The 72,089-nt window shown below is 45.6% G+C and overlaps 3 protein-coding genes across 3 annotated transcripts in view; 2 read left to right on the top strand and 1 right to left on the bottom strand.

The window, feature by feature from the left end:
* NDUFB6 (NADH:ubiquinone oxidoreductase subunit B6) overlaps positions 1-9,249 on the top strand; it is a 15,169-nt gene extending 5,920 nt beyond the window's left edge. Inside the window, exons 2-4 of the mRNA XM_069766421.1 lie at positions 2,147-2,239; positions 4,730-4,774; positions 9,087-9,249. Of these exons, the coding sequence (XP_069622522.1) occupies positions 2,147-2,239; positions 4,730-4,774; positions 9,087-9,158 (210 nt within the window). The 3' untranslated portion in view covers positions 9,159-9,249. The remainder of the gene's footprint in view (positions 1-2,146; positions 2,240-4,729; positions 4,775-9,086) is intronic.
* Positions 9,250-20,498: 11,249 nt separating this feature from the next.
* Positions 20,499-20,931, bottom strand: SMIM27 (small integral membrane protein 27). The gene is made up of 2 exons (XM_069763190.1): positions 20,896-20,931; positions 20,499-20,759 (listed from the first exon to the last, which is right to left on the bottom strand). Exons 1-2 carry the CDS (start codon positions 20,929-20,931, stop codon positions 20,652-20,654), a joined length of 144 nt encoding a protein of 47 aa, XP_069619291.1. The 3' UTR covers positions 20,499-20,651.
* Positions 20,932-44,043: 23,112 nt separating this feature from the next.
* Positions 44,044-57,827, top strand: TOPORS (TOP1 binding arginine/serine rich protein, E3 ubiquitin ligase). Its single transcript, XM_069766410.1, has 2 exons — positions 44,044-44,216; positions 54,868-57,827. The coding sequence occupies exons 1-2, from the start codon at positions 44,148-44,150 to the stop codon at positions 57,784-57,786; spliced, it is 2,988 nt and encodes a 995-aa protein (XP_069622511.1). The 5' UTR covers positions 44,044-44,147; the 3' UTR covers positions 57,787-57,827.
* Positions 57,828-72,089: the final 14,262 nt, after the last annotated feature.

The following is a 72,089-nucleotide window of genomic DNA, read 5'->3' as shown; positions in this document are numbered from 1 at the left end:
GTATAGTGGGCACAGGGGATGTATGATGAGATATATTGTATAGTGGGCACAGGGTATGTATGATGAGATATATTGTATAGTGGGCACAGGGGATGTATGATGAGATATATTGTATAGTGGGCACAGGGCATGTATGATGAGATATATTGTATAGTGGGCACAGGGTATGTATGGTGAGATGTATTGTATAGTGGGCACAGGGTATGTATGGTGAGATATATTGTATAGTGGGCACAGGATGTATGATGAGATATATTATATAGTGGGCACGGGATGTATGATGAGATATATTATATAGTGGGCACAGAGTATGTATGATGAGCTATATTGTATAGTGGGCACGGGATGTATGATGATATATATTGTATAGTGGGCACAGGAATGTATGATGAGATATATTGTATAGTGGGCACAGGGGATGTATGATGAGATATATTGTATAGTGGGCACAGGGGATGTATGATGAGATATATTGTATAGTGGGCACAGGGTATGTATGATGAGATATATTGTATAGTGGGCACAGGGGATGTATGATGAGATATATTGTATAGTGGGCACAGGGGATGTATGGTGAGATATATTGTATAGTGGGCACAGGGTATGTATGGTGAGATATATTGTATAGTGGGCACAGGATGTATGATGAGATATATTGTATAGTGGGCACGGGATGTATGATGAGATATACAGTGGGCACGGGATGTATGATGAGATATATAGTGGGCACAGGGGATGTATGGTGAGACATATATAATGGGCACAGGAATGTATGATGAGCTATATTGTATAGTGGGCACAGGGGATGTATGGTGAGACATATATAATGGGCACAGGAATGTATGATGAGCTATATTGTATAGTGGGCACGGGATGTATGATGAGATATATTGTATAGTGGGCACAGGGGATGTATGATGAGATATATTGTATAGTGGGCACAGGGGATGTATGATGAGAAATATTGTATAGTGGGCACAGGGGATGTATGATGAGATATATTGTATAGTGGGCACAGGGGATGTATGATGAGAAATATTGTATAGTGGGCACAGGGGATGTATGGTGAGATATATAGTGGGCACAGGGTATGTATGATGAGATATATAGTGGGCACAGGGGATGTATGATGAGATATTACATAGTGGGCACAGGGGCTGTATGATGAGATATTACATAGTGGGCACAGGGGATGTATGATGAGATATATTATATAGTGGGCACAAGGGATGTATGATGAGATATTACATAGTGGGCACAGGGGATGTATGATGAGATATATACTCGTAGTGGGCACAAGGGATGTATGATGAGATATTACATAGTGGGCACGGGATGTATGATGAGATATATACTCGTAGTGGGCACACGGGATATATGATGAGATATTACATAGTGGGCACAAGGGATGTATGATTAGATATTACATAGTGGGCGCAGGGGATGTATGATGAGATATTACATAGTGAGCACAAGGGATGTATGATGAGATATTACATAGTGGGCCCAGGGGATGTATGATGAGATATTACATAGTGGGCACAGGGGATGTATGATGAGATATTACATAGTGGGCACAGGGGATGTATGATGAGATATTACATAGTGGGCCCAGGGGATGTATGATGAGATATTACATAGTGGGCACAGGGGATGTATGATGAGATATTACATAGTGGGCACAGGGGATGTATGATGAGATATTACATAGTGGGCCCAGGGGATGTATGATGAGATATTACATAGTGGGCACAGGGGATGTATGATGAGATATTACATAGTGGGCACAGGGGATGTATGATGAGATATTACATAGTGGGCACAGGGGATGTATGATGAGATATTACATAGTGGGCACAGGGGATGTATGATGAGATATATAGTGGGCACAGGGGATGTATGATGAGATATATAGTGGGCACAAGGGATGTATGATGAGATATTACATAGTGGGCACAGGGGATGTATGATGAGATATTACATAGTGGGCATGGGGGATGTATGATGAGATATTACATAGTGGGCATGGGGGATGTATGATGAGATATATTATATAGTGGGCACAGGGGATGTATGATGAGATATATTATATTGTGGGCACAGGGGATGTATGATGAGATATATAATGTGTGTTGTTCATTCGCAGACCTTCAGGACGTATAACCTCGGTGTTCAGGGAGTGACGAGGATTCTGGTACCAGCTTGGATCATTCACTACTTTCTGAAGTACCACCTGGAGGTAATGTGTGCTGCAATGCATCTCATCAGTGCGTACACTTCATTCCCCAAATCTGAACCGCTGCCATTATAGTACATAGCATGTAGGAGCGGCACGCTTCGCTACACTCACCCATTGCTGTTCCAGAGAGGTTTCTTCTCCATAGGCTTTGTTGATTGGCTGCAGTGCTAATGTCATGAGTATGCCACACGCTGCAGCCAGTCATTGGGTTCAATGGTCCTCACAATGTAGACAGCGCAAGACATAGGCCAAGAGATTGGCTGCAGCGCGCACAAGGGTTGTAGTCATGATGACGTCGCCGCTTCAGACCGTTAAGTAAAACTGGCAGAGAGGCATTTTTGGAACAGGGGAGGGTGAATATGTTGGTTTTTATTTTAATCTCCCCAAGCCCACAGAATAACAAAATGAAATACCCCATTGATGCTTTTCTGCCCCAATTAGAAATGTGGAGGTGTTTACCAGGTCCTGCAGTACAGGGACACATGTATCCAGTTGGATTGGGAGAAGGTGGTCACGTTATTGGGGTGTCCATGAAAGATTTACCCTATTAGGGATCTCTCTACGACTTTATGCTTCAGAGCGGTCCTGTTCTCTTCAGCAGAACTCAAAGCAAACTGTATATATGATGAAATAGATCTGATGAAATGAATCAAGTTCGTATCATCAAAGGTGTTGTCCGGCGGTATAATGCAATAAGGCATAGACAGATGAATAAATGAAGGCATACTCCCCTCACAGTACAGGTCACTGTGGGGTCGGAAAGTTGTGAATGTTGTGTTTGAAAGTCACAGGTCCGCTGCAGCCTGTGATTGGTTGCAGTGGTCAGGTGACTAGAAGCATCCATGGGCGATGGGTCAAGTATGCTTCTGTCTTTCTTTTAAACTTCTACCTGAAAATAAAAATTGAGTTCACTGTCAGGCAGCCCCTTTAAGTCTGGTGACGGATCGCTGTTTAGTTTATGTCCATTATTATATATAATGCCTCGATTCATCATTTGCGGGTGGAGGGGGGTTATAGTCACTTTTGTTTTTTCTCTTGTGGTTTTCGTTGCTGTGCAGTTTTAGCCAGATTTTATTTTTTAAATGACAAACGTACTTTACGAATTTTGTTCAAAGAATGTTTTGCAGAATGCTGCCAAAATAACTGCGGGAGTAGATTTTTGTAAAATTTTGCAACTTTGAAAAGTCACAAGTGATGAATTAGGCAAAACCCTAAAGTCTTTGATCACCTTGACGAAATAATTAAAAAAAAAAAAATAGTCTAGCACAAATGGAAAAATAAATACGGTGTTAAAAAAACTGCAACATTCTGACAACTTCAACAAAAATAACCGGCGCAAATGCAATAATGCATCATCCCATAGTCTTTTTGGGTAAGTGGGCATCATCCTCATGAAGATTGATGCAGAAAAGAGGACCATGCTCACTTGGTTAAAGGGAACGTGTCAGCAGGATTGTGCACAGTAACCTACAGACAATACTGATTGCAATGATATATTGGGTGGTGAAATCCGTCTTGTGGTTGTTGTTTAATCTTTATTTTCACTTTTGAGTGAATATGCTCGTCCCCCGGGCCGGCGTGTGGGGGCTTCATGTGGCGCTCTGATTAGGTATTCATAATGCAGACTGCTGACCGGTCACTGATCCCTCCCTGACCTGCCCCCTAGTTTACATACTGCATATCATGTTTGAAAAAAAAAATAAAAATTTACATTCATCATACAAGCACCTGCACTGTAGCATGATACGAGCTATAACATCCAGATTTTCATTTGATTTTGTCATGAAATTTTGTTGGGAACAATTTTTTTTTTTATCTTAATCAAAATGGTGTCGGCGTTCTATAGCAGAATTCGCACTGTGATAGATAATACTGCGCACGGCGACGTCGCCATTTTGATTTTCGGTGCCGAGCGCAGTGTCATCTATCACAGTCCAAATTCTGCTATATAACAGATATTCTATATAATTCTTTATATATAATAAAAAAGCACAACTAAAACGCTTTAGAAAATGCAGGGTAGTTTTCACAAAAACTCCTGAATCCAACAATCCGGCACACCTGACACATAATTTAGGCAACAACCACCCTGAGTAGTGATGAGCGAACGTCCTCAGATAAGGAGTTATCTGAGCATGCTCGGGTGCTGAGTGTCTTCGGCGTGCCCAAATAATATGTTGGAGTCCCCGCAGCTGCATGTCTCATGGGTGTTAGACAGCCACAACACATGCAGGGATTGCCTAACAAACAGCATGGGACTCGAACATATTATTAGAGAATGCTGAAGTCACTCGGTTAGCACCCGAGCATGCTCAGATAACACCTTATCCCAGCACTAACCCTGAGTTGTTATGGCTGGGGCGGAGCAGTACTTTTCTCTCCAGGGCACCACATTATCACATTTGGCATGATAGCCAGCTGCTCTGCTATTTGGGCAGTGTACCTGTTTGCCTGATTAATAAACTAATTTGTGATGTTGATTTGTTGCAGACGACTCCGTATGCTGTAATTCATCAGAAACCTCGGCTGTACCCTGTGAGTGTGCTGTTCATTCAGTCATATCTGTCCTTTACATTTCTCTTTTTATGTTACATCGCTGTTCTAAGCATGCCGAGATGAGGAGACTTAAAGCCACAATGCTCCTCTGGGAAATATGCTAATTAGGCAAATTGTCTTTTCAGAGAGGAAGAGAGCTAGAACTCTAGTGCCACCTATTGGAAGGTAGCAATCCTACAAGTCAATGTTGACATTTTAACGAGCCTTGTCACATGACTTAGGATAATAGCCAAAGTTCTCATTCTCTTCCTCTCTGAAGAGACAATTTGCATAATTAGCATATGTTTGTAATAATGTATCCGTAAAAATCCCATGCCACTCGGCTGTTCCATGTGGGGGTCCGTTTTTTATGCATGTATACATTTGAATATTGAGTCTCAGCCAAGACTCTGAAGAAAGTAATGCATTTTGCCACTTATTTATTTTCCCCTCCTGGACAGTCAGGCCAAGAACAAAAATATCAAGGTATTGAATAACATAGGTCAGTGTGCTGTCCGATTAAAAATCAGACGCCACTCGTCTGCACGAGCCCTCCGGCTAAGTTCACATGAGAGGAAAAAAAATGTTCAGTTTGAGCCAGAAAAAAAAAAGATATATATTACATGTACTTCTCACAAAATTAGAATATCATCAAAAAGTATTTACCGTATATACTAGAGTATAAGCCGAGACCCCTAGCTTTGCCACAAAAAACTGGGAAAACTTAATGACTCGAGTATAAGCCTAGGGTGGGAAATGCAGCAGCTACCAGTAAATGTCAAAAGTAAAAATAGATACCAATAAAAGTAAAATTAATTGAGACATCAGTAGGTTGTGTTTTTGAATATCCATATTGAATCAGGAGCCCCTTATAATGCTCCATACAGTTTATAATGGCCCCATAAGATGCTCCATACAAAATAGGCCCCATATAATGCTCCATACAGTTTCTGATGGGCCCCATAAGATGCTCCATATTAAAATATGCCCCATATAATGCTGCACAAATGTTGATTATGGCCCCATAAGATGCGCCATAGAGACATTTGCCCCATATAATGCTGCACAAAGGTTATTAATGGCCCCATAAGATGTCCCATAGAGATATTTGCCCCATATAATGCTGCACAAAGGTTAATAATGGCCCCATAAGATGTCCCATAGAGATATTTGCCCCATGTAATGCTGCACAAAGGTTAATAATGGCCCCATAAGATGCTCCATACAGACATTTGCCCTGTATAATGCTGCGCAAATGTTGATTATGGCCCCATAAGATGCTGCATAGAGATATTTGCCCCATATAATGCTGCACAGATGCTGATTATGGCCCCATAAGATGCTCCATAGAGACATTTGCCCCCATATAATGCTGCACAGATGCTGATTATGGCCCCATAAGATGCTCCATAGACACATTTGCCCCATATAATGCTGCACAGATGCTGATTATGGCCTCATAAGATGCTCAATAGAGACATTTGCCCCCATAAATGCTGCACAGATGCTGATTATAGCCCCATAAGATGCTCCATAGACACATTTGCCCCATATAATGCTGTACAGATGCTGATTATGGCCCCATAAGATGCTCCATAGACACATTTGCCCCATATAATGCTGCACAAATGCTGATTATGGCCCCATAAGATGCTCCATAGACACATTTGCCCCATATAATGCTGCACAAATGCTGATTATGGCCCCATAAGATGCTCCATAGACACATTTGCCCCATATAATGCTGCACAGATGCTGATTATGGCCCCATAAGATGCTCCAGAGACATTTGCCCCATATAATGCTGCACAGATGCTGATTATGGCCTCATAAGATGCTCAATAGAGACATTTGCCCCCATATAATGCTGCACAGATGCTGATTATGGCCCCATAAGATGCTCCATAGACACATTTGCCCCATATAATGCTGCACAGATGCTGATTATGGCCTCATAAGATGCTCAATAGAGACATTTGCCCCCATATAATGCTGCACAGATGCTGATTATAGCCCCATAAGATGCTCCATAGACACATTTGCCCCATATAATGCTGCACAGATGCTGATTATGGCCCCATAAGATGCTCCATAGTCACATTTGCCCCATATAATGCTGCACAGATGCTGATTATGGCCCCATAAGATGCTCAATAGAGACATTTGCCCCTTAAAATGCTCCACAAATGCTGATTTGGCCCCATATGATGCTCCATATAGACTATTATGCCCCGTATGCTGTTGCTGCGATTAAACAAAAAAGAAAAAAAAAAGACATACTCACCTCTCCGTCGCTCAGGCCCCCTGCACTTGCTATAGTCACCTGCCCTCGTTCCACCGTCGGGCGCCGCTGTGTCTTCTGCACTGATGTTCAGGCAGAGGGCGCGCACTAACCACGTCATCGCGCCCTCTGACCTGAGCGTCACAGCAGAGGATGCAGAAGATGGAGCTGCGCCCAGTGGTGGAACGAGGACAGGTGAATATCGCGCAATGCTGCTCACCCTCCCAATTATACTCACCTGCTCCCGGTGCGGTCCCTGGTAGCTTCCCTGATGGTCTTTTCCGGGCACTGACAGCTTCTTCCAGCGTTGAGCGGTCACTGGTATCGCTCATTACAGTAATGAATATGCGGCTCCACCCCTATGGGAGTGGAGTTGCGTCAACGTTGGAAGAAGCTGTCAGCGAACGGAGACCATCAGAGATGCAGGGCCCGTGGCGGGAGCAGGTGAGTATGTGACATCCGCCGCTCCCCCTGCGATCCCCTGGGTCCATGACTCGAGTATAAGCCGAGAGGGGCACTTTCAGCCTAAAAAAATGGTCTGAAAATCTCGGCTTATACTCGAGTATATATGGTATTTCAGTTCTTCAATATAAAAAGTGAGACTCATATACTATATAGAGTCATTACACACAGACTGATCTATTCCAAGTGTTTATTTCTGTTAACGTTGATGATTATGGCTTACAGCCAATGAAAACCCAAAAGTAATTTTTATATAATTTTTTTTAAAATCTGCAATGTCCACTGTATGGCCTCAGCAGGCATTAACATTTTACAAGTTCAAATATAGTTTTCTTTCTTAATTGCAAGGTATCCCCCCTCCCACCCCCCCAGCCCCCCCAACAAAAAAAAATGAAATGCTTTATGGGATTGGAGATCTAAAGGGTAGCATTTCTCATTGTGGAGAGTGACATACTTGCTCTGGCATGCCAATATTGGGAGGCTTGTTCACCGTGCAACGCTCTTCTGGGAAATTTATTATGCAAATTGCCTCTTCAGAGAGGACGATGACTTGAACTCTGTAGCGCCACCTGTTGAAAACCGCAAACCTACAAGTCATTATAGACCCTTAAACAAATCTTGCAATCTGACTTAGGATTTGGCTCTTATCCCAAGTCTTATTGCGAGACTCATTAAAGGGTCGATAATGACTTGTAGGATCATGGCTTCCAACAGGTGGCGCTACAGAGTTCAAGTCCTCTTCCTCTCTGAAGAGGCAATTTGCTTTTTGGATGTGAGTTATTTATTAGTGCAGCCATAGACTTGAATGGGCAAGTCTCCTCCAAAATGCAGAAGAGACTGTGGGCATGCTGTTAGGGTTTTCTTTTTACAAGGACCAGTCACCTGAATAGCCCATAAGAATGTTAAAAAACAACCTCCCATTAAGGTTTTTTTTTTTTTCCCTAAATCTGTGTATGGATTAGTATCCTCACCTACTGCCACTCTGTTTAGCACCATTCTGCTCCTCTTCTCAGTGACGTGACCTGGAAGTGGCTTTTACAATGTAAGCCTATGGGGCGTAAGAGCAAGACTCCACAGACTTTGTAAAAGAGACTTCCGTCTCACACATAGTGTGCCCCGGAGTCTGAAGAGCTGTGATGTCACTCAGAAGAGGAGCAGAGCGGCGCAGGATATCAGACAAGATGGCGACTATATTAACACTCACTCCACTACATACACAGATTTGCTTAACAGACAAAAAATGAAATTGATGTTGCAGTTTTTCTGCTCCAATTAGGTTACTTGTGTTTTTATTGCATTAAATTACAGTAACAAAAACTCAACAAATGCTCATTGTAGGAACTTGGCATACATTACGTGATTTTTTTTTGTTTTTTTATTATGCACTCCATTGGGTAAAAAACTTAACCAAAATGCTGAAAGAATTGACATGGAAAGATGGAGTAGGGTTGGGAACAGCTCTAATTTTTGTTTCTTCTTTTAATTGATGGGTTCCATTTACACACTACCAATAGTTCCATGTATATGACTTTAATTGGTCTGTGTAACCTCCTGTCTGTTTGTCTTTAGGGTGACGTCATCCAGGAAACTGGCCAAGTTATCCCACCCTTTGAGGAACAAAGCAGTGGCCATCACCACTAAGCAGGCGCTTTAACACTTGTAATAAGCTTATGTCAGAGCATTGCGTTAACAGAACTTTAATATTATCATAAAATAAAAGATTTCAGTTGTATTTCAGAGTTATGTCTCATTCATTGTGACCTACAGGAAATTGAGGAATTAGAAAAGGAATAGCCTCCTCAAATGTTCTGGAAACAGCAGAACATTGGTGCTGAACCCTTTTTTCTTACCTCTTTCACAAGGTAGTATTTAAGTATTTGTAAGCCAAAATAAGGACTGTGGTCATTCTTTTTTTCTCTGTAGGTGTCACTCTTTATTTTGTCTAAAGGTACCGTCACACTAGACGATATCGCTAGCGATCCGTGACGTTGCAGCGTCCTGGCTAGCGATATCGTCCAGTGTGACAGGCAGCAGCGATCAGGCCCCTGCTGTGATGTCGCTGGTCGGGGAAGAAAGTCCAGAACTTTGTTTCGTCGCTGGATCTCCCGCTGACATCGCTGAATCGGCGTGTGTGACGCCGATTCAGCGATGTCTTCGCTGGTAACCAGGGTAAACATCGGGTTACTAAGCGCAGGGCCGCGCTTAGTAACCCGATGTTTACCCTGGTTACCATCGTTAAAGTAAAAAAAACAAACGCTTCATACTTACGTACCGCTGTCTGTCCCCGGCGCTGTGCTTCTCTGCTCTGGCTGTGAGCACAGCGGCCGGAAAGCAGAGCGGTGACGTAACCACTCTGCTTTCGGGCTGCCAGGCGCTCACAGCCAGATCAGAGAAGCACAGCGCCGGGGACAGACAGCGGTACGTAAGTATGAAGCGTTTGTTTTTTTTACTTTAACGATGGTAACCAGGGTAAACATCGGGTTACTAAGCGCGGCCCTGCGCTTAGTTACCCGGGGACCTCGGGATCGTTGGTCGCTGGAGAGCTGTCTGTGTGACAGCTCTCCAGCGACGCTGCAGCGATCCGGATCGTTGTCGGTATCGCTGCAGCGTCGCTAAGTGTGACGGTACCTTAAGGCTGGTTTCACGCTTGCGTTTGGCTGGTCTGCATATGGCTGCGTACATCCTCCGTTAAGCTCCGCCTACTTCCACATGCATCCTGCGTATCTATCTTTAACATTGGGTATGCAGGGACATGCGCTGTATGCGGATGCGTCAGCTTCACGTGCCCACCAGCCGCACAGGAATACGGGAGCTTAACAGAGGATGTACGCAGCCATATGCAGACCAGCCAAACGCAAGTGTGAAACCAGCCTTACTCATGCAAAATACTGAACAGAATACTGCCCTGTGAAAGTGGCTTCTGTCAGCACATCTCTCTTGTCTTCAGCACAGCCATTAAACAGGTTTGCTGATGATCCAACCTCTAGAACCCACATTAACTCATAAGAATGAGAATCCCAGAGTCTCCTGTGTAAACTGAGCTGTTGTGCGTGTGTATGCATGATCATTGTTTCATTCACTTCAGTGGGACATACTTCCATGGGAATGACAGATGGCTTACCAGTAAAAAGTGCTTAAAAATACTCATGGTGAAAAAAACCTTCTCCAGAATGGTTGTGCAGCATGGGCTATTCATAAATGTAAAGGCTCTTGTGTATAAGGGCCATGTTGATTTTTCTCCATCGTCTCATTCGGGGACACAGGACTGTGGGGTGTATGCTACTGCCGCCAGGAGGCTGACACTAAGTAGGTATATAAAAAAAAAAAAAAAGTTAGCTCCTCCTCCATAGTATACACCTTGCCACTGGCCCTGACAGCTCCAGTTTATGCTTAGTGTCCGTAGGAGGCACATCTCTGGGTTTTCCCAGATGTTTTTTTTTTTTCTTCCTCTGAAGATAAGACAGGGGTGACGGACCCTTTTGAAGGGGTCCGATCTCCCCAATCCAACAACGGGCGAGCACGTGGAGTGTCACCTCCACGTATCCTCTCCCGCGACGTGGGATTTTTTTGCCGGACTAAGAACCTGACCACCCTGAGGTAACTGAACCCTAGGTTGTACAGGCATTCATTCCTTGTCCGTGCAGCCTCCACTTCATCACCAATGCACGGACTATGGTGTTTAAAGGAGGCAGACAGTCCCTCTCCTCGCCTTCTGAAGGGTGTAAGGAGTTAGGGTGCCTGCACCGTCTTTTTTTATATATGTATATATATATGTGGATTTTTTGGTCTAACCTCATCCGCTGTCAGAGGGCTGCACAGGGGGCTCCTGCTTCATCGCGCGTTCTGCTGGTACTGCGCAGGTGGCGACTATTATCCGGCGCTGTGCTGGGTTCCAGCGTTATTCCCCACAAGCAAACTTCAGCAGGGGCAAGGGCGGAAGTCCCGCCCCTTTTTTCGGCGGTTTCCTGTTCTCTAGGCAGCCTGGGGCATTATGGATCTTGTAGTCTGAGCATGGGCGGAAGTCCCGCCCCTTTTTCGGCGGCTTCCGGTTTTCTGTACGGCCTGTGGCATTATGGGTCTTGTAGTCTGGGGGAAGTCCCGCCTCCATCGGCGGCGGTTTACTTCCGGTTTCGAGCACCCAGCTTTCCCGGGAGAGCAGGGGAAGGAGTAAAATCTAGTTCCCTGCTTCGGCCTAAACCGGGTCCATGCACGGTAACTCCTCCCACTTTTTCAGGCATCCGCCCTGTAATTTAGTTTATATGTGTGATTTGCACAGGAGACATGGTTCAGTGTTGGAGAGCATACGGGGACACCGGACTGGGGTAAGTGCTACTTCCCTCAGCCTGACAACAGTATTTGTTCTAGACCTAGTAGCTCATAAGGAGATACGGAGCATAGCGGCTTTAGAGTCATCATGTCTAGAAACCCTACGACTCACTCCGTTCTGTATTCCTCATGCATTACCTGTCGGTCTGCTTTTCCGCATGCGCAAAGTAACCATCTCTGTGAGGCTTGTGATTCCGAGCGCGTGCAGGAGCCCCCGTCTGCTACCCTGTCTGTTACCCCGCCGGCTATCCTGCCGGGTGTGCCTGTACCTGGGTCGGCAGTGTCTCCCCCTGAGTGGGTCATATCATTAACGCAGTCTATGGCGTCTCTAACAAAGGCGGTTGAGTCTCTTCAAGCCCCTGTCAGGGACATTCATCCGCCTGTTTTGGAAAGATCCTCCGATTTTTCAGGATCCTCCGGCCTGCAGGGGCCGTACTCCCTCTAGGCAGACACAGGGGAAAAGATCCCACACAGTATCTCCCGGTCCGTCAGGTGCATCAGCATCTTTGAATCCCGTTTCTCAATCTCCCTCTCCTGCGGAATTGAGTGAACACGGTTCGGACTATGACTCAGAGGGGTCTTTTGATTTAGAAGCTCCTGGTTATCAGGAATCTGTTGACAGTCTCATTGAGGCCGTTAACCAGACTTTGGGAGTAGAGGATGTGGCCACCTTACCTTCTGGTCATAAGGTGTCCTTTAAGAAATTCAAGCAACCTCATAAGGTATTTTCTTCTCATCCTGAGTTTGAGGATTTAGTCCAACGTCACATGGAGCGACCAGATAAACGTTTCTTAGGCCAGAAGGCCCTAGGTGCAAGGTATCCTTTCGCTCCAGAGCTTTGTAAAAAGTGGGCAGAATCCCCTTCAGTGGATCCTCCCGTGTCCCGTTTGGCCTCTAGTACGTTGCTGTCTCTTCCTAATAAGTCGTCTATTAAGGATCCGACTGATCGGCTCCTAGAGAGTCTAGCTCGGTCTCTGTTTGAGGCTTCAGGGTCAGCCCTCGCGCCGTCTTTTGCGGCCACATGGGTTGCCAAAGCTATGATAGCTTGGTCAGAGTCCGTAACTAAGGCTCTTCAGGATAAGGGGTTTCCTGTAGAGGTGATAGAGATGTCAAATCAGATATCTTTAGCAGGAAATTATCTGATTAATGCATCCTTGGATGCGGCAAATTGTTCAGCATTGGCTGCGGCAAATGCTATTGCTATCAGAAGGGCCCTATGGCTAAGAAATTGGTGGGCGGACTCTACTTCAAAAAAGTCCCTTACATCCCTCCCTTATCAAGGTGTCCGTCTTTTTGGCGAAAAATTGGATCAGCTTATATCTGATACCACAGGAGGTAAAAGTAATTTCCTTCCTCAACAAAAGGTTAAGCAACCTATTCGTCGCCAATTTCAAGCAAGATTTAAATCCTTTCGTAACTCCCGGTGGTCTGCGGCACCAAGTGCAGGTCCCCCAAGTCGGCCTGTCCAAGACCGGGAGCACCAGGTCTCCTATAGGGCCAATCCATTGGCAAGAATGCGGTATCAACCGTCAAGATCTAGGGGATCTAGATATCCTCGATCTTCGGCTAAATGACTGGAGGCAGCCTCTCGTCGCTTCCAACAGGGTAGGCGGTCGCCTACTACTGTTCCATCAGTCCTGGCTGTCAGTTGTTCACGACAGATGGGTAAGAGACCTGGTGGTTTCAGGGTACAAATTAGAGTTTTCCTATCTCCCTCCAGGCCGTTTTTTTCCGTCCAGTCTTCCCAGTTCAAAAACCCGTCTAAGAGCTTTATTCAGAGCAGTCGAGTCTCTTCAGTCCAACGGGGTCATTGTCCCTGTTCCAAAGGAAGAAAGGTTCAAAGGGTTTTATTCAAATCTGTTTACGGTTCCCAAAAAGAATGGGACCGTGAGACCCATTCTGGACCTAAAGTGTCTAAACAAATTCATCAGCACTCGTCGCTTCCGTATGGAATCTCTCCGCTCGGTCATTGCGGCTATGGAAAGGGGAGAATTCCTGGCTTCCATAGATATTCAAGACGCCTATCTGCACGTTCCTATATTTCTTCCACATCAAAAATTTCTACGGTTTTCCATAGGCGAGCGACACTTCCAATTCACTGCATTACCTTTCGGGTTCGCCACTGCTCCCAGGGTGTTCACGAAGGTGATGGCAACAGTGGTGTCAATCCTGCACTCTCGAGGCATAGTCATTCTGCCTTACTTAGACGATCTCTTAGTCAAAGGATCAACTTTTCAGGCATGCAGGGACAACGTCAACATCTCTTTGGACACCCTAGCTCGTCTTAGGTGGCTGGTCAATTTAAAGAAGTCATCTCTAGTACCATCTCGGAAGATCTCTTTTTTAGGGATGATCTTCGACACCTCTCGGGGGCTAACTATTTTAGCCCAGGACAAGGTGCTTTGTCTCCGGCAGGAGGTAAAAATTCTTCGGCAGCCGAGTTTCCATTCAATCCGGTTCTGCATGAAGGTCTTGGGCAGGATGGTAGCAGCTATAGAAGCGGTTCCATTCGCCCAATTCCATCTTCGTCCACTCCAACAGGCACTTCTGTCAGCCTGGGACAGGAGTCCTTTGTCTCTCAACCTCAGGTGTCGTCTGTCTCCTGGGGTCAGGCAATCCCTGATATGGTGGATGAGGAGTTCCTCCCTACTTCAGGGGAAAGCCTTTCCTCCAGTTCGTTGGCTGGTGGTCACTACGGACGCCAGTCTTCTCGGTTGGGGAGCAGTGTTTCTCCAGCACACGGCTCAGGGTCGTTGGTCCCCAAGGGAATCAACCCTTCCAATCAATCTGTTGGAGATAAGGGCAATTTGGCTGGCCTTGCAGCACTTTCACCATCTTCTGGCGGGTCGCCCGGTGCGGATCCAATCGGACAATGCCACGTCCGTGGCCTACGTAAATCATCAGGGGGGCACTCGCAGCAGATCAGCCATGCGCGAGGTAGGGCAAGTCCTCCGCTGGGCCGAGAACAATCACTCTGTGATCTCGGCAGTTTACATCCCGGGCAAGGAGAACTGGGCAGCGGACTTTCTGAGCCGACAGGGTCTTGCGCCCGGGGAATGGTCTTTTCACCCCGATGTTTTTCGGCAGATATGTCTACGCTGGGGAATCCCGGACGTGGATCTAATGGCCACCGGGTCGAATACCAAAGTACCCAGGTTCGTTGCACGGTTTCGAGATCCAGGAGCAATTGCCGTAGACGCACTAGTCCTATCTGGGAACCAATTTCGTCTTCCATATCTGTTTCCCCCTCTGGCGCTGCTTCCAAAGGTCGTCAGGAAGATCAAGTTAGAGGGAGTTCCAGCAATTCTAGTCGCCCCAGATTGGCCTCGGAGGTCATGGTACGCAGACCTAGTTCAGCTGATCGTCGGGGTTCCTTGGCAGCTACCAATGCAGCCAGATCTTCTGTCGCAGGGGCCGATATTCCACCAGAACTTAGAGGCCCTGCGTTTGACGGCTTGGCTGTTGAATCTTGGATTCTGACCCAGGCCAGTTTTTCTCAGAAAGTAGCCTCAACTATGGTTAATGCTCGAAAGACCGCTTCAGCACGCATTTACCACCACACCTGGAAAGTCTTTCTCTCATGGTGCAGGAAGAAGGGTCTTCCTCCTCTTCGGTTTTCCATTTCTAATGTCCTAGCTTTTCTCCAATCTGGTCTAGACTCAGGTCTCGCTCCAAGTACCCTTAGGAGGCAAATATCAGCCTTATCGGTTCTTTTCCAGCGCAGGATCGCTACCAATCTGCAAGTAAAAACTTTTTTGCAGGGAGTCTCTCATATAGTCCCTCCTTACAAAGCTCCGATAGAAGCTTGGGACCTTAATTTGGTCTTGAGTGCTCTTCAGGAACCTCCATTTGAGCTCCTCCAAGACGTTCCTTTAAGGTACCTTTCTTGGAAGGTTTTGTTTCTGGTAGCTATAACTTCCATTAGGCGGGTATCGGAATTAGCCGCCTTGTCCTGTCAGGCGCCTTTTCTACAATTTCATCAGGATAAGGTGGTGCTCCTTCCTTTCTGCCAAAAGTAGTCTCCTCATTCCACATTAATGAGGACATTGTCTTGCCTTCTTTTTGTCCTGCGCCTACACACCGGGTGGAAAAAGCTCTCCATACTCTAGATTTGGTGAGAGCTCTGAGAAGATACGTTTCTCGGACCGCTTCTTTTCGAAAGACGGATGTTCTGTTCGTTCTTCCTGCGGGTCATAAAAAGGGACTTGCAGCCTCTAGATCGACCTTAGCCAGATGGATAAGAACCACTATTCAGGAGGCCTACCGTATCAAGGGTGCAACCATCCCGGCTGGGATCAGGGCACACTCTATTCGGGCGGTAGGGGCTTCCTGGGCGCTTCGGCACCAAGCTTCAGCAGAGCAGGTTTGCAAAGCGGCCACTTGGTCCAGCCTGCACACTTTCTCTAAACATTATAATATCCACACTCAGGCCTCTGCTGATGCAAGTTTGGGAAGGAAAATTCTTCAGGCTGCGGTATCACACCTATAGGCGGTAAGTGCCTAGGGGTTTTCTTCCAGTGAGTATTCTTCCCACCCTGGGACTGCTTTGGGACATCCCACAGTCCTGTGTTCCCCAATGAGACGATGGAGAAACAGGGATTTTTGTGTTACTCACCGTAAAATCCTTTTCTCCGAGTCGTTCATTGGGGGACACAGCTCCCTCCCTATTCATTTTATTTGTCTATGGGGTTGTTCAGACTGTAGTATTATTCTAGACATGTTGTCTTTGCTCTAATGCTGTTTTGTTTTCTCTATCTCCTACTGCTTGTGCACCAAACTGGAGCTGTCAGGGCCAGTGGCAAGGTGTATACTATGGAGGAGGAGCTAACTTTTTTTTTTTTTATACCTACTTAGTGTCAGCCTCCTGGCGGCAGTAGCATACACCCCACAGTCCTGTGTCCCCCAATGAACGACTCGGAGAAAAGGATTTTACGGTGAGTAACACAAAAATCCCTGTTTTTCTTCCCTTCTGAGATGGTTCCCCCTAATACAGACTACTTTTCCTATGATAATTCTGGCATTGCAGAGGGGTCAGAATCTCATTCTAAAGCCACGTTTCCACCTTCCGTATTCGGTCAGTATGTTTTACCGCAGTATTTGTAAGCCAAAACAAGGAGTGAGTGAGAAATACAGAAGTGGTGACGTGTTTCTATTATACTTTTACTTTGATAGTGCCACTTATGGTTTTGGCTACAATATAAAATACTGACCAAATGCTGAAGGTGGGAATGTGGCCTAATACACTTGCTCTGCTCCAAGTCATAACTAATGGTGGCAGTGCTAGATTAGTAACATAGGCTGAAGCTGCATCAAAAGACTGCAGTTAGCAGACAGTTTTATCTCTGACTAGTGATAAGTTTCTCCCTGTCAGCACTTACAAGCAGGAGACATAGGAGAAAAGCTAAACTGTATTATATAATGCAGTGAAGATTCTTACGGTGTAAAAGGAAATCTATTACACTGCATCTAATAATTGTATGGACTATTGCATAGGCTTGCATATATGATAGAACTGATATCTTGAGCAGCATGGGGACATATAGAGGAACAAGGTTGGTTGCCAGAAAGGATTTTATAGGTAATGTCTTCTTGTAGATCACGTGAAGCTAGAGACTGGCAACTTGTCTTCACATTAGCACAGGTACTGGACTGGTTGTCAGAGTAGGGATCACACGACCCGTAATGAAGGAGTGGTAATGTTTCGATGTCACTGAGCTGGAAGAAAATAAACTGTACAGGTAGAATGTTGCTAGGAAACAAGTATTATATGCTCAAAAAAATGCTTTCATTATATTTATTACATGCATTCAGCAGTAGCCACAATTGGGATGAAATCAGGATATAAATGATGGTAATGGTCTAGGGCAGGGCTCTGCAGCTCAGGAGCTCGACAGCGGCATCTGTGTCCAACAGCAGTGAGCGAACTGGTGCTGTCACTCTCCAAAAGTGACATTTAAATGGAACCCACCATTACCTGCTGGAGGCCTCACAGCCCATTCCGCTACAGGCTGAGCTACAACGAATATATATTGCATTCCGCAGTATAAAGTATGTCAAACGACTGCAGATTCAAGTCCTAAAGGGACTAAAAAAAGGTTTTATAACAATTCGAATCACCTCACCCATTTCCACAGTAAAATAATAACTTGTTATTGCTGTGTCTGTAAAAGTCAGATCAAAATCTAGAATTAACCGGTATGGTAGACACCATAAATAGGGAAAAAATCCAAATGCCAAAATTGCAAAATAATCAAATTGTCATATGTGCCCCAGCTACCTCTGTGGACATGCCCTATTGGGACATACAAGGTAAGAAAGAAGGGTACCGGAATGGAGAGACTGTAACAGCACTCCAGCTCTGACAAACTTTGCATTTCCATTTTTGACTTGGATGGCCATTCACATTAATGCTACAAATATATGCAGAAATCTGCTTTCCCAGCAACAACTGCACATAGTTGCATACAGTTTTTATGAGGCATCAGTCACTTGGAAAGACTGAAGTTTAAAACTAGTAAGCTCCTACACCGCAAAAAATACAATGGGATTAAAGGGATACATTTATGGCCTGCATGGGTTCAGGATCTATCCCGAGAACAGGACATGGTCGTATACTACTATAAAAGGAGAGGTGTTCAGAATTCACATTCATCTGTACAGAAATTCCAATATCTCCACTAAAAAAGCAAAATGGGTCCACTTTCTTAAAATAGATGAAAGTTCCATTTATGGGTTCGCATCTACTATACATTTATATCCTATTGTATTCATATGCCATAAATGTATCAGATGGAAATACCCCTTTAACTCTGAAAAAACATTAACTGTTTATAAAGCCTTAAAGGGGTTGTCCAGAATTTTATCATAAGTCTGCAGTCACTTACGAATCCTTAGTGTGCGCACTGCATGCTGTCAGCATTCTCTGGCGTCGGCAGAAAGAGCCAGCGGTCACGTGACGCAAGTATGCAATTTCCATACATGTGGTCAGGAGCTGACTAGATGTGCTCAGCCTTGGACAAGTCAATTTAGTTAAAGGGACTCCGTCACCTGAATTTAGCGGGCTCTGTTAACGGTCAGATGGGCGGTGTTTTCTGTTCTTTCATGCACCCCTTCCTTTCCCGCTGGCTGCAATATTGTCTTGAATTTGATTAGGTTTCCTCCGTAGTACACGCGTGCGCAGTGCAATCTCGCCTTGCGCACGTGCAGTATGCTTTGCCCAACTGCGAGCAAAGCCGAAAAGCATTAGTGCGCATGTGCCAGCGCACGATGTCCCGGAAGTATTTCGCTGTGTTCCTGGACATAGTGCGCCGGCACATGCGCATTAATGCTTTTCGGCTTTGCCCGCAGTTGGGCAAAGCATACGGCACGTGCGCAAGGCGAGATTGCACTGCGCACGCGTGTACTACGGAGGAAACCTAATCAAATTCAAGACAATATTGCAGCCAGCGGGAAAGGAAGGGGTGCATGAAAGAACAGAAAACACCGCCCATCTGACCGTTAACAGAGCCCGCCAAATTCAGGTGACGGAGTCCCTTTAAGCATGGCTGTGAATGTTTAGTTGGAATGTGGCTGGAAGAATGAATATTGCATACATGCTGCTGTCACGTGACCGCCTGCTCTCGCTGCCGACACTGGAGAATCCTGACAGCGTGCACTGCACATACAGATGATTCAGAAGTCTGCAGTCATATAGGTTGACTGCAGACATTTCAGGGTACGTGCATACGTAGAAAGCTCCTCTGCGGATTTTTCCGCAGCGGATTTGATAATCCACAGTGCAAAACCGCTGCGGATTTATCGTGGATTCCGCTGCGGTTTTACATCTGCTGTTTTCTATTGGAGCAGGTATAAAAACGCTGCGGATTCCGCACAAAGAATTGACATAAACCGCTGCGTTTCCGCACGTTTTTTTCCGCAGCATGTGCACTGCGGATTTCGTTTCCCATAGGTTTACATTGTACTGTAAACTCATGGGAAACTGCTGCGGATCCGCAGCAAAATCCACATCGTGTGCACATACCCTCAGATGTCTGGACAACCCATTTAGTTAGGTTAATATAATGTGGCTGCATTTTGATGTCTGTATTACATCCACAAATCCTGTTCTCACCCGAAATTACAGAATTCTAAGAATCCACAAGTTATGTTGGGCTCAGAAGATCTGAAATTGGCACAGGATTTCTGGGGGCAACAAGGATGACAATTGTGGCCTCATTACAGTCAACTGAATGAGACCTAAGAATTCTTCAGCCTCCATGATGTGAATAAATAACTTTTTAGGGTAGATGGATGTAAAAAGTAACGAGAATGTATATTTTAATATTTCATTAAAAAAATTAGAAAACATTCAAGTTCATATCTACATCAGAGGTTTGATAAGAGCTTTAATCACAGGTTTCAACACATTCTTCTGTGAAAATGACAGAACCCCAATCGATTCCAGTGAAGTCTATGTCATATAACAGATCAGACCCCTGCTTGTTACAATTTTCTGTTCCATTCTTGGAAAAATCCCAGCACAGATGTCAATTGAGCCTTAGAAAAACATTGATCAGTGTAACTTTAGCTATATATATAAAAAGCAAACATATTTCTAAAAAAAAAAAAAAAAAAAGCAGTTTCCATTTCAGCAGTCTATGAAAAAGAGGCATCATCAGTTTGTGGGTACCGAGGTAAAGGCTTGTACTCCTCAATATGGAGGCTATGAAGGTCTCCTCTTTTCAGTTTTGCCAATCCTGTAACACACTGTGATGGAGGCTTATCCTGGAGATTGTGCGAAGTAATAGTGCAACTACAAAGATGGTGGAGTCACGTTAAAATTTGATCTGGATATTTTTGCTGCAGCTGCCATAGCGCTGCCAGTCTTGCGGCATACAGGACATAGCCCCATGAGATGACCACAATGCAGACGAGAACCTAGAAAGATACAAAATTGTCACTTGGTTATAATCAGATCATTTAGACATTTCAGTTCTCATTATCAACACAGGCACGATCATAATGAAATGTACCACCCACATAGACAACACATCGTTATGGTTCTGCTCATCACCTCCATGCACAGGGACATCTGCACGTCAGCAGGCATGCCCACTACAGGGTCTTTTTTTATTATGGTAATTCACGCTGGACATACACAGATAGTTGGTGGGGAAGATCTGTCAGCATCTTATGTTTGGGGGCTACTGACTATGTACATGTCAGCAGATAGAACAATCAGACATCTTCACAACAGAATGGGTGCAAATAATATGCACAGCTTCTAGTGTGGAAGCCAATGCCTTGCAGATGCACATAGTAAGGCCATGTGGGGAGCGTACGCATCTGTGTGCAATTTTATCGCACAATCTGGACTAACCTATCACACCCTAAGGGTATGTGCACACGTTGCGGATTCTCTGCGGATCCGCAGCGTTTTTTGCAGTGCAGAAACGCTGCAGATCCGCAATTGATTTACAGACCAATGTCAATCAATGAGAAAAAAAAATGCTGTGCACTTTGCTGAAAATCCGCTGCGGTTTAAGGCTTCTTTCACACTAGCGTCGGAATCTTGCCGTCGCAATGCGTCGGGGAGAGATTCAGACGCTAGCGTTTGCTGCATTGCACAATGGAGGCAGCGGATGCATTTTTCCGGCGCATCCGCTGCCCCATTGTAAGGTGCGGGGAGGTGGGGGCGGAGTTCCGGCTGCGCATGCGCGGTCGGAAAAAGCGGTCCGTCGGGAGAAAAAAACGTTACATGTAGGGTTTTTTTCTCCCGAAGGTCCGCCAAAGCACGACGCATTCGTAGCAAGACGGATGCGAAGTGTGCAAATCCGTCGCAAATGCGTCGTCAATAGAAGTGTATGGGGAAAAAAACGCATCCTGCAAGCACTTTTGCAGGATGCGTTTTTTCTGCAAAACGACGCATTGTGACGGATTTAAAAAAACGGTAGTGTGAAAGTAGCCTAAAAGAAGTAGCATGTCACTTCTTTTTTGTGAATCTGCAGCGTTTTTGTACCCATTCCATTATAGAAAACCGCAGGGGTAAAAAACGCAAGAAAACCGCAGCAAAAACGCACAAAAAAACGCAACAAATCCGCAGGTGCGTTTTCTGCAAGGAGAGGCAGAATCCGCACCAGAAATTCCTAAGCCTAATCCGCAACGTGTGCACATGGCCTAAGAACTGCCAGTGTCGTGAGAAATTCCTATATAGAGTACGAACATTTGGGACATAGTGACAGGTCCACATGGCCAAGGCATTAGAATCCAGTAAGTGAGAAGCTTCCTGGAAAATCACTAGGATGCCATCATTGAGTGATCAGTGGGAGGCCCAGCAATCATATGAACGGGGCCCCTTAGAGTGTTCTCTGGCACAGCACCACAATTCTTTGGTGCTGAAAAGACATAGATAAAAGAGGAGAGGTATATCCAGCTCACAAGTGTGGGAATGTACAGGTGCTTTTGACAAAATTAGAATATCGGCAAAAAGTTAATTTATTTCAGTTCTTCAATACAAAAAGTGTAACTCATGTATTATATAGTGTCATTACAGAGTGATCTATTTCATGTGTTTATTTCTGTTAATGTTGATGATTATAGCTTTCAGCCAATGAAAACCCAAAAGTCATCTCAGTCAATTAGAATAATTAACAAAACACACCTGCGGGGGGCGTGGCCTAGCGAGTAATGTAAGCGGATGTGCGACGGATCTCTCTCCCCGCACCGCTCCTAAAACTCACCTTTGAAGGCGCCGCCGAACGCCGAAAACCGGGCAGAGAGGCCCCGCAAGTCCCCGGCGAGGAGGAGAAAGCACCGGAGACAACGAGCGGTGAGGAGCGGAGATGCCACGCCGAAAGCAGTCGGCGCCTGCAGCCGGAGCGAAAACCCAAGATGGCGCCGTGGCAGAGGAGGCGGCCAGAGCTTCATACCGCTGGAGGTAATAGCCTGGCTGGAGCGGTTTGCCCGCACGGAGGAGGGGGGAGCCCTGCTGCTGGGTCCAGAGGGACTTGGTGAGGAGGAAGCCCTGATGAGGCAGAAAAGTGGAGGGGAAGTTAGCCCCAGTGAAGTGGAGGTGCAACGTTCCCCAGGGAGGGTGCTGGGAGTGCACAGTGCAGAAAATGTGACACCTGCTGCTAGCCCTGTGCAGACTAATGATTCTGATGAGGTGCAGCAGCCAAGTATGGGGGAACCAACGCTGCAGGACATTTTCTCTGTCGTTATACACTGCAAATCTGCTTTGGCCGCGCTGAATCTAAGGGTGGATGATCTGACAGTTGAAATGAAGTCCCTTAACTCTGCTATGCGCAAAGTGGAAAAAAGAGTGGAGGAGCGTGTGGGCAGTGTGGAGGATCAGACAAACGAACTGTTAAAAAGAGAAAAATATATTCAACGAATCGCAGAGTTAGAATTCAAGACAGATGATTTGGAAAATCGATCTCGGAGAAACAATTTAAGAATAATCGGGGTGCCGGAGAAGGTGGAGGGAAACAACCCCACTGAATATATTGAGGTATGGCTTAAGAACTCGGTGGGAGGAGCAGACCTTACCAACCATTTCTCGGTGGAGAGGGCTCACCGAGTCCCCACTCGTCCTCTGCCGCCTGGCTCTGCCCCTCGAGCTATATTGGCAAAAATTTTGGACTACCGGGATCGGGAAACCCTACTGAGGAAGGCTAGGCTCAGTGATGGCCTGAGCATAAACAGAATTCGGATCTCCATTTATCCGGACTACTCGGCATCGGTGCAGAAACTTAGAATGAAGTTTGGTGAAGTCAAGTGACGGCTCCGTGAACTGGACCTAAAATACTCAATGCTCTACCCAGCCAAGCTCAGGGTGGTGGCGCTGGACCGTGTTCAATTTTTTCAAAGTCCGGAGGAGGCGATGCAATGGCTGGACACTAACGCCAAGAAAATTGGCACTGATCGGAACCGTTGAGACTGATTCTGAAGATTTATAACCCTACTGGTTCTGCCTCTCTTTGGGGGAGGGGTTCTTTTTGAATGTGACTGGTGTAGTTGGTCTAATTGCACCTAACGGTTACAGTATTGTGTTTGGCGGCGCAATGAATAGTTCATATTGGTCGCGGTGGGAGGGGGAGAGATGGACGGTAAAGGACCTAGTTCTAGGGTATATCAAGTGCTCTCAGTTCTCATATAGAGAAAGAAAGTTCGGAGTATCTGAGTTATTTTGAGTTTCAGATGGGGAAGGTTGGTTTAGTTGTTGGGGGGGGGTGGGAAGGGGGGGGGAGGAGGGCATTGATGGAGACCTGGGAGAGACGATTCTCATGTTATATCTTTCGTTACGGAAATGGGAGGGAATGTTAATATTATAAGTTGGAATGTTAGGGGGCTAGCGGATGCTACAAAGCGTGCGGCAATATTTCAGTACCTATTGAAACAGAGGCCCTCGGTGATATGCCTGCAAGAAACTCATTTAGTGGAGGAAAAAGTTGATATGTTACAGAAAAAATGGGTGCGCAGGGCGTATCACTCGATGTTCTCTAATTATGCAAGGGGGGTGTCTGTTTTGATCCATATAAGTACTCCATTTGAGGAAATTGAGGTAAATACTGATAAAGATGGTCAGTATGTCCTTTTAGTGTGTAAAATTTTTAACCGTTTGATTTGCATTGTTTCACTATATATACCCCCGCCGTATTCTGGTAAGAAAATTCAAGAGATTTTGGAGCATATGAGAGGGTGGGTTGGGGTTCCCCTTCTGGTGGTGGGAGATGTGAACAACATTGCTGACGACCACTGGGATAAGAGTAATCACGCTCCGCTACGCAGGGACGGTAACGGCACTCCTTTTGGGAACTATCTTAGAGAAATAGGCTGGATTGACTTACGGCGGGTTCGCAATGCTAATACATATTCTTATTCCTATGTCTCGTATCGATGTCGCCTTGGGTAATGATGGGATGAACGAACTGTTAAGTGGGGTGGAATATAATCCCAGGATTCTATCAGATCATAGTCCAGTTCAGGTCTCATTAAAGCTATCAGAACAGGTTGGATCACGGAAGATGGGATGGAAGGTTCACCCCTCCTGGTTACAACTTTTGGATATGGAAAGGGTGGGGGCTGAGAGGAGTTTTTTAAGATTAACGATGGCTGTGTGGAATGTCATGTAGTATGGGACACTATGAAGGCGTATTTAAGGGGCATTTTGTTTCGGGACATTTCACGACACAAGACAAGGACTAGAGTACAGGATCAAGCTGTCCTGGAAGAACTGAAGGCAGCTGAGGCGGCATTGGGGGCCCATTGCACTAGGGAGTCTCAGAGTCGAATGAGGAAGGCTCAACAGGTGGTCAATCAATTATATTTGAGAAAGGCGGAGAGATTGCGGGCTTTTCAAAGAGCATCTTTCTATTCAGAGGGGGAAAAGGAGGGGCATTTACTTTCTGTAGTGGCGTCTGCACAGAGGGACTCCTCGCATGTCTATTCCATTAAGACGGAGGATGGAACATTGGTTACTCGGGGGGAGCAAATTCTGGAAGTGTTTAGGAAATTCTACGATAAATTATATACTTCTAGTGTGGAGAGGGGCGCTGAGGACATGACTGGCTACTTGGAGGGGATTGACCTGCCTAGGTTGAGCAGAGAAGAATGTGAGGTGTTGGAGGAGCCGATTGGGGAGGAAGAATTGGGGGCCGCTTTGGCGGGGGTTGCTGGGGGTAAGGCTCCGGGGGCGGATGGTATTCCAGCCGAGGTTTATAAGGTACTGAAAGAAACTTTGTTGGCCAAATTGTCGGAGGTGTATAATAGATCATTGGAAAGATTGGAGCTACCTTTATCAATGAGAGAGGCTATTGTGGTCGTTATCCCTAAGGCCGACAAGGACCCACAACTACCAGAATCCTATAGACCAATCTCACTTTTGACAGCCGACATTAAGATACTGGCAAAAGCTTTGGCAAATACAGGTCCTTCTCAAAAAATTAGCATATAGTGTTAAATTTCATTATTTACCATAATGTAATGATTACAATTAAACTTTCATATATTATAGATTCATTATCCACCAACTGAAATTTGTCAGGTCTTTTATTGTTTTAATACTGATGATTTTGGCATACAACTCCTGATAACCCAAAACACCTGTCTCAATAAATTAGCATATCAAGAAAAGGTTCTCTAAACGACCTATTACCCTAATCTTCTGAATCAACTAATTAACTCTAAACACATGCAAAAGATACCTGAGGCTTTTATAAACTCCCTGCCTGGTTCATTACTCAAAACCCCCATCATGGGTAAGACTAGCGACCTGACAGATGTCAAGAAGGCCATCATTGACACCCTCAAGCAAGAGGGTAAGACCCAGAAAGAAATTTCTCAACAAATAGGCTGTTCCCAGAGTGCTGTATCAAGGCACCTCAATGGTAAGTCTGTTGGAAGGAAACAATGTGGCAGAAAACGCTGTACAACGAGAAGAGGAGACCGGACCCTGAGGAAGATTGTGGAGAAGGACCGATTCCAGACCTTGGGGAACCTGAGGAAGCAGTCGACTGAGTCTGGTGTGGAAACATCCAGAGCCACCGTGCACAGGCGTGTGCAGGAAATGGGCTACAGGTGCCGCATTCCCCAGGTAAAGCCACTTTTGAACCATAAACAGCGGCAGAGGCGCCTGACCTGGGCTACAGAGAAGCAGCACTGGACTGTTGCTAAGTGGTCCCAAGTACTTTTTTCTGATGAAAGCAAATTTTGCATGTCATTCGGAAATCAAGGTGCCAGAGTCTGGAGGAAGACTGGGGAGAAGGAAATGCCAAAATGCCTGAAGTCCAGTGTCAAGTACCCACAGTCAGTGATGGTGTGGGGTGCCATGTTAGCTGCTGGTGTTGGTCCACTGTGTTTCATCAAGGGCAGGGTCAATGCAGCTAGCTATCAGGAGATTTTGGAGCACTTCATGCTTCCATCGGCTGAAATGCTTTATGGAGATGAAGATTTCATTTTTCAGCACGACCTGGCACCTGCTCACAGTGCCAAAACCACTGGTAAATGGTTTACTGACCATGGTATTACTGTGCTCAATTGGCCTGCCAACTCTCCTGACCTGAACCCCATAGAGAATCTGTGGGATATTGTGAAGAGAAAGTTGAGAGACGCAAGACCCAACACTCTGGATGAGCTTAAGGCCGCTATTGAAGCATCCTGGGCCTCCATAACATCTCAGCAGTGTCACAGGCTGATTGCCTCCATGCCACGCCGCATTGAAGCAGTCATTTCTGCCAAAGGATTCCCGACCAAGTATTGAGTGCATAACTGAACATTATTATTTGATGGTTTTTTTGTTTGTTATTAAAAAACACTTTTATTTGATTGGATGGGTGAAATATGCTAATTTATTGAGACAGGTTTTTTGGGTTATCAGGAGTTGTATGCCAAAATCATCAGTATTAAAACAATAAAAGACCTGACAAATTTCAGTTGGTGGATAATGAATCTATAATATATGAAAGTTTAATTGTAATCATTACATTATGGTAAATAATGAAATTTAACACTATATGCTAATTTTTTGAGAAGGACCTGTAGGTTGTCCAGGGTGATTGACAGACTGGTTCACCCGGATCAATCAGGCTTTATGCCCAACAAATCAACGGCACTCAATCTGAGAAGGTTGTTTTTAAATTTGCAAATCCCTTCTGATGTCGTCGGTAAACGGGTTGTGGAATCCTTAGACGCCCATAAGGCTTTTGATTGCGTGGAGTGGAGTTATCTGTGGTCAGTACTGGAACGAATGGGGTTTGGACCTAAATTTATTTCCTGGGTGCGGCTGTTGTACTCTTCTCCGGTGGCCAAAATTAGAGTGAATGACGCTCTCTGAGACCTTTTCTTTGTCTAGGGGTACTAAACAGGGCTGCCCTCTGTCCCCGCTGCTCTTTGCCTTGGCGGTGGAACCCCTCGCTGTGAAGATCAGAGGGTCCCGGGAGGTGAGGAGTTTTATGTACGGGGAGGCAGAAGAAAAAGTAGCGTTATACGCTGATGATATTCTGCTTTTCTTGGAGGATTCCGAGGAGACCCTGGTTAACACGGAAGCCATTATTGAGGAATTCGGGAGTTACTCGGGCTTAAGGATCAATTGGGACAAATCGAATATGATGTTGATAGATGGGGATTGTGGTGATGGTGGTGGGGGGGACTCTTTCACAAGGTTGAGGCTAGTTGATAAATTTTAATACTTGGGGATCCAGATCGCTCTCCCTTTGACTAGTTTTGAGGAACTGAATTTGGCACCTCTTCTGCGTAAAATACGTACTAATGTCCAGGCGTGGAAAAAGTTACATTTATCAGTAATCGGCAGGATAAACCTGATAAAGATGATTGTGATGCCGCAGCTACTTTATGTGCTGCACAACTCCCCTATTTGGATATCACAGAATAGATTTCGGAGGATTAGATCTTTGTTTGGCGAGCTGATTTGGGGTGGTAAGAGCCCCAGATTTAAACAGGAAACTCTACAGAGACCAAAGACGGAGGGTGGGGTGGCATTGCCTAATCCGTGGTTGTATTTTCTGGCTTCACAGTGTCAGCATTTCAAGGGATGGGGTGATGCGTCAGGGGGGACACGGGCACCCTGTAGCCTGAGATCATTGATTGGGATGAAGGTATTGAGTGAGGGCCTGGAGGGGGGGCATTTCCGTGAGAAAGGTTCTAAATTGTGTACTATTAGGCTCATTCACAAGGTTTGGGACAAAGTTAAGGGGATTAGGGGAGTGCGGACACTTACTAGATTCTCACCCATTTGGAATAACTGTTTCCTACAAGAGTTTAGACAGATGGAGGGATTTCATATTTGGAGGGAGGCAGGCATCTCTCGGATGGGCCAGATTTTACACCAGGGTAGAATTAGAAACTTTGAGGCATTGCAGGAAGAGTTTTTACTCCCGGACTCTGAGTTGTTTCAATACCGCCGTCTTTCTCACACGTACCGGGCACAGTGTAGGAGAGGACCCGTGGAGATCCAGGTGGATCTTATGCTGGATTTTATCCTTGTAGGGGGAGGCACGAAGGGGGTGATCTCGGGAATATATGAATTCCTTCTATTCTCTTTCTTGGAAGAGCACCCTATTAGAGCAAGGGCGAAATGGGAGGCTGACCTGGGGGAGATTGATAATGACCACTGGGAATCAGTACTGGACTATGTGCCCAAGATATCAATGAGCGAGCCTGGGAGGCTGTCACAATTATTTGTCATTCATAGGGCTTATAGAACCCCGGACATGTTATTCAAAGCCGGATTGAGACCTAATTCAGAATGCCCTAGATGCTCTCAGTCCGAGGCGGGCATCCTTCATATGTTGTGGCAGTGCCCCAGGTTGTCCTCCTTCTGGGTGGTGGTGCTGAATAAAGTGGGACTGGCATACAGTTGCACTGTGCCGCGGGATCCTTTGGTATGTGTTTTGGGCTATGTGGAGGAGATTATAACTGATAAGTTGTATAAAATGGTTATTGCTAGACTGTTATTTATTGCGCGAAAGTTGATCGCCAAATTCTGGATTAGGGAAGAGCCACCAACAAGGAGAGACTTTATGAAGCAAGTGGACCATATTATTGCTTTGGAGAGGAGTATCTACGCTAGGAGGAACAAGATGGACCTCTTTGATAGGTTGTGGAACCCGTGGCTTGAATCAATGTGGTCTAAAGGCCTTTTGCCCCATTGGGAGTATTATTGACAAGTCATCTTCCTTTTCTTGTACTTTTATACATGATATGGTAGGGGGGGGCGACTCTTGACAGGTCTCTAGAGGGTGGGGGGAAGGGGGGTGGGAGTTTGGTTTGGGACTAAATAAGTTTTCTAAAAAAGTATTGTACATCTGTATATTGCTGATAAAGTATTCCTTCTCATTGTTTATGTACAATATTTATGGTTTAATAAAAAATCTGATTTAAAAAAAACAAAACACACCTGCAAAGCCTTCCTAAGGCTAGTTTCACATTTGCGGACGAGGGCTTTGCAGAGGGCTGCGTAGTTCCTCCGCTAAGCCCTGCCTCTTCCTTTAGCTCCGCCTACGTTGGCATGCATCCTGCGTACCCCTATCTTTAACATTGGGTACGCAGGCCATGCGGATGCCTCTGCATGTGTCGTTTTGTCCAGGGCTGTGTAGTCGGTAAGCCACAGTTGCGACTCCGACTCCTGGATTTTATCAGGTTCCGACTCCTTCATAAATGGCCAATTTGTAACAATAAATTTACTGTTGTCAAATATTAACATCGTACTTATTCAGTTTCTCACCATCATATAAGTAATCAGACCACTTAGAGCAAAAACTTTATTAGAATACAATTAGAATATAGCAAATAACTTTTATAAACTCTTGTAAGTAAATATGCAATAAACACTGTTATGCAGTTAAGAAGAAATCTATAAATTTGTCCTCAGAAAAAGTATTGCCTCTGTCAGATCCTCCTTCATGGATGCCCTCAAATCTGATCTAATTATTTTGAGAGCAGACAACAACCTCTCTACACTAACTGTCAGGATACAGAGGAATCGCTTGTTGCACTGTTATTTTTGATGAACGGTCAAATTTCTCAATTTCTTTTAGTGCACATGAAAAATTCTGCTGAAATGTACTGGCTGTGTTCTCTGATGGGGATGACTCTTCTATGCAGGAACGCTTTGCACGGTCCTTGTGATCCAAATATTTTTCGAAATTAAATTCATCAGTTGATGAGGGTGAAGATGTGGCAGGATGACCAAATTCTTCTTGTTCCTCCTGACTGTTCTGCAACCCTTTCATCCTTACTGCTATTTCAAACAGAGCTTCTTTTCCTTTAGTTAACTGTTGATCATCTAGAAGAATCCGATGCATTTGGTCTACATCAACAGCTGCCAAAAGAATGTTATTTTGTAATAGTAGCTCCTCTCTCCGTTTCATTGATGTAGCAATGCCACTTGCAATTAACCCTCCTCTTTGGGACAGGCAAAACACCAGGTTCTTCTAATCCTTTAAGAAAATACCTGGAGTTAAGTCCTCTGCTTGTAATTTTTTAGTCACTGTAAATGGGTGCTCTAGCAATTTTTCCAGCTCAGTCACCTGATTCCACTGACTTTCATTTAGCGTCAGTTGAGGGTTAGCCATGTCTACAAGAAAGGTTTTCAGTTCAACCAAGCACTGAATCATTAAGTACTGCCCCATCGTGTGGCTTGATCAATAATTGCCCCTTTTCCAGCACGTCTCTTCAAAATTGAGTCAACTTTAGGGGTTCTTGCAACAGTAGCCAATTTTCTCACCTTGCCAATCAGTGCAGCAGCATGTCCTTCTTGCAGACTGTCTCTTATAGCCAGCTGTAGCGTATGCACAACACCGCGCATGTGATGAATGAAAGAGCGTATTGACAGTTTCAACAAGATCATCTAAACTATCATGTTGCTGTTCATCTGAAGCAACTTCAGTTTGCTCCTCAGTTACAATACTGTGTTCCTCTATTTCAAACATTTCTGTGTCTGTGGACCCAGAATGTTCTTCTAGCTGCTGGTCACCATCATTACTCTCATTCAATAGCTTAATAGTACTTATCATATTTGAAGCATTGTCAGTTACGACAGAAAGAACTTGCTCTTTTTTAAGTTCATAATCTTGCAGAACCTTTTCCACCAAGACCTGGAGAAACTCACTGGTGTGATGAGCTTTGGTGTCTTTTACTGCCAATGTCTTGGTAACTATTTCATTTTTGTCACAAACAAATCGGACATTGATGGCAAAATAGTTCACTCTGTGACGTGTGCAGGCATCCATTTTAAGAAACAGAAAGCGTCCCTTGAGAGTTTTTTTAAGTTCTTCCTTTTGTTTAAAAGCTTCTTCGATTACTAATTTTCTAATACTCTCTCCAGAGAAACACCAAGCTTTCCCCATTCAGACACATAAAAGCTGGTCGTGAAAATAATGAAATAGGCACACTATCCTTTACAACAAGCTCTATGATCTGTTTTTTAAATGTATCTACTGTCATTGTCACAGTAACTTTGTCACTGACAAAATATCTTGCAACTGATGGCTGCAAAGTTCTCTGCTCCTTTGGCTGGAAGAGCTGGGCACTGGTTCATTGGTTTGGATGCAGTCTCTCATCCACTGCTTTCAGTACTTCTGGATGAAAGCGCTGTAAATATCTCTTTAGATTAGAAGCTCTGGTAGGAGCATTTTTATCTTTGCCTGAATATGCACTGATCTTGGCTTCACAGCATTTGTTTTCATCTGGATCATTTGTCATACACTGACAGACATAATGTTTTCTATCTTGAGTGATGGTGAAATGTTCAAATACAGCTGATTTAATGTGACGCTTCTTTGACATTCTCAGGTTTTTAATTCTGCATTCACAATCCAAATGACAATTGTTTTTACTAAAAACAATTGTACAAAATTATTGCCAGGTCGTACAACTGATATAGTGGTCAGTAATACTGTTATAATACTTCTTACAGTCCTCCTTTTCTGAGTAGCAGCTGTAAGATGCTTGGAAGACGCACACTAAACATCTAGTCTAGAAGAGGAGCTTTACTAGTAAGAATTTGCAACACATTTTCACTTTCAGTTTCATACATTGTAAGTAGGGGGGTTGGGGCAGCACGAGGTTAACCAAGTATAAGATTAGATAAGGGCAGTGGAGAACAGTGACACACAAGAAGTAAGAAATGTCTCTATCTCCAGCAGAACGCTTATCACTGTTGTTCATAGTTTGATAGAACATATATATTTGAGTAACATTTATAAAATTCATATGAAAGTTAAATTATGAAATATTAATACATTTTTTTTTAAAGCTGGAGTCGGTACATTTCTACCGACTCCGACTCCAACCAAAACTAACTTCGACTCCATCGCCCTGGTTTTGTCGCTGCGCCGACCGCAACATGTTGCGTTCGACGTAAGTCGGCGCAGCAACAAAACAACGCATGCAGAGGCATCCGCATGGCATGCGTGCCAAATGTTAAAGCTAGGGTATGCAGGACACATGCAGACATAGGCGGAGCTGAAGGAAGAGGCACAACAGTGGGTGGGGCTTAATGGAAGAACTACGCAGCCCTTATCCGCAAATGTGAAACTAGCCTGTGTTTAAAAGGGTCCTTTAGTCTGTTTCAGTAGGCTCCACAATCATGAGGAAGACTGCTGACTAGACAGATATCCAGAAGGCAGTTACTGACACACTCCACAAGGAGGGTAAGCTACAAAAGGTCATTGCTAAAGAAGCTGGGTGTTCAGAGTGCTGTATCCAAGCATATTAATGGAAAGTTGAGTGGAAGGAAAAAGTGTGGTAGAAAAAGTGCACAAGCAACCGGGATAACAACAGCCTTGAAAGGATTGTTAAGAAAAGGCCATTAAAAAATTGTGGGAGATTCACAAGGAGTAGACTGCTGCTGGAGTCATTGCTTCAAGAGCCACCACACACAGATGTATCCAGGACATGGGCTACAAGTGTCGCATTCCTTGTGTCAAGCCACTCATGACCAATAGACAATGACAGAAGCATCTTACCTTAGCCAAGGAGAAAAAGAACTGGACTGTTACTCGGTGGTCCACGGTGTTGTTTTCAGAAGAAATGAAATGTTGAATTTCATTTGGAAATCAAGGTCCCAGAGTTTGGAGGAAGAGTGGAGGGGCACACAATCCAAGATGCTGGAGATCTACAGTCATGGCCAAAATTTTTGAGAATGACACCAAAATTATATTTTCACATGATCTGCTGCCCTCTGGTTTTTATTAGTGTTTGTCTGATGTTTATATCACATACAGAAATATAATTGCAATCATATTATGAGTACCAATAGGTTACATTGACAGTTAGAATGAGTTAATGCAGCAAATCAATATTTGCAGTGTTGACCCTTCTTCTTCAAGACCTCTGCAATTCTCCCTGGCATGCTCTCAATCAACTTCTGGACCAAATCCTGACTGATAGCAGTCCATTCTTGCATAATCAATGCTTGCATTTTGCCAGAATTTGTTGGTTTTTGTTTGTCCACCCGTCTCTTGATGATTGACCACAAGTTCTCAATGGGATTAAGATCTGGGGAGTTTCCAGGCCATGGACCCAAAATCTCTGTTTTGTTCCATGAGCCATTTAGTTATCACCTTTGCTTTATGGCAAGGTGCTCCATCATGCTGGAAAAGGCATTGTTGGGCGCCAAACTGCTCTTGGACAGTTGGGAGAAGTTGCTCTTGGAGGACATTCTGGTACCATTCTTTATTCATGACTGTGTTTTTAGGCAAGACTGTGAGTGAGCCGATTCCCTTGGCTGAGAAGCAACCCCACACATGAATGGTTTCAGGATGCTTTACAGTTGGCATGAGACAAGACTGGTGGGAGCACTCACCTCTTCTTCTCCGAATAAGCAGTTTTCCAGATGTCCCAAACAATCGAAAAGGGGATTCATCAGAGAAAATGACTTTGCCCCAGTCCTCAGCAGTCCACTCCCTGTACCTTTTGCAGAATATCAGTCGGTCCCTGATGTTTTTTCTGGAGAGAAGTAGCTTCTTTGCTGCCCTCCTTGAAACCAGACCTTGCTCAAAGAGTCTCCGCCTCACAGTGCGTGCAGAAGCACTCACACCAGCCTGCTGCCATTCCTGAGCAAGCTCGGTACTGCTGGTAGTCCGATCCCGCAGCTGAAACAGTTTTAAGATACGGTCCTGGCGCTTGCTGGTCTTTCTTGGGCGCCCTGGAGCCTTTTTGACAACAATGGAAGCTCTCTCCTTGAAGTTCTTGATGATGCGATAGATTGTTGACTGAGGTGCAATCTTTGTAGCTGCGATACTCTTCCCTGTTAGGCCATTTTTGTGCAGTGCAATGATGGCTGCACGTGTTTCTTTAGAGATAACCATGGTTAACTGAAGAGAAACAATGATACCAAGCACCAGCCTCCTTTTAAAGTATACAGTGATGTCATTCATACTTAATCATGACTGATTGATCGCCAGCCCTGTCCTCATCAACACCCACACCTGTGTTAATGGATCAATCACTAAAACAATGTTAGCTGCTCCTTTTAAGGCAGGACTGCAATGATGTTGAAATGTGTTTTGGGGGTTAAAGTTCATTTTCTGGGCAAATATTGACTTTGCAAGTACAGTAATTGCTGTTAAGCTGATCACTCTGACATTCAGGAGTATATGCAAATTGTCATTAGAAAAAATGAAGCAGTAGACTTTGGAAAAATTAATATTTGTCTCATTCTCAAAATTTTTGTCAATGACTGTAGTGTGAAGTTTCCATAATCACTCATGATTTGGGGAGCCGTGTCATCTACTGGTGTAGGATCTCAAGCAGCTTGGATTGTGTGCCTCGCCACTCTTCCTCTAGACTCCTCTTGGACCTTGATTTCCAAATGAAATGCAAAATTTACTTTAATCTGAAAACAACACCTTGGACCACTGAACAACAGTCCAGATCTTTTTCTCCTTGGCCCAGGTAAGACGCTTTTGGCATTGTCTATTGGTCATGAGTGGCTTGACACAAGCAATGCAACACTTGTAGCCCATGGTCTGGATACATCTGTGTGTGGTGACTCTTGAAGCAATGACTCCAGCAGCAGTCCACTCCTTGTGAATCTCCATCAATTTTTTGAATGGCCTTTTCTTAACAATCCTTTCAAGGCTGTGGTTATCCCGACTGCTTGTGCACCTTTTTCTACACACTTTTTCCTTCCACTCAACTTTCCATTAATATGCTTGGATACAGCACTCTGAACAGCCAGCTTCTTTAGCAATGACCTTTTGTGGCTTACCCTCCTTGTGGAGTGTGTCAATGACTGCCTTCTGGACATCTGTCAAGTCAGCAGTCTTCCCCATGATTGTGGAGCCTACTGAAACAAACTAAGGGACCTTTTGAACACTTAAGAAGCCTTTGCAGGTGTTTTTTGTTATTCTAATTTACTGAGAATGACTTTTGTGTTTCCATTGGCTGTAAGCCATAATCATCAACATTAACAGAAAAACACTTGAAATAGATCACTCTGTTGGTAATGACTCTATATAATATATCAGTTTCACTTTTTGGATTGAAGAACTGAAATAAATAAGCTTTTTGATATTCTAATTTTGTGAAAAGCACCTATACTTTATGAACAGCACCCAGAATCATTTGATAGTTATACTTTATCAATAACTTCCCCATTGCTGGCATTCAACCGTTGGGGCCGCCACCGATTCCAAGAACTGGAGCTCTGTGAGTAGGGGGGGGCGATCATCAGAAGTGCCGAGGATGAGCTGTGCGCAGCATTCGGTTATCTCTTGGAGGTCCCAATAAGGCCGGGGTCACGCTTGCAACTGCAATGTGAAAAAAACTTGCCTCAGTACCAAGCACTGCCGCCGGCACTCAGGACCGGAGTGTGCGGTTGCATGTATTTCTATGCAGCTGAACACTCCGGTCCCGAGTTTCGGCAGCACTGCTGGGTACTGAGGCGAGTTTCTTGCATTGCAGTTGCAAGTGTGACCCCGGCCTAAGAATGTAGTGGCAGTGCTCATGATTGACCTCTGCACCATTCACAAGGAGCCCTGGTTCTCGGGACCATGAGGGCCAATCCCACGACAATTGGGAAGGTACCCTCTAATCCCATGGATATGGGGCAACTTCCAAATGTGATAAGAGCCCTTTAAGTGTTCATACAAAGGAATGCCTTAGACCAGGCTCACAATGATGGCAGAAGGGGTTCCTCCGATAAAGGAGACATCGTGCCAGGTAGTCCCCCAGTGACTACAGCGGGTCAGTCTATCACACTGCGCTTTTTCTAGTTGTGGAAATGGTACCTGTGACGTATCCGCCTAACACAAGCTCCCCGCAAGTGTGAACTTAGGCTTCTAATTTTCCATCTTGATGGGTCCATTTCTTGCTTTGACTCAATAACTGCATGTTTGATTAAAAAAAAAGGTTTGTGGCTACATTGCCTCAGCAACTCACCTAGTGCCCAGGAAACGCTGCCCTAAGGCTGCGGTCACACCAGTTATTAGGCCTTTTTCACACTTCCGCCTTTTAGCTCCCGTCAAAATCCTTCAATTTAAAAAAAAACGGATCCAGCTAATTTTTCTGCTGGATCCTGTTTTTTCCCATAGACTTGTATTAGCGACGGATTGCCATCAGTTGTGCATTGGATCCGTCGGAAAATAGGGATTTTTGTGTACTCACCGTAAAATCCTTTTCTCTGAGCCACTGATTGGGGGACACAGGACCATGTGTTATGCTGCTGTCACTAGGAGGCTGACACTAAGTTGAGACAAAAAGAGTTAGCTCCTCCCCTGCAGTATACACCCTAATGCTGGCTTCCAGAGACTCAGTTCAGTGCAAAAGCAGTAGGAGATTAATAACAATATATAACATAACATTAGAGTATAACATGTCAGAGAAAGTCAAGAACCAAAAGAGTAACGAGCCGTAAGGCTAACAGGGTGGGTGCTGTGTCCCCCAGTGAGTGGCTCTGAGAAAAGGATTTTACGGTGAGTACACAAAAATCCCTATTTCTCCTTCGCCAAATTGGGGGACACAGGACCATGGGACGTCCCAAAGCAGTCCCTGGGTGGGGAACAATACAACCCAATAACTCTGTACCATCTGACTACAAATGCACGATGGCAGCCTGCAGAATACATCTGCCAAGGGCCGCATCCGCGGAAGATTGAGTGTGGACATTGTAGTGCTTTGTGAAAGTATGCAGGCTAGACCATGTTGCGGCCTTGCAAACCTTCTCCGCCGTTGCCTGGTGCCGAATGGCCCAGGAAGCACCCATCGACCGAGTAGAGTGTGCCCTAATCCCCGCCAGGATAGGTCTGCCCCTGACGCGATAAGATTTTTGGATAGCTGATCGGATCCATCTGGCTATCGTGGCCTTAGAATCGGCTGAACCCTTTCTGTGACCCTCCGGGAGCACAAAGAGGGAGTCCGATTTGCGGAAGGGAGCAGTCCTAGAAATGTACCTCCTGAGGGCCCATACCACGTCCAAGGTGTGAAGGGCCTTTTCGACCCTATGTCTCAGCTGTGGGCAGAAGGAGGGAAGAATGATATCTTCATTAAGGTGGAAGGATGAAACCACCTTAGGGAGAAAAGCCGGAGATGGGCGTAGAACTACTTTGTCCTGGTGGAAGGAAAGGAAAGGCGCCCGGCAGGATAGTGCGGCCAACTCTGAGACGCGCCTGATAGATGTTACTGCCACAAGGAAAGCAATCTTCCAGGAGAGGATGGTCAGTGAGACATCCTGCAGAGGCTCAAACGGAGATTCCTGAAGGACGCTGAGGACCAAATTGAGATCCCAGGTCTCTAACGGCATTCTGTAGGGGGGGGTAACACGTGGGAGACCCCTTGAATAAAGGTCCTGACTTGCAAGTTAGCAGCAATCTTACGTTGGAACAACACCGATAACGCTGAGATCTGAACCTTGAGGGAACTGAGCGCCAGGCCGGAATTCAAGCCGGACTGGAGAAATTCCAGAATGGAGGGAACTGAGAAAACGAGAGGACGACAGCGGAGCCTGCACCATGAGAAGAAGGCCTTCCAGGTGCGGTGATAGATGCGAGCGGAAGATGCCTTGCGAGCGCTGATCATGGTGGCGATGACCTGCTGGGAGAAACCCGCTTGAGTTAGGATCCAGGTTTCAACAGCCAAGCCGTTAAACGTAAAGCCCCTGAGTTCTGGTGGTAGATCGGTCCTTGGCGAAGCAGATCTGAGCGGTCTGGTAACCGCCAGGGGACGTCTGATACAAGGTGAACGAGCTCCGCATACCCTGTGCGACGTCGCCAATCCGGGGCGATAAGGATCACAGGAACCCCCCTCCATCTTGATTTTTCGGATTACTTTCAGCAGCAAAAGAAGTGGAGGAAATTGGAACCGGTGCCATGGGGATATCAGTGCGTCCACCCCGACGGCCAGGGGATCTCGAGAACGTGCTATGAAGTTGGGAACCTTGGCGTTCAGTCTGGACGCCATCAGGTCCACGTCTGGAGTTCCCCAGCAAAGGCAGATTTGTTGAAAAACCTCTCCATGGAGTTCCCACTTCCCCGAGGCGAGACCCTGATGGCTGAGAAAGTCCGCCACCCAGTTCTCGATGCCCGGAATGTGCACTGCAGAAATGGTGGAGTGGTTGGTCTGGGCCTAACGGAGAATGTGGGAGACTTCCTGCATCGCCGCCCTGCTGCGGGTACCCCCCTGATGGTTTATGTACGCCACAGCTGTGACATTGTCCGATTGAATTTGAATTGGGTGACCCGCGAGCAGGAAGTGAAAATGTCTCAGGGCAAATCTGATAGCTCGGATCTCCAAGATGTTTATGGGAAGTTTCGACTCCTGAATCGTCCAACGCCCCTGGGCAGTGTGGTGGCGAAACACCGCTCCCCAACCGAGGAGACTGGCTTCGGTAGTCACCACCAGCCAATGGATCGGGTTGAGAGATGATTCCAAAGTCCACCATTTGAGTGCTTGACTCATCCACAGGGGCAGAGGACATGGCCAGTCGAGAGTTAAGGGACTCCTGTCCCAATTGTCTAGCAGGGCCTGCTGTAAGGGACGGAGATGCAGTTGAGCGAAGGGAACTGCTTCCATTGCAGCCACCATCTTCTCCAGGATCTTCATGGCAAACCGAATGGACTGCGGACAAGGGCGATAGAGCGTCCGGGCTCCCTGCTGAAGCGCTTGGGCCTTGGACCGAAGATGTAAAACCAGCCCCTTGGACGTGTCCAGGATCATGCCCAGGAAAGAGATCCGTCGGGCTGAAATGGGGGAGAACTTGTCCAAGTTGATTAACCAGCCCAGGCGCGAAAGAGAATCCAAGGTAAGGCGGACACTTGCTTCGCAGGCATGATAAGACGGACCTTTGACTAGGAGGTCGTCTAAGTATGGCAAGAAGAATGGCCATGATAGCCGCCATGACCTTTGTGGGCGCAGTAGCAAGACCGAAGGGTAAGGCCATGAATTGAAAATGGTCCTCTTGGATGGCGAAACGGAGAAACATTTGATGTGGCGGGAAGATTGGGATATGAAGATAAGCATCTTTGATGTCTATTGATGCTAGGAACTCCCCTATCTCCATTGAGGAGATGACCGACCGGAGGAATTCCATCCTGAAGTGCCGTACTCTTTCGTACTTGTTTAGGAGCTTCAGGTCCAAAATGGGGCGCACTGTCCCATCCTTTTTTGGCACGACGAAGACGTTTGAGTAAAAACCTCTGAATCTCTCGTGCTCCGGAACGATTACCCCGTTTTGGTGGAGGGATTCGATGGTGCGGTGAAGTACGCGAGATTGAGCCCCCGAACTTGGGAGACGAGAGGGAAAAAACCGTGCTGGAGGGGAGGCGGAGAATTCTATTTTGTAACCACAAGACACCAGGTCTCTGACCCATTCGTCGTGGATGACGAAAAGACAGACGTGTTGAAAAAGAAGCAGGCGTCCGCCTACTTTGGTGGTGTCGACTGGAATAATCCATCCCCCCCCCCCCCCCCCCCCCCCCCGAGTCATTGTGAAGGAAATCTGGAAGACCTGGAGCCTCTGGTTCTGGGTTGTCTAGGTTTTCCTCGCCAGGACTGATTCGGCCTGTAAGAAGGCCGAGAGTCTCTGTCCGTGCGTGTAGATCGTTCTGATCTGGACGATGCTGTGGAGTTGGACCAGAAAAGGCTACTGCGAAAGGGGCGAAAACGAAAATGTTGTTGGCGCTGAAAGGCAGCTTTAGGCCTGTGTTGAGGGAGGAACTTGCTTTTCCCTCCTGTAGCATCCGAAATAAGCTGGTCCAATTTTTCTCCAAACAGACGTCAGCTCTGAAAGGGAAGGGAAATCAGAGACTTTTTTGAGGAGGAATCCGCATGCCACTCTCTAAGCCAAATAGCTCTCCTAATGGTGATGGCGTTTGAAGCTGCAGTTGCCGCACAGTCCGCTGCGTCTAATGACGCGTACATCACAATCTCCAGCCATAGCAATTTGTTTGGCGAGATCAGCCGCCTCAGACGGAAAAGCCTGGTCCTGAATGGATTTTGCAAGAGCATCTGCCCAGAAAACCATTGCTTTGGCGACCCATGCCACAGCGAAGGAAGGAGATAGGGAGGAACCTGAGGCTTCATACACTGAGCGCGCCAGAGAATCTAACTGGCGTTATGTGGGATTTTTAATTGAAGCCCCATCAGGTACTGATAAAAGCGTTTTGGTAGCCAAACGCGATATCGGAGGATCTACCAGCGGTGGTTCCGTCCAATCTTTGACCAGATCTGCGGAAAAGGGATACTTTGATTCCAGGGCCTTTTTACCCGTAAAGCGTTTATCCGGTCGTTCCCTGTGCCGCCGAACTAGCTCTAGGAAGTCTGGATGTCCGTACCACCTTCAGGTGAGAGCGGGCCCTGCTGGCCAATGATTTCCCTGTTATAGAGGGGTCTCTTAACCCAGAAAAACGAGCGCCCCTCTTCCCAGAGGGGTCATGAAGGGATTCAATCGCTTTGGCTAGCGAAGCCATGGATTGTGACAGTGACGTGGCCTCAGGAGGGCTAGATACACTGGGGTCGGTAGCAGCGGAGGGCTCCTGGGCACAATGGGCATCATAGGCAGGGCAGAGTGGGGAGCTTCGAGGCCTGGCAGGTGGTACATGCAGAGAAAAAGGTGGTATGTACCTTAGTGGTCTTTTTAACCCTTGACTGCGACATGTTGTACCCCAATGAGAGAAGAAAAAAGGGCTGCTAGCGGAAGCTGAGGGGTAACGCTGCAGGGAAGCACGTAGTGCCGTCTCCTTACCCAGGTCCTGTGCCCCGCAAACGTGATAGGTTGCGCTGAGTGGGAAAACTTCCGGAGCTTTGTGGAAAAGAAGCCGGCCGGCGCTGCTGTGCAGAAGGAAGATGGCTGCCGAGAGTCTGTGGGGTAGTCTCGCAGGGAGCGAGAAGCGCCAGAAGCGTGGGCGGAGCCGCTGGAATGATGTGTGCGGTGGGCGGAGCCTACCGGGATGCGGCCTAGACTAGGCCGAAGCCGGGGACTAAATTTCTGGCTTCGGTCAGTGCGCACCCGCGGACCGCAGGGAAAGGAGTCGCGGTGCCCTGGGGGGAAACCTGCCGCTATGGAGCCCTCCAAATATCTGGTGACCGCCGGAAAAAAACGACCCCTAGTACACTTGCCCCAAAGTGAAGGTGCCCGGGGTAAATAGGATGGTGCAGGGATGGGGAAGCCTCCATCCACCATCCCCTAAAAAGTGGGGTGGAGAGGAACCGTGCGCCTCCTTCCATCATCCGCTCTTTTTCAGTGGTGATGCAGTGGGGGCTGCACGGACGCCACGGTGGAACAGTGCCTCTGTACAGCCAAGGGTGAGACCTGGTGGGCAGGGCAGATGTCCAGCAATAAGGCCTGGCTGCAGAAGAGGATACTGGAGGTGACACACCAGTGCTCGTCTGTAAAGCAGGGGGGGAGATCGGTGCCCTTGAAGGGGCCCGTCGCCCCAAAGTTCAGCTCAGGCAGTGGCATCCCACGTCGCAGGAGAGGATACGGAGAGGTAAAACTCCTGTGCTCGCCTGTTGTTGGTTCGGCGAGATCGGAGCCTTGAAAGGTTCCGTCACCCCTTCGTCCAGACAAAAGGTTTAAATCCAGTGTGCCTCCTACGGACACTAAGCTTGAACTGGGTCTCTGGAAGCCAGCATGAGGGTGTATACTGCAGGGGAGGAGCTAATCTTTCTATGTTCACTTGGTGTCATGCTAGTGGCAGCAGCATAACACCCGCTGTGGCCCCCAATGTGGTGAAGGAGAAATCGCTGTCCGTCGGGTGGGGACAATGCACAGAGGAAAGTTTTTCTGTATATCGGAAAGTCACTCAGCGACGGGTCCTGCGCTGCCCGTCCTTGGCTATAATGGAAGCCTATGGACGCAGGATCCATCGCTGGCTGTGAAAAGCAGGAATGCAGCATCAATAGTAAAAAGATATATTGTTAAAAAAAATTAATAATAAAATCGCAATATTCTCACCTACTGGCGTCCCACGCAGCGTTACCGATGTGCTCGTGATGCTCCTGGCAGCTGGCGTTCCCAGTAATGAATTGCGTTACAATGACCTCTGATGACTCATCGGGTCATTTCGCAATGCATTACTGGGAACGCCAGCTGCCAGGAGCATCACGAGCACATCGGTAACGCTGCGTGGGACGCCGGTAGGTGAGAATATTGCGATTTTTTTTTTAACCTGGGTTGTGTTGTGTATGCGTTTTCGCAGCGGAAAACCGCTGCGAAGACGCATACACAATAGGTGCACATAGCCTTGACGGGTCCGTCAGAAAAACAAGCCCAGTGCACACGTTTTTTACAATCTGCACAAGATCCGTCATTTCAACATTTTGACGGATCCTGTGCAGATTGTAAAACATGGAAGTGTGAAAGAAGCCTTAGGCTACTTTCACACTAGCGTCGGTATCTCCCCGTCGCAATGCGTCGGGCAGAGATTCCGACGCTAGCGTTTAACGCACTGCACAACGGGTGCAGCGGATGCATTTCTCCGGCGCATCCGCTGCCCCATTGTGAGGTGCGGGGAGGTGGGGGCGGAGTTCCGGCCGCGTATGCGCGGTCGGAAAAAGCGGTCCGTCAGGAGCAAAAAACGTTACATGTAGCGTTTTTTGCTCCCGACGGTCCGCCAAAGCACGACGCATCCGTCGCACGACGGATGTGAAGTGTGGCAATCCGTCGCAATGCGTCGTCAACACAAGTCTATGGGGAAAAAACGCATCCTGCAAGCACTTCTGTAGGATGCGTTTTTTCTGCAAAACGACGCATTGTGACGGATTGCAGTTAACGCTAGTGTGAAAGTAGCCTAAGGCGCTGCACAGAGCCGATCTGTCAGGTGTCCATCTCCGTGTCCATCATTTTACCAGAAAAAAAAGTGCAGAATGCTTCATTCGGTAAAAATGACAGGATTTAGCCCTAACCAATAAGATTACAGCTTTCATGGCAGGCAAATAAAAGCAGCAATGTGATTGGCTGCAGCTAGCCAGCATGCGATTTGTGTAATGGCGCTCTAGCACTGATAGCTTCTCACCAGTGACTGGAGCCTCTCCACGGTCCTGCGGCTGACGAGAATCATGAGAGCGGTGAGCTGAGAGCTCGACGCTGCCGCCGCTTCTCTAGGTTGCCGCTCTTACGCTATAGCAACGAAAAGGAAGCGCTGCGTAAACGCTGAGCGCCATGACGTCACTAACCTGACCGTGGAAGTCGGCCATCTGTGAACCTGGCAGACTGAGAAGATCCTCCCGCCAGCAGGGGGCAGTGAGCGGTTTACGCAGTTCTGCCGGTCAGGGTGGTACCTCGCTCTATCGCTGGTTCCCGGTGACTGTACTGGAGCCGGGGCGGAGAGTGGATGAGAGGAGTAGGGATATGTGACTGGCTGTCATATGTATCAGCAGAGCTCCAGGATGAGGGAGAAGAGGGGCAAGCGACGGAGAGCGGGAAGGAAGGAGGCGGTAAGTATACACTGCTGACGAGCCACGGTCACAGGGCAGACACACAGGCCAGAGCAGACATGGCCTCCTGTACACCAGGAAGCCTCCCCGCCATATGCTTTGTCTCGCCATCCTGTAGCCTCAATGGGAATACTCCATGTTCAGAGTGTGCTCACGTTTCTCCGAAGTCTCCGGCTGTGTTCACATTAGTGTAGGCAGTAACAGACACCATGGTGGTCTCAGCTGCCGCCCCCTGCATTGGGAGCCTGTGCCCAGCACCATACACTGTACAGCAGCAGGCTATGGGGAGGATGCCAATCAGTGCTGTAGAGGGGGCACAGTCCGGAGACCCCATCACACTGCATGGAGAGGAACAACTCTAAGGCTGTTTGTACACGTTGCGGAATGTGGCGCAGAACTTTCTGCACAAAATCCGCATCTCCTGGCAGAATCCGCAGGTGCAGATTTGCCGCGGTTTTTACCACTGCGGATTTCTATAATGGAGGGGTGCAGGAATGCTGCAGATCCGCACAAAAGAAGTGACATGCACTTCTTTTAAATCCGCACCGTTTCCGCGCAGTTTTTTTTTTTTTTTTTTTTTTCACATTGATTTACATTGTACTGTAAATCACAGTGCAGATCTGTAGCGTTTCCGTGTGGATTTTTCCACACAGCTTTTTTTCATCCCATTGATTTACATTGTACTGTAAATCACAGTGTGGATCTGCAGCGTTTCTGTGCGGAAAAATCCGCTGCGGATCCGCATTAAATCCGCATCGTGTGCACATAGCCTTAAAGACACTTTATTAGGTGTGCTGGGGATGCTGAGACCTTATGGAGAGGTCGGGGACTGGACACAGGTTTTATTGGGAAATCCTGGTGATAAATTCCCTTTGAAGGGAAATGGTCATACGATCCGTGCTGCCCATGCTCGATCCCAGCCAGGTATATTATTCTACTCTGAAACGCTCTGGTGTTGGCAGATCTGTCTGGAGACCAGACTAGTGTGATTCTTCCTAGCGCCTCTCTGGGTGATTGACAGGTCTCTCCCTATGTACACATGAGGGAGAGACCCGTCCATAATCTAGCAGCGCTGGGCAGAGCCTGGCTAGTCTTGTCTTTCCCTATGGTCCCCAGCTACATTGAGGGTAGCATGAATCAGATGACTGGTTCCTTGTAAATCAGAGGATGACTTGGATCCAGCATCCGTTGTAGGCCACAGATTACATGTGAACAGAGCCTTATTGCTTGCAAATGGTTACTTAATTCTACAACTGTGACCTAAACGGGGTTTCCCATAATGAAATCATACCACCTGTCCAGCAGAGCTGAGATGAGGGTCTGATGATGGATCTCTCACTGATCGCTTACTTGGGGACACTTGAATTCCCTGTGTGAATGGAATGGTAGACTGGTGGCCACAAATTCTTACACCATCTGACACCGTTTTTCTAGCTTCAGAAAAGTTTTAGCCCCCGGTAAAATTTGTTGTTAAAAAATGTGCCTTACCATTCAGGTGCCGAGTCTCTGCCATTGCTCTGCTCTCTGTTTGCAGCACTGTCATCCAATTGACAGTGCTGTAACCAATCCCCGAAGTCAGCGACTCATGCCATCTACATGGGCAAAGCCGCTGAACTCCTTGAATTGGCTGCAAGGCGCGATGATCACGCATACTACTACATCACGCCACAAATCTCGGGATCAGTGGTAGGCACAGCGGGCCCAGGTATATATCTCCTGTCCCATGGATAGGTCATAAGCTTCTAATATAGGAAATCTGATTTTCTGTCTTCTGATATTTCATCCAGGCGCTAAATATCTCTTAAGCAACAATGCTCAAACCCAATGAGTTTTTAGATTCTGTAGAGTCCATTTTGGGGATCTGAGAACCCAGACTGAGACATGTATTGAAATGTAAGTTGATGATACAAGGTATGCAGTATCTGTTTCTCCTAGTCATCAGCGTCAGTTCTGTTTGTACTGGCTCACTACTAGGCCTCATTTATCAAACCTATCTTAGACTAAGAAAGTGTACTGATGCTCATAGTGACTAATCAGTCTAGTTTGAGTTTGTTAATTTGCTCTGGAGACATCCCGGAGGTTCTTGATTGATTCCTGAAGTTTGGAGGCCAAGTCAACAACTTAGCCTCACTCAGATGTCGGTGTTCATTCTTATATTCCAAAGGAATGGTATGAATTCCATCAGTGTTTGGTCAGTGTGTTAAGGCCCCTTCACATTAAGCGACGCTGCAGCGATACCGACAACGATTCGGATCGCTGCAGCGTCGCTGTTTGGTCGCTGGAGAGCTGTCACACAGACCGCTCTCCAGCGACCAACGATGCCGGTAACCAGGGTAAACATCGGGTAACTAAGCGCAGGGCCGCGCTTAGTAACCCGATGTTTACCCTGGATACCTTGCTAAAAGTAAAAAAAAACAAACACTAGATACTTACCTACCGCTGTCTGTCCTCCAGCGCTGCGCTCTGCTTCTCTGCTCTCCTCCTGTACTGTCTGTGAGCCGGAAAGCAGAGCGGTGACGTCACCGCTCTGCTTTCCGGCTCACAGACAGTACAGGAGGAGAGCAGAGCACAGCGCTGGAGGACAGACAGCGTTAGGTAAGTATCTAGTGTTTGTTTTTTTTTACTTTTAGCATGGTAACCAGGGTAAACATCGGGTTACTAAGCGCGGCCCTGCGCTTAGTTACCCGATGTTTACCCTGGTTACCAGTGAAGACATCGCTGGATCGGTGTCACACACGCCGATCCAGCGATGTCTCCAGGGAGTCCAGCGACGAAATAAAGTTCTGGACTTTATTCAGCGACCAACGATCTCCCAGCAGGGGCCTGATCGTTGGTCGCTGTCACACATAACAATTTCATTAACGATATCGTTGCTACGTCACAAATAGCAACGATATCGTTAACAATATCGTTATGTGTGAAGGTACCTTTAGTTTTTACTAGGAGTGCTTTTCACGTTTGGATAAATTACAAAGCTTCTCCTTATCCACTACAATGTTAAAGGGAACCTGTCACCCCGATATTCGCGGGTGAGGTAAGCCCACCAGCATCAGGGGCTTATCTGCAGCATTCTGTAATGCTGTAGATAAGCCCCCGATGTTACTTGAAAGATGAGAAAAAGACGTTAGATTATACTCACCCAGGGGCGGTCCCGCTGCTGGTCAGGTCGGATGGGCGTCTCCGGTCCGCTGCGGCGCCTCCCATCTTCATTACAAGACGTCCTCTTCTGATCTTCAGCCACGGCTCCGGCGCAGGCGTACTTTGCTCTGCCTTGTTGAGGGCAGACAAAGTACTGCAGTGCGCAGGCGCCGGGCCTCTGACCTTTCCGGCGCCTGCGCACTGCAGTACTATCCTCTGCCCTGAACAGGGCAGAGCAAAGTACGCCTGCGCCGGAGCCGTGGCTGAAGATCAGAAGAGGACATCTTGTAATGAAGATGGGAGGCGCCGCAGTGGACCGGAGACGCCCATCCGACCTGACCAGCAGCGGGACCGCACCTGGGTGAGTATAATATAACGTCTTTTTCTCCTCTTTCAGGTAACATCGGGGGCTTATCTACAGCATTACAGAATGCTGTAGATAAGCCCCTGATGCCGGTGGGCTTACCTCACCCGCGATTTTCGGGGTGACGGGTTCCCTTTAATAAGGGTATATTTCCACGAGGCGTATTCCGAGCGCTTTGGACGTAGCGGACACCCGCCCCGTCCAAAGCGCTGCCGGCTTTTGTACGTGTGGTGATTCCGGATGTGTACATTGAACCATGTGGAATCACTGCCTCCTATACGTAGAACAGTGCTATTTATCTTACAGGGATTGAGCGTCTCCACAACATAAATAGACATGCTGCGGTCTATAAAGACGCGCCGTATGTGCGTATATGCAGGTTTGCCACCTGTGTCTTTGAATGCATAGAGGAGATGGGATTTCATAAAATCCCCTCCACTATGCTGTAACATCTGGACGCTGCGACTCTACAGAGTCCGCAGCAAATACACCACTTGGAAACTGTAATGGGGTCTACCAAGCTGGGGTACTTCTTTCAGTACCACCCCGTGTTTCAGGAGGTCCACTCTGCTTTGGCTGGAGTCTGAATGAAGGACGCTGGCTGGAATTCCTTAAATTCCTGGGCGCATATAAAATATCACTGCTTCTCCAAGTATTTCCAGTCTGAACACACAGAATATATCACACAGATACAGAGGGCAGGCCAGACATACATTATAATAGCCGCTGGGGGCCGTAGCCTGCCGATATTTACTGTGGGAATTACAAAGGTCGGGGGAGGACAGAAGGGGGATATCTTGTCCCCTCTGCCCAGGGGCGCAGCCTGTGGGCTAATGCCTCTCACATGGAACCTATTATACATGCATATAACTGCACAACATATTCTGAGTGCTGAGTGGTTCCATAACATGTAACACGGCTCCCCTTTTCAGCGACGCGATCGGCATACACAGTCTGATCCTTAACGGATCGGTTTGGGGATGACCGAAGTTTATGGGGTTGGTACAAGTTCCGTTTGTCGACTTAGTCCATCGGCGTTACCGTTTTGTTTGCCGGGTCTGTAGTGGATGGTGAAGTCCAGAGGTTGTAGGGCTAAACTCCACCGCAGTAATCTGGTGTTGTCTCCGGAGACCCGATTAAGCCAGACTAGGGGATTATGGTCCGTTAGGAGAGAAAACTGTCGTCCATACAAATATGGTTGCAACTTTTTGAGTGCCCATACTATTGCCAGGCACTCCTTCTCGATGGCCGCATAGCTCATTTCACGCGGCAGTAGTTTCCGACTCAAGTAAGCTACCGGGTGTTCTTGGCCATCTCGCCCGACTTGAATCAGTACTGCCCCCAATCCAAACATAGAAGCGTCTGTGTGAACCAAAAACGTTCAGTTGGATCGGGTGCGGCCAATACAGGGGTATTGGTGAGGGCGTCCTTTAGTTGGCGGAAGGCTTCCTCACACTCTGGGGTCCAGGTTACCTGGCGGGGTTGGTTCTTACGGTTCAGATCAGTGAGGGGCTTGGCCACGCTGCTGTAATTGGGAACAAATTTCCTGTAATACCCCGCTGTCCCTAGAAACGCCATGACCTGGGTTTTAGTGCGTGAGGTGGGCCATTTGGCTATGGCCTCAATCTTGGCTGGTTCTGGTCTCTGTTTCCCACTTCCCACCCAATGCCCTAAGTACTGAACCTCTGCTTTGCTTTCTTGTGCAACCAAGTATTCGGCTGAGGGTGCCAATACTTTTGTCTGGCCCATTTTTGGAGTTTTGTGTGAAATGATCAATGTTTTGCTTTTTGCTTCATTCTCTTTTGTGTTTTTTCATTTAAGACAAATTAAATGAAGATAATAATACCAAATAATTTATGTTTGCAATCATTTTCAGGAAGAAAATGAGTATTATCTGACAGAATTGCAGGGGTGTCAATACTTTTGGCCATGACTGTATATCACGACTGTTCCCAGCTCAGAAACCTGCAAATTCTTGTAGTGCACTGTGGGGGATTCATAAGTCTGAAGTCACACAGAATGACTGCAGACTTTTCATTTTAGACCGGACAACCCCTTTTAATATTTGGTTACCTCCGTAGAATGTGAGACCACAAGAACAGGGTCCTCTCCCCTCTGTACCAGTCTGTCACTGTAAGTTTGTTTACTGTAAACGATATCTATAACCCTGTATGTAACCCCTTTCTCATGTACAGCACCATGGAATTAATGGCGCTATATACCGTAAATAAATAACACCCTTTGAAATACATAACTGCAATCAATAGCTTCCTATAACTATTAACACGTTTCTTGCAACTCTCAACTAGAATTTTAGACCACTCTTTTGCTGCAAACTGCTCCAGGTCTCTCATATTTGAATGGCGCCTTCTCCCAACAGCAATTTTAAGATCTCTCTACAGGTGTTCAAGGGAATTTAGATCTGGACTCGTTGCTGGCCATGTCATAACTTTGTTTCCATCCATTTTATGGGTGCTTCTTGAAGTACCGTACTTTCCAGCGTATAAGACGACCTTTTAACCCCTGAAAATCTTCTTTAAAAAGTCGGGGGTCGTCTTATACGCCGGGTCTCGTCTTATAGGGCGGGTGGATATGGTGGGTGGGGGGGAGTGGTCCCGATGACGAAGAGAGGGGAGAGGGGGCGTCTCACTGGGAAAGGTGTAAGTGGAGTATTCCCCATTACCTCATTGTAGCAAAGCAGCGATGCTCTCTGTGATGGGGGGTGGGGGGGTCGGCGTCGGTATATCTCTGTGCAGCATCGGGGCTCTGCTGGCATTTCCTCAAAGCCTGGAGGCACCGGCAGCTCTATTGCTGCCATGCGGTGGCCTCCAGGAAAGTGGCCGCTGGGGGCTGCGCATGCTCAGATTCAGATCTCGTCTCCCGAGATCTCTGGACGAGATCTGAATCTGAGCATGCGCCGCCCCCAGCGGCCATTTTCCTGGAGGCCACTGCATAGCAGCAATGGAGCTGCCGGTGCCTTCGGGCTTTGAAGAAATGCCGGCGGAGCCCTGATGCTGCACAGAGATACTACGCCGCGGCCCCCCAGCACAGAGCTCCCACACTGCACAAAAAGCCGCCGCCCCCAGCATAGAGACCCCACGCTGCACATAGAGGAGCCGCCGACGCCCCCCCCCCCCCGCCCCCCAGCACAGACATCGCTGCTACAATGAGGTAATGGGGGATACTCCACTTACACCTTCCCTGTGAGACGCCCCCTCTCTTCGTCATCGGGACCACTCCACCCTACCATATGCACATTGGTCACCCGCCCTATAAGACGACACAAGGCGTATAAGACGACCCCTGACTTTTAAGAAGATTTTATATTTTAACTAGAAAATTTGGGGGGGTCTTCTTATACGCCGGAAAATATGGTATGTTTGGGTCATTGTTTTGTTTGAAGACGACCTAGGCCACAAACCCAGCTTTCTGACACTGTGCACTACATTGCACCCAAAATCCATTGGTAATCTTCAGGTTTATGATGCCTTGCACATAATCAATGCACTCAGTGCTGGAGGCAGGAAAACAACTTCAAAACATATTTGAACCTCCACGATATTTGACTGTTGGTGCTGTGTTCTTTTCCTTGTAGTCTTTATTGTGTTTTCAGTTAAACAGTAGAATGATGTGCTTCACCAAAAGACTCTATCTTGGTCTCATCTGTCCACAAGATTCTTTCCCAGAAATGATTTTGGCTTGCTTACGTACATTTTGGCAAACTGCAAATCTAGCTTTTCCCAGGATGTCCCTCATGATGGCACACCAGGAGGTAGTCCTTCTCATTCTCTAGGAACAGTAAACACATGAACAGTTAAAATCCTCTCCACCTCATCCTCAGTGGTTTTCCTGTCCCTAACAGGACAGATGCAGGAGAGGACCTGTTGAAGCACCAGTTGGTGAGAAACGGCTGTAGTTCTCCAAGCATTCCATTCAGCTAGGTTGGGGATACCTTCAGGGGATATGGATGATCTTACACGAACTTCTGACCAAGTACACATGCAGTACAGGAGACGCTCCAGAGATGCCAGGACCATCTAAGAGGGGTCGGCAGGTAAAAATCCTGTCTGGTCTCGTACATTTTGACTCTCCTTTCTGTCTGGTCTCGTACATATTGGCTCTCCTTTCTGTCTGGTCTCGTACATATTGGCTCTCCTTTCTGTCTGGTCTCGTACATATTGGCTCTCCTTTCTGTCTGGTCTCGTACATATTGGCTCTCCTTTCTGTCTGGTCTCGTACATATTGGCTCTCCTTTCTGTCTGGTCTCGTACATATTGGCTCTCCTTTCTGTCTGGTCTCGTACATATTGGCTCTCCTTTCTGTCTGGTCTCGTACATATTGGCTCTCCTTTCTGTCTGGTCTCGTACATATTGGCTCTCCTTTCTGTCTGGTCTCGTACATATTGGCTCTCCTTTCTGTCTGGTCTCGTACATATTGGCTCTCCTTTCTGTCTGGTCTCGTACATATTGGCTCTCCTTTCTGTCTGGTCTCGTACATATTGGCTCTCCTTTCTGTCTGGTCTCGTACATATTGGCTCTCCTTTCTGTCTGGTCTCGTACATATTGGCTCTCCTTTCTGTCTGGTCTCGTACATATTGGCTCTCCTTTCTGTCTGGTCTCGTACATATTGGCTCTCCTTTCTGTCTGGTCTCGTACATATTGGCTCTCCTTTCTGTCTGGTCTCGTACATATTGGCTCTCCTTTCTGTCTGGTCTCGTACATATTGGCTCTCCTTTCTGACTGGCCTCGTACATATTGGCTCTCCTTTCTGTCTGGTCTCGTACATATTGGCTCTCCTTTCTGACTGGCCTCGTACATATTGGCTCTCCTTTCTGTCTGGTCTCGTACATATTGGCTCTCCTTTCTGACTGGCCTCGTACATATTGGCTCTCCTTTCTGTCTGGTCTCGTACATATTGGCTCTCCTTTCTGACTGGCCTCGTACATATTGGCTCTCCTTTCTGTCTGGTCTCGTACATATTGGCTCTCCTTTCTGTCTGGTCTCGTACATATTGGCTCTCCTTTCTGACTGGCCTCGTACATATTGGCTCTCCTTTCTGTCTGGTCTCGTACATATTGGCTCTCCTTTCTGTCTGGTCTCGTACATATTGGTTCTCTTTTTGTCTGGTCTCGTACATATTGGTTCTCTTTTTGTCTGGTCTCGTACATATTGGTTCTCTTTTTGTCTGGTCTTGTACATATTGGTTCTCTTCTTTTTGTCTGGTCTCATATATTTTGGTATTCCCTTTATTTTTGCATTGCATAGGCAGTTGTTGGATTATATTATGCAGTCCAGAAATCTGTATACAATTAATCAAACCTGTCAAACTTTTTTTTTGCTGATCCGAGAATTTGCTATCCATTTCTTCATTTTATGATTTGTTGTACTTTGTGAGGGAAGGGGATTGGGAAGATTGTAGTTCCTGATGTGATTAGTTTATTGAAATCTTTTTAAATTTAAAGGATGACCCAAAGCTCAGAAGTGGTCACTGCAAGAACCAAGTAGTCTTTATTATTATTATTATTATTATTTACATTGCACCATTGAATCCATGGTGCAGTACATGAGAATGGGTAGCATACAATTACAGATATCACTTAGGGTACCGTCACACATAACAATATCGTTGCTTTTTGTGACGTAGCAACGATATCGTTAAGGAAATCGTTATGTGTGACAGCGACCAACGATCAGGCCCCTGCTGGGAGATCGTTGTCGCTGAGGAAAGTCCAGAACTTTATTTCGTCGCTGGATCGGCGTGTGTGACGCCGATCCAGTGATGTCTTCACTGGTAACCAGGGTAAACATCGGGTTACTAAGCGCAGGGCCGCGCTTAGTAACCTGATGTTTACCCTGGTTACCAGCGTAAACGTTAAAAAAACAAACACTACATACTTACCTTCAGCTGTCTGTCCCCGGCGCTGTGCTTCTCTGCACTCCTCCTACATCCTGTGTCAGCGCCGGCAAGCCGGAAAGCACAGCGGTGACGTCACCGCTCTGCTTTCTGGCTGACCGGCGCTGACAGTGCAGAGGAAAGCAGAGCGCCGGGGGACAGACACGGAATGTAAGTATGTAGTCTTTGTTTTTTTAACGTTTACGCTGGTAACCATGGTAAACATCGGGTTACTAAGCGCGGCCCTGTGCTTAGTAACCCAATGTTTACCCTGGTTACCAGGGACCTCGGGATCGTTGGTCGCTGGAGAGCTGTCTGTGTGACAGCTCTCCAGCGACCAAACAGCGACGCTGCAGCGATCGACATCGTTGTCGGTATCGCTGCAGCGTCGCTTAGTGTGACGGTACCCTTACAGTAAGCAAACTAACAATTGCAGACTGATACAGAAGGGCGAGGACCCTTCCCTTGGGGGCTTACATTCTTCAGGATGGGGAAGGAGACAATGGGTTGGGGGGTTGCGGCAGCTCCGGTAGTGGTGAGGAGGCAGCAGGGTCAGTGCAGGCTGTAAGCTTAGCTGAATAGGTGGGTTTTCAGGTTCCGTCTGAAGGATCCGAATGTGGTTGATAGTCTTGTGTTGGGGCAAAGAATTCCAGAGGATGGGGGATATTCGGGAGAAGTATCGGAGGCGGTTAGGTGAGGAGCGAATAAGTGTGGAGGAGAGAAGGAGGTCTTGGGAGCAGCGGAGATTAGTTCAGAGATATATGGAGGAGACAGGTTATGGATGGCTTTGTAGTTCAGTATTAGTAATTTGAACTGGATACGCTGAGGGAATGGGAGCCAGTGAAGAGATTTGCAGAGGGGGAAAGCAGAGGGGTAGCTAGTCTTTCTATGGAAAGATGTGTTGGAAACAAAACCATACCATGCAATAATTCAGTCATTGATGGTTTTGAAATACCAAACCTGGAGACTGGGTGTAGTTCTTTAGAAATAACATAGTGACTATTGCATTGTCACCATGAGTGCAGCAGAAGTGTGAAGGAATTTAGTTGAGAAGGCATGAGTCATTCTCTCAGGAGCCTTCACTAAACTGAACTCTTCTGCCACCTTGTGGAAAGATGGATTATTGGAATAGTGTAAAGTATCTGCTAGTTTTCACTTCATACTAATCTCGCTTATAATAAAAAATTTTGCACTTCACAGAATTGTAAGACCTTCACTAAAGTCCATATGCTTACATGTAATATTTTTATTTTACAGATGCTCTCATCAGATACCGCAAAGGCTGGTACAAGTAAATTACAAAGCCAAGGAACGCAAGCTGATGCCTCTCCTGACTCCAAGTGCCCCATATGCTTAGATCGGTTTGATAATGTTTCCCACCTTGACCGATGTCTGCACAGGTTTTGCTTTCGTTGCATCCAAGAATGGGCGAAGAACAAAGCTGAGTGTCCACTATGCAAGCAGCCATTCAATTCTATTTTTCATAGTGTTCGTGCAGAGGATGACTTTAAAGAGTATGTATTGAGGCCCACAGTAAATGGCTCATTTGGAAGTCCGGATGGACATAGGTTTCGATATCGCACCACTATGACACGAGACAATTATTTATCTCTGAGGTCATTAAGGTCATCTTCTCGAAGAACATTTACACCTCCAGACAATGGTCTTCTTTTTGAAGGAAATTCAAATGTGTCATCACAGCAGAGGAGTAGTAATATTCATCAGATGATGCGAAGGCTTGCCACGAGAAGGCAAGCCAGTTCAGAGGGACGAGCTATGAGACAAATTCAAGAGCAAGAGCTGGTAAATTTCCGGAGATCACTTTATCGTGCTGGATTACGTGTCCGAAACATTCAAGATGGCGGTCGTTACCGTGATATAACTGCTGAATTTTTTCGCAGAAATCCTGCATGTCTTCACCGGTTAGTGCCCTGGCTGAAACGGGAGTTGACTGTATTGTTTGGTTCTCATGGCTCTCTTGTGAACATTGTACAGCACATCATTATGAGGAATGTGACATTGTATGACATGGAAAGCCAGGCTTTTGTAGAGGATTTGCATCCTTTTCTCCTGCATCGTACTGATCATTTCATCCATGAGTTCATCAACTTTGCGCGTTGTCCTTACAATATTGACGCTTATGATCAGCATGCAAACTATGATTGTCCTGCTCCTTCATCTGAAGAAAGCCGGTCAGAGTCTTCTGTTATTACAATATCGCCTGATGAAGTAAATACTAGAGAGCCAGATGTGCCTTCATCTTCTCTTGATGTTGGGCAAGCTCCTTGGGATGACGAAACACCAGGACCTTCATACACTTCTGTTGATCAACCAGTCTCTTGGACACCAAATCTTTCCGATGTCTGTTCACTACTTGATGCCTGTTCATCAAGTACTAGACAGACTGCTACTGATGCAAAAAGTGCCACTGAAGAAGTGCAAGAGAAAGCTGTTTGTCCAGATGACTGTGTCATAGTAGGCTTTGTTAAACCTCTGGCAGAAAGGACCCCAGAACTTGTAGAACTGTCTTCTGATTCAGAAGGTTCCCTCTGTGAAGTAAAGATTGAACAGGCTAAAAAACCTCAAATCAAGCCGTTCACCTTGATTGAAAGTAGTGGTTCAAGTAGATCATCATCTGTTATTTCATCACAGTCAAGTGAGGATACATTGAAACCTAGCCGCAATCATAAGGGATCAGTAGAAAAATCTCGCTCAAAAAAAATGAAGAAACACAAGTCAAAGGAAACTTCTTCTAGAAATCTTCATGGATCTAGAAAAGAAAAAGGGCGTACATACAGAAATCAATCTTCAAGACGCAGGACACGGTCTCCAAGCTCAGACTGTTACTCTCAGTCATCTCGTAATAAGGCTTATGAGTGTCGCAGTGGGAAGCACCGCAAGAACAGCCTAAGAAACAAAAAATCTCCAGATAAGAGCCGGCATAGAAGTTGCTGGGCAAAAAAGAAGTCCAGGTCTAGAGATAGGAGTTTATCATGGAGAAGTAAGACTGTGTCATTAACTAGTGAAAGTTCAAGAGAGAGAGGTGGCTCCTGCTCTACAAATAGAAACCTTAACCGAGGACGATCATGGAGCAGAGATAGTGACAGTGACCATAGTCCAGACAACTATCGGAGTACTTATCAATGGGAATACACTTACTACAGCAGAGACCGAAAGCGAGATGGCTATGAGCAGTCCTTCAGAAAACGTGCACGTGGTCGTTATTCTAGACCATCTTCCAGCCCAGAATTCACTGTGCAGTCTTACTCTGCGAAAAAAGATTTGAGAAGAAAAAAGAGCAACACTTCTGCAAAACCGCATCACCGTGATAGATATCGCTCCAGAAGTCGTTCATGTAGTCGAACAAATACATCAGGGGCAAGTCTTCAAAATGATAAACCTGGTGGAAAGCGAAAGTACAAAACTCGTCATCTGGAGAGACAAGAGGAGAAAGGTGGCAACCGGGAAGTGGTGGCTAAAAAAAGCTACAAAGACGATCAAACTGAAACTTCTTCAAATGAGCCAAAGCGCAGGAAGAAAACTCGAAGCCCTAGCGTTGAAATAGTATATGAAGGGAAGGCCATGGAGGGCTCAAAGTACCACAAAAAGAAAAAAAAGCACAAGAAGAAGCACAGGCACCAACAACCTGCCAACTCTTCAGCTTCTTCTCCCATTATTATTACAATTGATAGTGACAGTGATATGCCGGCTGTAGAAGAGACCATTTCCAGTGACAAAAATACTGGTATCCATGATGATAATCATAAGGACTCCGCACCCAACCTGTCACCATCTACATCTACGACAGATGTTACACAAGTGGTTGGTGAAGAACCAGCAGGTCCCTCATCCAAAGACTGTGATGTTTTCTCAAGTAATAGACATTTAGATGCTGCTACGGGCATACTAGATGGTTTACATTTTGATGATAGCTCCAATGAGCCTTCTCTTCCAACACCCAGTAGTCCAGATGAAATAGAGTCACCACCTTATGTGGAAGCAGCCATGGTGGAACTGCCTCTAGCAGGCTCAAAGTCCGAACAGGAGAATGCAACATCCACAGCGCCTACTTTTCTAATGGACTCCCAAGATAATCTTTCTGAAACCTCTCAAGAACTATTTGCTGACACCATCAGTGAATTACTGGAAAGTATGACTACACCTACAGTTTTATGAACCGATCTCCGCTTTGCTTAAAATAAAGACACCTTCTCTTTAGAACAGTTTTTACAGATTCCTAATTTCTAATTACTCAAGTCTTCTAGTGTTCTTTTGACCACAGACAAGCTGCATGAGTTCATGTGTTGGTACACCTTACCAAAATATATATATCTACAAGCCTAATTTTATATTTTAGTTGAGCATTCAGCTAATTTTAGGTCCTAAATTCTGATTAATAGTTTTTCAAGGGATTTGAGCTCCCTTTTTTTTTCTTTAAACAGAACTACTAATTGAATTAAATCGGAAGCTCCCAGATTCCCCTATGCCTCCCAAATCGCTACCATACAGCTATAAAACCCTATTCGTACATTACAGCAATAATAGGCTTATGAATTATCCTCATTAAGCAGGACTAGTTTAGAGGGGCATTGATTTTCTAACGATCTTCTAATTTCACCCAGGGGGCCTGATGGACATCCTCCTCACAAGTTATAGGACCTTTTGGACCAATGGAAATCTTGTGCATTCGTAAGCTGGCTGCCTTTCAATGTGTTGATGGAATTGGAAGAGCATTCCCCTGACTTCACTGTACGTGCCCAAGCAGGATGACGTGCGATTTCCAACAGTCTGAAGATGCCATAGCTTGTAAGGGGGATGTCAGTCAAGGTCTTCTGGACGTGCTTATAGGATCTAAAACCCAACTAATTTGGAGGAAACACCACTGTGCCAGATAATCAAATTATACGCAGAACATTAAAAGTTGATTTTTAGAAAATTGACCCATTTATGTAAGATTTAAGCACTTTATCAGGGCTTTGCAGGTGGAGTCAGTACAAAATAGACTGATTTCTAAAATATAGAATACATTGGGTACAGTACTACAATGCAGGATGCACTATAAATGTTTTAAGAGTTTGGGAAACTTATGAAGTGTCCTATAAATGTATTTTCTATTACCGATCTAAGGATTTCGACTTTTAGTTGAGATGAATCTGTTCTGCACTTTATATACATGCTCAGTAGTGAGGCACGGCTGTGGAGTCAGCCCTGTTTGTCTAACGTATGAATGTACGTTGTGTAGTGCTGTGGTTTGGGAGGCATAGCTGATGGGTTTCCGTTAATGTATTTCAGACTGCAGCATTGATCAGTTATCTATTGGATTGGACATGAATGCTTGCTCGTTGGGGGTATTACCTAAGTGTTTTGCAGTTTCCCATCAGTGCTATAGACTTTGAATTGAGTGACAGGTTGCATGTTCTCCTGCTCCATCCAAATTTCTCTTAGCAGCAGACTTGCAACTGAGGGGCTGGGATCCCACTGGTTAAACCCTCACCAATCCAGCCTGAAGCATTTATCACCTACGCACTAGATAGGTGATTACTTCTAGATTGGTCAGAGTCCAAATGATTTCAAATTGAAATGTTAGTAGTTGTGGCCACACTTAATGTGCAAGATCCGTGGACTTTGTATATCGTCTTTTGCTATTCACTTTTAATTATTTAAATAGATACCAAATATAAGTGAAATGTGAGAGGCACAAAACTTTTTAATCTTCTGCAATCCTTTTGTACTCCATAGACACTATGTATAGAAATTGCCAGTAGATACTCTCTCCCATAATTGACTTGTACAACAGGTCATATATAGATTTCTCCTCTTCAGTCTTCTAGTGCAATCTACAATATGAAACTTGTGACATGTTGGCATACAGTACAGCCAAAAGTTTGGACACACCATCTCATTTAAAGATTTTTCTGTATTTTCATTACTATGAAAATTGTAAATTCACACTGAAGGCATCAAAACTATGAATTAACACATGTGGAATTATATACTTAACAAAAGTGTGAAACAACTGAAAATATGTCTTATATTCTAGGTTCTTCAAAGTAGCCACCTTTTGCTTTGATGACTGCTTTGCACACTCTTGGCATTCTCTTGATGAGCTGCAAGAGGTAGTCACCGGGAATGGTCTTCCAACAATCTTGAAGGAGTTCCCAGAGATGCTTAGCACTGGTTGGCCCTTTTGCCTTCACTCTGCGGTTCTGCTCACCCCAAACCATCTCGATTGGGTTCAGGTCTGGTGACTGTGGAGGCCAGGTCATCTGGCGTAGCACCCCATCACTCTCCTCCTTGGTCAAATAGCCCTTACACAGCCTGGAGGTGTGTTTGGGGTCATTGTCCTGTTGAAAAATAAATGATGGTCCAACTAAACGCAAACCGGATGGAATAGCATGCCGCTGCAAGATGCTGTGGTAGCCATGCTGGTTCAGTAGGCCTTCAACTTTGAATAAATCCCCAACAGTGTCACAAGCAAAGTACCCCCACATCATCACACCTCCTCCTCCATGCTTCACGGTGGGAACCAGGCATGCAGAGTCCATCCGTTCACTTTTTCTGCGTCGCACAAAGACACGGTGGTTGGAACCAAAGATCTCAAATTTGGACTCATCAGACCAAAGCACAGATTTCCACTGGTCTAATGTTCATTCCTTGTGTTCTTTAGCCCCAACTAGTCACTTCTGCTTGTTGCCTGTCCTTAGCAGTGGTTTCCTAGCAGCTATTTTACCATGAAGGTCTGCTGCACAAAGTCTCCTCTTAACAGTTGTTGTAGAGATGTGTCTGCTACTAGAACTCTGTGTGGCATTGACTGGTCTCTAATCTGAGCTGCTGTTAACCTGCGATTTCTGAGGCTGGTGACTCGGATAAACTTATTCTCAGAAGCAGAGGTGACTCTTTGTCTTCCTTTCTTGGGGCAGTCCTCATGTGAGCCAGTTTCTTTGTAGCGCTTGAAGGTTTTTGCAACTGCACTTGGGGCACTTTCAAAGTTTTCCCAATTTTTCGGACTGACTGACCTTCATTTCTTAAAGTAATGATGGCCACTCGTTTTTCTTAGCTGCTTTTTTCTTGCCGTAATACAAATTCTAACAATCTATTCAGTAGGACTATCAGCTGTGTATCCACCAGACTTCTGCACAACACAACTGATGGTCCCAACCCCATTTATAATGCAAGAAATCCCCCTCATTAAACCTGACAGGGCACACCTGTGAAGTGAAAACCATTCCCGGTGACTACCTCTTGAAGCTCATCAAGAGAATGCCAAGAGTGCAAAGCAGTCATCAAAGCAAAAGGTGGCTACTTTGAAGAACCTAGAATATAAGACATAATTTCAGTTGTTTCACACTTTTTTGTTAAGTATATAATTCCACATGTGTTAATTCATAGTTTTGATGCCTTCAGTGTGAATTTACAATTTTCATAGTCATGAAAATACAGAAAAATCTTTAAATGAAAAGGTGTCCAAACTTTTGATCTGTACTGTATATTTCAGATGTGGCAGATTTGTCCCATAGATTTCTGATACTGTAATATGCTTTAGGAATGTTTAAAAAAAAAAAAAAAATCAAAATATAAAATACAAAGCATGCTAAAGAGTTGCAAAGCCATTCTCATTGTGTGCCTAATTTGCTTGTCACACAGTGCTCATAAAACATTAAACCATTTAAAAATTTTCAATATTTTTTCCCCCGTTTTATTGTTCCAACATTTTATAGATTATGGTACGGAAAAGTCACTGTTTTAACTCTTTCCAACACATGACAACTACGTCATATGCAGGTCCCGGTCTCCGTGTTTGTAGCCGAGCTCTGCCCCCAGCTGACGGCAGCGGCATTTGTAGCCTTGCGGTGTCATTTTAAGCGATAATAGTTACCCACCCATCACGACAGCCAGGGGTCTATTGAAGAACCCCATGCCTGTCCTGATCGTACTCCTATGGAGACCAGCCTGTGGTACAAGCAGTCGGATGATCCACGGGTTCAATAACTTTTTAAAAACTTGTTTTCCAGTTATCTCTAGATCTGCAAGTCTGATCTATATCAAGATATAAAATGAATGAGCCCACTTGGTAAACATCATAATGAGAAAAAAATCAAAATGCTGTAACTTTTTCTTTTTTTGTCTTTTTCCTTTGGGTTGCTGCAAGACAGCAAAAAAAACACTAGGCCTCAAAATGTCATATTTATACCAAAATGCTATCAATAAAAGTCAGCTCAGGACATAAAAAAACAATGTTACGAGTCGTGAGTGACACTAAATTTTTTTTTTCTTCAAATTTATATTTTTTTCACCACGATATAGTATGGACGGTAAAATGAATAGTGTCATTCAAAAAGCAAGCCCTTATATATTTGAACAGGAATATAAAAAAAAAAAAAACAAAGTTATGGCTATAGGAAAAAGAGGAGAATTGTCTGATTGGAAACTGGTTAAGATCTGTAAATAATCTGTGCTTGGTGGATTAAATCAATACCACACACTTAAGGAATTTATTGGGATTTCAGACATTGTAATGTAAGGCTATGTGCACACGTTCAGGATTTCTTGCAGAAATTGTCTGAGAAAAACCTGAAATTTTCTGCAAGAAATCTGCATGCGTTTTTTGCGTGTTTTTGGTGCGGTTTTTTTTTTGCGGATTTTTCCGGACATTTCCCAATGCATTATATAGTGGGAAATCTACAAAATTAAAGAACATGCTGCAATTTTTACCGCAATGCGTTTTTTTGCGGAAAAAAAACGCATCATGTGCACAAAAATTGCGGAATTCATTCTAAATGATGGGATGCATAATGTATGCTGTTTTTTTTTTTTTTTGTGGTTTTATAGCGAAAAAAACGCGAAAAATCAGCAACGTGTGCACACAGCCTAAATGCAACTTCTTCCCTGTCCTATACTGCAGCAGCAAGGAATTCTCACCTCTCATCTATTTAGAAAACTTTGGAGATTTTTATGTACCACTTTTAGAATTATGTAAAATATATAAATTTTTTATGAATGTCTAATTTTTATATACTCAGGGCTTTTTAAAGCTAAAAAAAAAAAGCACCACCATGAAAATACAATCCTAAATAAATGGCCACATATATAATGTTTAAAGGGAATCTGGCAGCAGATTATTGCTATGTAATTTGGGAGCACCATGTAATAGCAGCCGAGTCCCTGATTAAAGTGATGTCACTTAGTGGGCTGTGTTCCTGTTTCACTACAATCAGCATTTTAACAGCAGGAGATTCATTACAGGATAACGTGGAACATGCAGGTTAGTCCAACCAGGTCCCCAGCACTAATTTGTGGCTCTATTACTATATAACGTACACAGAAATCAGTGCGGTTATACACAGCTCAATAACATAGACTAGACTTTCTGTGAGTCAGGTCACCAGGACATGCACTTTCAGATGTTAGGCCAACAAGGAATGCTGGGAAATTGCAAATATGAAGGGATAAATTCTAGGATACAAATTACTGGAATCCATGATAAAGGGTTATTCCCAAGGGGTATGTGCACACATTTAAGGATTTGCAGCAGACCTTTCTGCACCAAAAATTTCTGTTGGCAAGAAAAAGACTAAAGGTACCTTCACACTAAACGATATCGCTAGCGATCCGTGACGTTGCAGCGTCCTGGCTAGCGATATCGTTTAGTTTGACACACAGCAGCGATCAGAATCCTGCTGTGATGTCGCTGGTCGGGGCTAGAAGGCCAGAACTTTATTTGGTCGCTGGCTCTCCAGGGGACATCGCTGAATCGGCGTGTGTGACACCGATTCAGCGATGTCTTCGCTGGTAACCAGGGTAAACATCGGGTTACTAAGCGCAGGGCCGCGCTTAGTAACCCGATGTTTACCCTGGTTACCATGCTAAAAGTAAAAAAAACAAACGCTACATACTTGCCTTCTGCTGTCTGTCCTCCGGAGCTCTGCTTTCCTGCACTCACTGTGAACACAGCGGCCGGAAAGCAGAGCGGTGACGTCACCGCTCTGCTTTCCGGCCGCTGTGCTCACAGCCAGTACAGAGAAGCACAGCGCCGGGGACAGACAGCGGAAGGTAAGTATGAAGCGTTTGGTTTTTTTTTACTTTTAGGATGGTAACCAGGGTAAACATCGGGTTATTAAGCTCGGCCCTGCGCTTAGTAACCCGATGTTTACCCTGGTTACCGGCATCGTTGGTCGCTGGAGAGCTGTCTGTGTGACAGCTCTCCAGCGACCAAACAGCGACGCTGCAGCGATCCAGATCGTTGTCTGGATCGCTGCAGCGTCGTTTAGTGTGAAGGTACCTTAAGTAAAATATGCACAGATTTTAGAGTGTTTATTCTCATTAGTTCGGGTGAAAAACACAAAGAATTGTTCTTTTCCTTTGAAACTTCTTCAAATCATGACATTCAGAAATCTCATTCACTTTGCAGGTACAGTAAGACGCTTCTTGTGGCAGACAATGTATGAACAAGCCCTAAAGGTACCGTCACATTTAGCGACGCTGCAGCGATATAGACAACGAGCCGATCGCTGCAGCGTCGCTGTTTAGGTCGCTAGGAGATGTCAAACACCGGCAACAGCTGAACGATGCAGGAACGATCCAGTGACGTACTTATCGTTCTCGCTGGTTGTTGCTCCATGAAAAACCATTGCAGGCATCGTTGCTTTTGGTGTCAAACATGACGAATCAAGCCAACCTGACGACCAAATAAAGTTCCGGACTTCTAGCTACGACCAGCGATGGCACAGCGAGATCCAGATCGCTGCTGCGTGTCAAACACAACGAGATCGCTATCCAGGACGCTGCAACGTCACGGATCGCAGTCCTCGTTGGAAAGAGTGTGAATGTACCTTAAGATTGCAAGTTATCATCTTATCGATAAGATAGGTAATAACTTGCTGATTATGGGGGTCTGACAAATAGGAGACCCACTGATCCTAAGAATGAGACTTTGAAATGGAAAGGTGGATGCTCTCTGTGGAATTGGTAAGCCAGACCTCCGATTCCACAGCACTGGTCACATAAAGTGCAGCACAGATTCATCTCACCTAAAAGTCTAGCTCCTTAAATCTGGAACAGAACAGACATTTATAGGACATTTCATAACTTTCCCAAATTCTTAGGAAAAAATATTCATATCCTGCATTGTACTACTGTACCCAATTTATGATAGATTTTTGGTTCATTTTATACCAACTCCACCAAATGGACACCGACTCTGGCTTCACAGCCCTGGTTGCACACACATACTGCCTATCTATTTGCAGCTTATGGCACTGCCGGCGATGGCACGTTGACGATGCATTTCAGAGCAGTTGAACCCCCACCAATCTGTAAGTCATCACTATGACACTGACTTGCTGTCTTGGGAATATTCCTTTAAATAGGATGGAGGAACTAACAGTATGAATACACTCTGAGTGCTGGTGCTATCATTTCTGGAAAAAAGCTAAATAAATGTCCACATTTGGCCAGTTTACGTAGCCATTAGGCAGTTGGCATTGTTTTCATGGTTGTCCTTATTGTGGTGTGACTTTCAGTATTCCTGTGAGCTGTAAATATATGTATTTTAATTCTGCCTCCGTGTATATAATGTTATATATGGCTTTTCTTTGAGTGGACTTTTCTGTAACTTTTCTACTGTAATTAATTGCCTGCATTGTGTATTATCATAAACTGACAGCAAAGCTAAAGATGATGTGTGTGGTTTGTTTGTTTGTTTTCTTTTCCTTCTTGCAAGGCTTCTAGTGTGTATTTTCTATGATCTACCCTATATACAGCCCATGGTCTATCTGCATCAACTTTTACAAAAGGATATCAATTAAGACCCCTTTTTTAATTGGCAACTTAAACCGTACATGTACTATATGAATGGCCACTTGTCCAAGATACAGAGCAGCACCTGGTGCACAAATATTGCCATAACTTTTGGTCTTGTTTTTCCTGTGTTTTATTTTTTTTACTCAAATATAAAGGCTCTGCATAAATAGCAATCCCATAATACGGTACTTTACATCCTGTAATAGCAGAAACATTCCAAGAACAACCATAAGATCTGTGGGGGTATTTTCTAACCATTTTTTTGTATCATGACTACAAATTACTGTACTTTCATTCCTTTCTTACTGTGATTAGGTGCCAGTCATTTCTGCCAATCTTTTGCAATTAAAACTTTGGGCTGCTTTGGTCAATAGCAGCTGTGACATCTAAATTGTTAGATACAAGCAAGGGGTCCCTTTTGTTGCTGCTGGGGCTCTACTCAGAACTCCTATTCCACAAGCAGGGCTTCGTAGGAGATTGGGCCCCTTTCCGAAGAGTCAGAAACATTGAAAACTATAATATCTTTTCCATTTGGTGAAGTTGATAACAAAAAATGCCATAATTTCCAGGGTTTTTTTCACCATACCTTCCCCAAATAAGGTGGAATTCAAACTGATCAAAATATTGTGTACCTCAAAATAGTTCCGACCAAAAAGCAGTTTAGTCCCACAAGAAATCAAGCCAGAACATTCCTATATGTTACACAAATTAAAAAAAAATGCTTGCATTTATTTACTTTTCTCTTACTCCCATGACGGCACCACGGAGAGAGAGGGATCCGCCCTCAGGGACAGGAAACCCACAGGTTAAAAAGGCGGGACCTCTCCTCCACCTCAGTTCGGTTTCCTGTCCCTGACTGGGAACCCACAGTTACCTGACGTCGCGGGATACCGGGGACCATCTGGCCGAATTCAGGCAGCGGGCGGCCCTGCTGCGGTCGTAGGTGGAGGTTCTCCCTGAAGGCACAATCCGGGGTCGGCGGGCCTTGTACGAATGTGCAGGGAAGAGGCAGTGAAGAGGACACCAGTCTGCCTCTTTCCTTCAGCAGCAGCAGCTGGTAATAGGTAGCGGCGGCTACCTGGTATGTTACCGCCGGCTTAGGGTCCTGGGAGGAGGTGGTGGCGGTCACCAGCAGGAAGCGCCAACAGGAGACAGCAGCGGTGGCTGCTGCAAGGCTTCCGTCCCTCCTGGGAGCCGACAGGAGCACGCGCGCGCCTGGGGCTGGCGGCGCATGTGTGGGGGTCATTTCCGGGTCGGCGCAGGGCACCTCTGGGAATCCGGATGCTGCTTTGTGCTGTGTGCTACAATATGAAAGCGGAAGAAGAAGAACGCTAGGCAGCTAGCAGAGGAAACTGCAATCCCCGCAGAAGAAACGCCCGCAGCAGCGCCATCACCTGCAGCGGAGACCGCAACAGCAGGGCGGACCTGTGCAATGCCACAACTCGGGATCCCAATGCAGCAGAGGCTCCAGCGGATCCGGGAGAAAATCAACGGTTCAAATGGAGGAAGCTTCCCCAAACACCAGAACCGGTATCTCCCCCACATTAGGAGGGTAAGTGACCTCCGTGAATGTATATATTCCAAATAGGGATTCATTGTGGAAAGGCACATCGAAAATCAAACATAAAGTGTGCCCACTTTGCTCCACAAATTTACCCGCTACCTGGGTAAAGAAACTGCGACATGCATAGAGAACACAATAGGTAAAAGAAACGCAAGGCCAGACATAAATCCCAGGAGTCTAGCGTTAAGTATAGTTCAGATAGCTCTACGTCCTCCTTTGCATCCTCAAAGGGTGGAATCTTATGTTTGACGGACTAGAACAAAGGAATCGCAGGGCGTTCCTGTTAAATAAAAGATTTGGGCCCTAATAAAAAAGGAGTGGTAAAGGCCAGATAAAAAAAAGTCTGTTAACACCTAAGAGAAAATACCTATTTGACCAAAATTAGATGTCGCAATTGCGAAGACCTCTAAAAAAAAAAAAATAATAATTTTTTGCATTGCCCTTTGAAAGCATAGGAACTCTCAAAGACCCTATGAATAAAAGGGCCGACATCTTCTTAAAAAAGGCTCCTGGGAAGCAGCTAGCGGGGGTTTAAATCCCGGGATAGCTGCTACATGTACTGCCAGAGCATGACTAGATCACCTGGAGACCCAATTAAAAGATAAGACTTCAAGAGAATCTATACTAGTCTCGGTGTCAGTAATGAGGGGAGCCGCAGCATGTATAGCGAACTCCTCCATAAATTCAGTGAGACTGACAGCAATATCAGCCTCATTCTCAAACGCAGCAAATAGAGCGCTATGACTGAAGTGCTGGCCAGGTGATCTACAAACTAAGGCCAGCTATGCTCCATACCATGTCAGGGCGAATTTTTATTCGGGCCCACCCTGGATGATATTCTTGGAAAAGCTGTGGACAAGAAAAAAAAAAAAAAAGCCTTCCTAGGTTTTCCCAATCAGTCTTATAGACGGCCCTTTTCAAGGTTGAGGATGGGAGGATAAGAGATTTAAAGGCAGAGGCTTCATGTTTAACAAACAGGATAATAAGCGGCCCCAATGAAGGTGCGCCTCAGGTAGGAGGGAGACTGACATACTTTCACCAATTCGGAAAAAAATAAAAAAAATCAGTAAACATAATCAAGACGGGTCTGAAGTTGAATTTCCATACGATGCCACATCATCAATTTGTCGCAACACCACAGAGGGAATCAGAGATCAAATAGCTGGCCATTCAAAAGTAAGTCTACAGTCTCCTTTTTAAAGAACGTCCTACAGGAGGTCCCACAGCAGGAGGGGACAACAGGTTTCTACTCCCCTCTTTTTCTATGGACAAAGCCAGATGGAACTTTCAGGACAATAATAAACCTGAAGAACTTAAACAAATACCTTGTGATAGACAGCTTCAAGATGGAAACAATAAAATCATGTGTCAGAACCCTTCATCTGTCTTGCTTTATGACTGTAATAGACCTAAAGGATGCATACTACCATGTGCCGATCCATCCGGATCACCGAAAATATCTCAGAGTGGCGGTAGTGATGCAAGGGGAATTGAGGCATTATCAATTCAAAGCTCTCCCCTTTGGTCTTGCCATAGCCCCGAGGGTGTTTACAAAATTAATGGCAGAAGTGATGGCTCACATAAGGGAACAAGATGGGTTAATTGTTCCTTATCTGGACGACCTCCCAGTGATGGGCAGATCCTCTCTCCATTGCAATCAGCAGTCGGACAAAGTGACGACAGCCCTATCAAATCTGGGTTGGTTTTTGAACCTAGAGATATCCAAAATTATCCCAACACAAGTACAGCAGTACTGGGGGACAATAATAGACTAAAAAAAAAAAAAAAAACGAGAGTCGTCTAACAGAGTTAAAAATTTCCAACATGACACAATTGGTGGAGCACTTATAACATTCTCCAGTCATTTCTTTAAGGAAAGCAATGTCTATATTAGGATCGATGACAGCCTGCATCCCGGCGATCCAGGGGGCTCAGTATCATTCCAGAGATCTCCAGTGGGAAATCCCACCTAGAGGGAGATTTAGAAAAGCGCTTGAAAATCTCCTCGCAAACAATGACTTCCCTAGCCTGGTGGATAGACTCGACCAATCTCGCCAGGGGGGTTCCATGGATATGGCCGGTCTCAGTAACCCTCACCACGGATGCAATTCCATGGGGTTGGGGAGCTCACTTAAAAGATCAAATTGCCCAGGGCCCATGGTCAGAGGGGGAAAGCTCTTCACTTCAAACATGAAAGAGTTTTTTGGCAGTAAATACGCGCTAGACCATTTCTTAGTTCCCCTCCGTTCCCATCACTTAAGGGTACTGACAGACAACAGGACGGTAGTGGCGTATTTGAATCACCAGGGGGGTACGAGGTCCCAATCCCTGATGGAAGTAACGAAATCCATTCTGTTACAAGCAGAATCCAACCTATCCTCCCTAACAGCCCTTCTTATCAAAGGGTCAGAAAATCAGACAGCAGATTTCTTAGCAGAACACAGCTAAAACAGGGAATTAAACCAGCAAATATTTAATCACATAGTGGACCGTTGGGGGACCCCGGATATAGATCTATTCGAGAACAGTCAAAACCAGAAAACCGAGAAATTCTGTCCAATAGATCCACGGGGGAATCCAGTGACCCTAGACGCCTTTCTAATTCCCTGTAATTTCCAAATAACATACGCCTTTCCCCCGATAGCATTGATTCCATTAGTCCTGGGGAAATTCCAGGACGACAGAGCAAAGATGATCATGATAGCCCTTTTTCTTTTGGCCAAAAAGAACGCGGTTCCCATGGCTACGCCTAATGTCGGTAACAGACCCTTGGGTCCTCCCAGATATCCCGAATCTTCTGCGCCAGGGGCCAATAAACCATCCACAAGTAAAAAAAAAAAAAAAAAAAACTTGCATATGGCAGCCTGGAATTTGAGAGGGAACTTTTGACCAGGAAAGGGTTTTTCTCCAAATTTAGTCTGAACTCTGTTAACCAGTAGGAATCGAGTAACTACCAGTGCGTATGGCAAAGTCTGGAAAAGATTCCTCTCTAATTCAGGTATCAGCTTATCGGGAGAGACCCCAGTTCAGGGAATACTAGAATTCCTCCAAAAAGGATTAGAGAAAGGCTTGGCAACGAGAACTCTAAAAGTTCAAGTCGCAGCATTGGGCGCCCTTTATAACTGTGACTGGGAAGGGAACACTAGATTAAAAGGTTCGATAAAGCTTTAACTAGATCTAGGCCAGTTGTACGTCATACTACGCTTCCTGGGATCTGAACGTAGTACCTTCTGCACTAACCAAAGCGCCTTTTGAACCCTTATCACAGGCTTCCTTAAAAATAGTTTCCCTGAAAACCTTCCTTCTGTTAGCACTAACCTCGGCTTGCAGGATCAGTGACTTACAGGCTCTATCAGCTTATCTGCCTCTAAACCAGATATAAAAGGACCGTGTAGTCTTTAAAACTGATCCATCCTCCCTTCCTAAAGTGGCATCACGCTTCCATAGATCCCAGGAGATATCCTTACCATGTTTTTGTCCAAACCCCAAAAAAAAAAAATATATATATAAATAAATAAATAAAAAGGGGAAAAACCTTGCACACACTGGATGTGAAGAGATGTCTCACCCAATATATATCAGCCATGAAGGAGTGTAGGAAAGGGAGGTCTCTGTTTGTCTATTTTCAGGGGCCAAACAAAGGACACAAAGCATCAACAGCCACGTTGGCAAGATGGATGTGGGACGCCATTGCCCTGTCATACGCCTCATCCAAGGAAGCCACTCCAGAAGGAATTAAGGCTCATTCAACCAGATCGGTGGCGACCTCTTGGGCAGAGCGAGCTGGATCATCACTTGACCAGATATGTAGAGCAGCCACTTGGTCCTCTTCCTCTACTTTCTTTAAGCACTACCAGCTTGACCTATCTTCCTCTTCAGACTTAACCTTCGGGAGAAGGGTTCTGGAGGCAGTAATCCCACCCTAAAACTCACATCCTATGAAATTCTCTCCGTGGTGCCGTCATGGGAGTAAGAGAATATCGTAGTTACTCACCGATAACGGTATTTCTCTGATCCCATGACGGCACCCGTATATTCCCTCCCTTCACATATGGGTGTGCACACTTCTAGTTAGCCATTAATGCTTAGCCACGCGGTGGGGAAAAAAAAAAATTTTTTAATAACAATATAATGATGATAAACGATGACTTGAAAGACTTTCTGTGTGTGTAAATAACTACTTAAGTTACAGGTGAAGTCCTGTCAAGGATCTATAAAACAAACTGAGGTGGAGGAGAGGTCCCGCCTTTTTAACCTGTGGGTTTCCTGTCCCTGAGGGCGGATCCCTCTCTCTCCGTGGTGCCGTCATGGGATCAGAGAAATACCGTTATCGGTGAGTAACTACGATATTCTGCATGGTTTTTTTCAAATGGATAGCAATCTCCAGTGTTCAGGAAGAAAACAAATGGTTTTCCTGGACTGTCGCTGGCTTGTACAATACTTGTAATCAACACATTATTTGCACCACTGAATTATCAAGTATATTGTTTAAACTAGCTCCTAAAATAATTTATTAAGATAAACCACTTGGTATTGAACATGTCACCATTTTATTAAGTAAATATATTTCTAAAGGTGCTATCGACATGCAATTCTCACCAGATATCGGTAGCAACCCATCCAATCCACACAGGGAAATAAATCAAACCATAGATTTCCACAAATTATGTGTAATAATGAGAAATTACACCGGAAAAAAGTATTTAACACACTTACTGAAATGTAATGCTTTGTACAAAAGCCTGCTGATCCAGGTCTTTCTGTAGCTCTCTCCATGACTTTGTTTCTTGGACAACATGTCAGATAATTCTTTTCACTCTGTCTGAAATCTTGCAGGGAGCACCTGGTCGTGGCTGGTTTATGGTTAATTAATGTTCTTTCCACCTCTAGAATATGACCATAACGGTGCTCACTAGAACCTTTAGTAGTTTAGAAATTCTTCTGTTACCAATGTAAACGGTATGTTTTTCAACAAAAGGGCTGCAAAGGTCTTGAGACAGCTCACTGGTTTTATTCATAGAGCGGTTTCTTTTGTGGCACGTTGAAAATGAGACACCTTTTTATAGGCCATCAGTTAAACCAGCTGATATTATCTCTCATTATGTGGCAGGATTGC

The sequence above is a fragment of the Ranitomeya imitator genome, chromosome 1, assembly GCF_032444005.1.
Source record: "Ranitomeya imitator isolate aRanImi1 chromosome 1, aRanImi1.pri, whole genome shotgun sequence".
NCBI lineage: Eukaryota > Metazoa > Chordata > Amphibia > Anura > Dendrobatidae > Ranitomeya > Ranitomeya imitator.
The sequence above is the reverse complement of the archived record's forward strand: the minus strand, read 5'-3'. Positions and strand labels throughout refer to the sequence as shown.

What these genes read in the sequence shown, in the direction of transcription:
- SMIM27 (XM_069763190.1), bottom strand. Translation starts at nt 20,931, where the DNA reads ATGCCTGCTGACGTGCAGATGTCCCTGTGCATGGAG. An exon ending in AGATGTCCCTGTGCATGGAG is followed by an intron (nt 20,760 to 20,895) that starts GTGATGAGCAGA and finishes GTATCTTTCTAG; the next exon opens with GTTCTCGTCTGCATTGTGGT.
- TOPORS (XM_069766410.1), top strand. Translation starts at nt 44,148, where the DNA reads ATGTATCAGCAGAGCTCCAGGATGAGGGAGAAGAGGGGCAAGCGACGG. An exon ending in GAGCGGGAAGGAAGGAGGCG is followed by an intron (nt 44,217 to 54,867) that starts GTAAGTATACAC and finishes TTTATTTTACAG; the next exon opens with ATGCTCTCATCAGATACCGC.